Here is a 67373-nt window from a genome sequence, read left to right on the forward strand (position 1 = left end):
TGTGGGGCACCTGGGTGGCTCAGTCGGTTAAGCGTCCGACTTCAGCTCAGGTCACGATCTCGCGGTCCGTGAGTTCGAGCCCCGCATCGGGCTCTGGGCTGATGGCTCAGAGCCTGGAGCCTGCTTCCGATTCTGTGTCTCCCTCTCTCTCTGACCCTCCCCCGTTCATGCTCTGTCTCTGTCTCAAAAATAAATAAACTTAAAAAAAAAAAAAAGACCCTGTGCTATGAAAGTTCTCATAACATGGCACTCTCCACCATAAAGGAGGCATACATTCTTTCATCCACTCATGCATCCATTCATTTTTTGGGAACCTGCTCTAACAGTCTGCTATTTTGCTTTCTTTCTCCCACCACTCCTGTTAATATTCTGATCTTTGGGGTTTCCAACATGGGCCACCTGTGAGTCTCAAACTCACAATCACTGTCCCTTCTCTATCTCCTTCTGGAGCCAGAGCTTTGCCAATGGCTTGGGGTCCAGTGGGCCAGCAAGCTTCTCTTCTGCCTCCTACTACCTCGGGGGCTGGTGACGGTGCCCCAGCCCGAGATGGTGCACTTCTGGCCAGCTTGAGGGCAGTGATCCGCCAGGTTGATGGGCTTCACTTGGGGCCCCAGGGATGCCTGACCGCGTAGTCGGATGAGCATGAGATCATGGCTGTGGTCCTCGCTGCTGCTGTTGTAGCAAGGGTGTGGGATGGACTGAGCCACAGCCATTTCTTGCTCTGAACTGTCCTTTTTCTTCAGGCTGTGTTCCCCCAGGCGTACCGTGTACTTCCTGTAACGGTGGAGAGTAGTCTGGGACCCAGGCAGGAGTATGAGCCCCTGGCCCCCTCCTCCCTCAGCCCTCCTCTTTCAGAAGCTCAATCTCCAGCTCTCTTCTTTGCCCCTCCCCTCAGGCCCCAGCCCACCTCTGCTCCAGGCAAAAACTCACTGTTTTTTACAGTGGGCTGCTGTGAGGACCCAGTTGTCATCGATGAGGACGCCCCCGCATAGCAGCCGGACACCCTGGAACAAGGCTGTCTGCCAAGGCTGTGAATGGGCCTCACACTCCTGGCCACCCAGCACCTTGGACTCCTGTGCCCTCAAGTGTCCTGCAGCAGGAGGGAGAGGGTTGGATCACCACCCCCTGCGGCAGTGGAAGGGCCAAGAAAGGCACTATGGGTTCAAACAGACACACGGCAAGTCATCTGCCTGCCACCTCACATGTCCACACACCCTCACACGCGAGGTCCCTGGCTTGCCACACAGATGCACACGTACACTCATTGAAGCCCATGAGTCACACGAAGTCGCACACCCAAGCATGCTTCCACATGCATTCACACGCCCGTATACTCCCGTGCGTATCTGCGCCCCTCAGCAGGCAGCCCTGCAGGCTTGGTGTGCTCATGCAATAGGCAGCAAGACCTGACGCACTCCTGCCTGCTGCCATGTGTGTGTGCCCCCATCCGCCCTCGGGAAAGCCTGAAGAAGCTCCCACACGTGATCGTGTGTTTCACATCCCCCACCCCCATGCCATCACAAGCACCCACCGTGGCATTCCCGAGGTTCCCGCCAGCCCCCCCTCACCTGTCCAGGCTTCCAGCACCAATAGCAAAAACGTCCAGATCCAGACTGCAGCGGCTGGGGGATGTCCCATGGTGGGGTCTGGGAGAGCGAGAAGGCAGGGCTGAGACCTGAGGAGGGGGGAGAGCTAAATCCTAGGAGGATCTTGAAACAAGGGAGCAGCGCATCCGAAGCCATTTTTGTGGGTCCTGCAGGAGGAAAGGGCTGGGGATCCAGATTTCTTAGGTTGAGGAAGAAGGCGGCAGACCCCAGATTTCTGAATCTGAGGAGGGGAGGTGGGGGCTGGATTCCTACATTCCAAGGAATGGAAGAATTAGGGTCCTGGACTCCAGGATCTGAAGGAAGAGGAAACTGGGAGTTGAGATTCCTAAGTCTTGGCGGGGGGAGGTGGAGAAGGGAGCCAGGGGCCAGGTTCCTAACTCTTGAAGGAGGAAGGGGTAGTCCTGGGGGAGGAGGGGCTCCGGCCTGATGCCTGTGTCTGAATACTTTGGCCTCTCACCTTACAGAATCCAAGGGGCGGGGTCACCGACTGATTCAGACCCAGAGGAAGAGGCCCCGGTACTTCAGCTCCGTCTGCCTGATACTAGATTCTGGAGGCTTTTAACTGGGAATCCCCGCCTCCTGCTCCGCCTCCTCCCCCTCTGGAGCCTGCAGAGCACCAAGGAACTGGAACTCTGTGTTTGAGTGAGAAGGAACTGAGGGGCTGAGAGAGAAATCTTGAAGGAGGAGGAGCTGGGATCTGGAACTCCTCGGGCTTGGGAAAGAAGGACCTCAGTGCTGTGACTCCTGGGTCTGAATCAGAAAGGGCTGGGGACGCGGACTACTGGCTCCGAGGGGGGGGGGGGGGGGCGGGTAGGCCGGGGACCTGGACTCTGGGTTCAGGGGAGGTAGGAGCTGGGCGTCTGAACTCCTGGGTCTGAGGAAGGAGGGGTCTTGAGGCCCGGACTCTGGGTCTGGAAGTGGGGGCTGGGATTCTGGACTCTGGGTCTGAGGGAGGAGGGACTGGCGTTCTGGACTCCTGGGTCTGACGGTTGGGGGGAGCTGGGGACCCAAACTTTTGGGTCTGAGAGGGGGGGGGAATAATATAGGCGTGAATTTTTGGTCTGAGGGAGCAGGGGGTTGGGGGCTGAATTCTTCAGTCTTTTTAGAAGGAGTGACTTGGAGCCTGGGTTCTTGTGGGAGCAGGGGGCTGCTGTCACTACCTCGGAATGGAAGGAAGGTGAGTCCTCTTGGTCTCGACTTCTGAGGGCGGATCTGGCCCCGCCCCCTGCCCCCTGAGAGATCCGGGATGTGGGAAGGCAGGTTTGGGAGGCACCGTGACCTGGTTTCCCCTTCCCCTGGGGGAGACGGGACCAGCCCAAGCAGAACCCAGCGGCCTTGCTGCAATAGGGCTGATGGAGACAGACTTTAGGCAGGACCTGCTAGGGGCTTAGGGGGAATTGCTGTACGGTGGCCGTTCCCTGTCTGCCCACCGCCGCCCACCCGTTGCCCTTCCTTCATCCCACGGAGCAGGCGGACGGAAGGCGCGGCTACGTGCGTTTATTGTAAAATCTTCCATTGGTTCTCAGGCTGGGACCCCGCCAGGATTCAAACGCCCAGGGGCGGGGCCATGAGGGGCGGAGCCCGACAGCGCCTCAGTCCCTAGTGGGGGAAGCTGCCGCGCCCCTGACGTCACGGGGGTGGGATCTCTCACGGAGGAGGCGGGGTTACAAGGGGTGGGGTCCAGAGGGGGAAGCCTCATTGGGCAAAGCTCCGAGGGGAGGAGCTATCTGGTGGAGGAGCTTCCCCAGCGGAGCCCTAGGCGAAGCTGTTCCATGGGGGCGGTGCCAGCTCTCGGTGACATCATAGAAGGCGGGGCTACAGGGCGGAGGTGTCTCCCTGTCCTTTTCGACGCTGTCGGCCAACAGGGGGCGGAGCCTGAATATGCAAAGTGCGTCTCCGCGCTGCCGAGGCCAGAGTCCGGCAATTCCCGGCTCCCCTGCGCCCACCCTTCTCTCTTGGTCCTGAGGCGCGAGAGCTCAGTTGTCCTCCATGGTCTTTCGGATCCAGTCCACGTAGTGGCATACGCTGGTGTACACCGCGGGGCCACGGGGTCTGGAGCAGGGCTCGGCACCCCCAGACACCACACCTGCCAGGGTCCCTTCGCAAACCAAAGGGCCTCCAGAGTCACCCTGTGCGCGGCAGAAGAGCAATGAAACTGTTAAGCGGGTGTATTCATGATATTACCTTTCTCCCAGGAAGCCCTCCTCTCCTGACACCTTGGCGTCCAGGCGGCCAGTCCCTCCTCCCTCAGACCCAGGAGTAAAAGCTCATACCCCTCACCTCAACCCTGCACCCAGCCTTCTGGGATCCTAGTCCCCTCTTCCCTCAGGACTTAAAGTCTGTTCTTTAAGACTAGTCTCCTCTTTCTTTAGATCCTGGCCTCTGGGCCCACAGTCCCCTTTAAATCCAGGAATCTTGGTCTTGGCCCCATCTTCTCCCAGGACCCAAGTGTCCCAGATCCCCACTTGCTTTCACCCAGGAAGTCTGGGGCCCAACTCCCTAATTCCCTAGGGCCCAGGAATCTGGCAAGATACCCATTCCCCGCCTCCCCAGAGTGGGACTCACCTGGCAGGAACCCCGGCCCCCCTCCCAAAGGCCGGCACAGAGCATACTGTCAGAGATGTGGCCCGGATATGCCCGATGGCAGAGTTTGTGCTCCAGGATGCTGATGTTAGCACACTGTAGCGTGAGTGGGTACTGCACTGTTGGCAAAAGAGGTCAACCCATAGAGGATCAGCAGTTGTGCTCATCACACTCAGATGCCCCTCCATCCAGACCCTTCCCTAAGGAGGACCCATAGAACCACAGCATAAGACTGTCAAAGATAGAAACAAGACACAGTGACAAAAAGAAATCATAGCGTGAAAGAGAAACAGATGTTTGAGGAGAGGGAGAGAGCCAGAGAAACAGAGTCAGAGAGTCAAGAACCAAGAAGAGATACATGATACACAGAAAAGCAGAGACCATACCAGGAGATAGACCTCTTAAGGGGAAAGAGATTCTCAGGAAGCAATGAAGAAAGAGAGGGAAAGAGGCCCAGAAATGCCAAGGACAGTGAGATAAAGGGAGGAGATATTTATGGTCATTGGCAGAGACAGAGATAAAGACTTAAAAGATACTAGATACACACAGGGAGACACAGCATGTATAATATAGATACAGATATAGATACACATATACCCATGTATACGGATATTGACAGGCAAACAGAAGTGGGTGGAGGGGTATTGATAGCATTGCTGGGCTTGACAAGCAAATAGAAGTGGGTGGAGGGGACTGTGCAGCCACAGCAGCCACTGGGGGGCACTGTAGTGAACCAGAGAACCCACATCCGGTCTGAAGCGGGCAGCCTCCACCGATTCTGCCCAATGGCCGCTATTTGGGGGATGTGGCACCAACGTTACCAGTTCTTTGAATTTTTCCAGCAAACGCAGAAATTTGGCTTTTGTGTAAAATCTCCCAGGCTTTAGTTGTTGGCAGCAACAAATTCAGACTGTTTTTTCAAGGCACTCTGAAAACTGATGCGAGGAGGTTAAATATGGCTAATGGGTTGCTGATCGGTGACTCTGAGAGAGTCACTCTGTACACCTCATTTCCATTCCAAGATGCATGTATTTTCACATTTAAACATCTCCAACATCCAGGAAGGGTCTTCCAGCAAATGGTGTCATACAAGGATTAATGGGATCTTTTTTCCCCCCTGTTCTTAGTGGTTGTAAAATAATGATGCACCTTCAATTTATAGCATCTTAAAATTTTTCCCTATCTATCAGATGAAAAGGCAGAGACAGAGAAAACAGAGGGAATTCAGACCGTCAGCGTGAGACACAAGGGATTGAGTTGTGAGCAACACTGTACCCTTAGGACTGGACACGGCTCCCCAGCCTGAGATGAGGCACTGGGTGCCTGGGGAGACGCAGGTCTGGCTGAGGTTGAGGGGCTGCACAGCAGGGCCCAGATGTGCCTTCCTGGGCAGACGGATCAGCATGATGTCATCATTATGGTCATGGGCTCTGAGGTCCTTGTTGAACCCAGGGTGGGGGAAGAAGTCTGTGACCCGGAACAGTTGCTCTGGACCCTCCCATCTCCAGAGGTGGTGCTCCCCAAGGCGGACCCACAGATACCTGTTGGGACAGGCCTCAGAGGTCAAGCTGGGTGTCCACCAAGCTTGGGTGCTCCACAAGCCACACACTGTCCCTGGGCCCCCATCATTTCTGTACGACCCAGAGTGCTGTGTGATTTTAGGCAAGGCATACACCCTCTCTGGGCCCCAGCTCCTCACTCCATCCTTTCATCTGCCTCTACCTTTGTAGCTCTCCCCCCAAAACTCACACCCCTCCCAAGTCCCATACCAAGTGAGTCGCCTTCCTTCCTGCCCCACCTGGAGCCTTAAAGGTGACCTGGGTCCCCTGGAAGTGTGTAGGCACATGGAGGCTCCACCTACCATACAACAACAGCCCCACCTCCTGCCCCCACAGGTCTGGTGGCTTTTGCGGGGAGTGGCTCTGTGTGTGTGTTGGTGTGTGTGTGTATGCATGGAAGGGGATGGGAAATGGAAAATCCCCAAGTTAGGGGTCATCCATGAACTCAGGGTTTTCCTGTAGCCATATCCCTTACCCTCAATGTGTGTCTTCCTGAGGCCTACCCTCAAGCTCTCTCACTGCAAGCCCAGTCCACGTCCCAGGACAGCTGGGGACTATCTGGGAGTATATGTGTCCATTCCTCAGCCTCTGACCTCTGTTTCTTAGGGAACAGGCTTCTGATTGAGAATTCAGGATTTAAGGAGTATGAGGTGTTATTTCTATCTTTGACTCTCTGTCACCGTGTTGCCTTGGTTCCATATCTGGGAAATCAATCCCCCCCAACTCATCCTCATGCCTAAATCTTTTCTACCTCCATATCTCTGCTTCTCTCCTTGGTCTTTGGGACTGAAATCTGAGCATTGTTCTCCTAGCCTGAAGCACAGACCTGAGCTGAAAGAGACCCTATCGTGGAGCAATGACTGATGGGAAATTCCCACACAACATTCTATACCAACACCATGTGCTTCATTCCTGGAGGGAAGAATATTGGAACAAGGTGAATGACTCCTTTCCAGAGATAATATAGAAAAGATTACTGAATCATTTAGATTCTCATACTCTGGGCATTAGAATGCCCAGAATCTAAATTCTAGAATTCTAAGATTCTAACATGTTAGGAATTCACAATTCTAGAATTCTATGTTCTAGAATGTTATGAATTCAATGTTCTAACATTCTAGATTTCTCTGGATCAAAAAGTCTGAGGGGGGTGTTAAATTACCTGAGTGAAATCAGGAACTGAAAGAGCCTAGAATTCTAGTATCCTGGGACTATAAGATGAATTTCATCACTCTAGAATTCTATAAATCAATGGTTTTTGAAATTCAGGAAGCTAGGGTTCAAATAGTTTGAGGCTCTAGAATTCTCTGAATTAAAACCTGGGGGATTTTTTTTTAATGTTTATTTTTGAGACAGAGAGAGACAGAGCATGAACGGGGGAGGGGCAGAGAGAGAGGGAGACACAGAATCTGAAACGGGTTCCAGGCTCTGAGCGGTCAGCACAGAGCCCGACGCGGGGCTCGAACTCACGGACCGTGAGATCATGACCTGAGCCGAAGCCGGACGCTTAACCGGCTAAGCCACTCAGGCGCCCCTAAAACCTGGGGGATTTTAAGAATCTGGAATGATAGCATTCTGGGATGTTTAATTCACCAGATTCTAGACATTAATGAATAGAAGTTTCTAGAATTCTATTGATGCAAGATTCTAGGATTCTGCAAGTCTTAGTATTCTAGTATACTCTGAATACAATATTCTAGGACCATGAACTTCTATATTCAATGAACCTACCTAGAAACTGAATCTAAGATTCTAGAGTTGTGCTATCCTATACAACTATTGAGCACTTGAAATGTGGCTCATCTGAACTGAGAGGTGCTGTATGTGTAAAACGTACATCTGACTTCAAAGGCGTAGTATTAAAAAAAAAAGACTAAACAGTCATTCATAAACATTTAAAAGTGGATTGCAAATTGAAATAATATTTTGAGTGTTTCAAAGCAAATCTATTATTAACATTAATGTTAATCATTTCTTTTTCACTCTTGTAATACATGTACTAGAAAATGTAAACTTACCAGTGTGGCTGGAGTGATTATATCCTCTGGGGGTAGAGCCGGACTCTTAAGTTTCTACCACTCTCTGAATCTCTGATTCTAGAATTCACTGAATTTCATGGATCTGAGATTTCAGGAGCTCAAGACTCTGGATTTTTCTGGGTCAGAGCCTAGGCTTCTAAGAGTTTCAAATTTTAGACTCCAATAATTAGATTACTTGGGACTCTAGAATTTGGAGAGTCAATTCTAACAGTTGAGCTTTTGGGAAAAGAAATGAAGGCTAAATCCTTCCTGCCCACAGCTCCCTCCCTCCCTCCCTCCGAAGGCCCCTTGACCCCACCCCCACCCTTTCCTTATCCTCTCCCCCCTCCCCCTCCTCCCACCCCCCCCCCCCCACATATTGGTGCCCGGGTCACTCACCGCTTGCGGCAGTGGGCAGCTGTGAGCAGCCAGCGGTCACTGATGAGGGAAGCCCCACAGAAGAGGCGGGTGAGGAAGAAGAGCCCGGCCTGCCAGGGCTGCGAGTTGGGGCGGCATTCCTCAGCCCCGATTGCTCGGGTATCTGCCCCGCCGTGCTCTGGGGTGGGGTGGAGGCAGAGGGGTAAATGACAATCACGGTGGGAGGGCTGGGGGAGACCTGGGAGATACCTAGCAGGAAGGGGAAGGGCAAGCGTGGGGGGGGGGATGGAGAGCGGGGGAGGGGTTGAGGGGTCTCTCAGGGGGCCGTGGGCACAGGCAGCAGGATGGACAGCAGGAGCCTCACCTGTCAGGAGAGAAAGCAGAGCACAGACGAGTCCCAGCCTCATGACCTCTGGGTGCCTGGGTCTTGAGCATGCGTTGGGGCGCTGGGTGCTTCTTTAAGGTAAGCCATGCCATCTCCTTCCTCCTCTCTGGGGCCGCCCCTGTGATTAATCTGGGTTGAGAAATGTCCCAGGAGGAGGGGGAAGCCCTGGAGCCTTGACTGGGGGCCTTGGGAATGGAGGTGATGCGGGAGACCCCCGCCCCCCCGCAGGGCTTGGTGGAATGAGGGAGGGGCCCTGGGATCTCCAGAGAGGGGAACCCTCATTCCCATGATCTGGGGATGTGGGACCTGGATTCAGGATATCCTGTGATCTGGAGGAGGAAGAGGGATAGGAAGATGATTCCTAAGGCTGGGTCCTGAGGTGGAAGCAAACTTATCTTGAATGAAGCTTGTGGTGAGCTGTGACCAGTGTCCTGGGCAGGAGGACGCCCTTCCAGAAAGCAGGCTGAGGCTGGGAGAAAGAACAGAGACTCGGTAGGAAGGAGGCAGGCAGGATGGGGCAAGGCAGGGAAAGAGAGAGAAAGAATTAGAGAGAAGGACAGAGATAGAAGGATCAGGGGTGAGAGAAGGAGAGAAAGGAAGATACAGACTGAGCAAAGCAGAGACCACAAGGAGCCACACACATGTGCATGCCCTACCCTGAGCATCCAGGCCCCTTCCCGCAAGAACAAAGCTCTCTCCTAGAAGGTTGAGGAAATATGGTCCCAACTGGATTAACCCACTCCTGTCATAAACTACCCCATCCCCTTCATATCGCTACCCACCAAGGACCCACATGCCCAACATACCTGGAACTTAAGTGCTTTCCTTTTCTCTTAATACCACCAGATCTTGGCCAAGTCCTGAGAACATTGCCCGTTTTTTTTTTTTTAATCTCTTCTCCTCCATTGCCCTTCCCATCCGCCCATCCTACCTGCCTCGATCCCCAACCCTCCTCATCATCAGGTGGACAGCCCCTGCAGGGCCAAGCCCAGATGTGACTCATCTGTGTGTCCCCAGCATCACCCTTTCAGGGCTGCGCTCTTCTTGGGAGGCCTCAGGAGATGTTAATTAAAGGAGTGAATGTCTTTCTCTATATTCTTTTCCTGGTAAACTCCTACTCATCCTTCAAGACTCAGCTTAAATGCCCCCTCCTCCAGGAAGTCTTCTGTGATTTCTCAAGGAAGAGTACATCTTTTCCTCCCCTGGGCACTCACAGACTCCTCCACTTTCTGTTGCTGTAAGCCTGATTATCACTCTGGGGCTGGGCTCCTCTTGAATGTGTACTTGATACAATGCTTTAGAGCATGGACTCAGGGGTGCCTGGGTGGCTCAGTTGGTTAAATATCCGACTTGAGCTCAGGTCATGATCTCATGGTGCAAGGGCTCGAGCCCCACATTGGGCTTTGTGCTGACAGCTCAGAGCCTGGAGCCTGCTTCGGATTCTGGCTCCCTCTCTCTGCCCCTCCCCCACTCACACTATATATGTCTCTCTCTCTCTCTCTCTCTCTCAAAAATAAATAAACATTAAAAAAAATTTTTTTAGAGCATGGACTCTGGAAGTGGACCGCCAGGGTCCAAATCTCAATGCTGGCCATTATTAGGTATGTGACCTTGGGCAAGTCACTGGACCTCTTTCAGCTGGCCCATCTATTAAGGAGTAATAACAATTCAGGTCGCGGGGTGACTGAGCAAATTAACCCATCTGAAGTCTTACAACAGTGCTGGGCGCATGGTAAGCATTCAACAAATATAACATGTTTATCCATCTCCCGTAGAGTCCCATGCTGCCTCCATTACAATACATGTCACTCGTGGTTGTTGGGTGTCTTACTCTGTCTCCAGAAAGGGAGGTCCATCTTTTTTTTAAATTTTTTTTAACGTTTATTTATTTTTGAGACAGAGAGAGACAGAGCATGAACGGGGGAGGGGCAGAGAGAGAGGGAGACACAGAATCGGAAGCAGGCTCCAGGCTCTGAGCCATCAGCCCAGAGCCCGACGCGGGGCTCGAACTCACGGACCGCGAGATCGTGACCTGAGCTGAAGTCGGACACTTAACCGACTGAGCCACCCAGGTGCCCCGGGAGGTCCATCTTTGAGACCAGAAACTGAATAGCCACTCTGTGCTAGGTGCCATTCTAACTGCTATTGATAACATCTTGACAGCTCCCTTCATTGACTGTCCTGGCAGGTAAGCATTTCATGTATATTATCTCATTTAACTCTCATAGGAGTCTATCCTATCTCTATTCCACAGAGGGGAAAATTGAAGTAGAGAGAGCATTCAAGCAATTTTCTCAAGGTCACAAAGTGACAGAAATGCATTTCCTTCTCTACCTGGTACATTCCTACTTATCCTTTTAAACCCCATGCAAATGTCCCCTGATCTGAGAAGACCTCCCTGTCTCCTCAGAAAGAGTCCTTGGCCTCTCCTCAGGGCACCCTGTGCCTCCTTCTGTTGCAGTGCTGGTCAGTTTTTGTCATTCATTCAACAATGTATGGAGTGGTTTCTGTGTGCCAGGCACTGTGCTGGGTGCTTAAGAACATCACAGCGAATAAATCCGAGTCCCTGCTTTCAAGGACTGAGTTGAGGGAGACAGGGGACAGACAGATCATTAAGCAGTAAACAAATAAATGAGGTCGTTTCAGCTCTAACAAGTGTTGCAAAAATAAATAAATAAATAAATAAATAAATAATAAACCGAGCAATGGATTGTTGTCCAGGTAAGGGCAGGAGACCCCTATAGCCAGGGCAATCCTGGAAGTCTTCTTTGAAGAGGTGACCTTTGAGTAGAAACCTGAGTAAGCAGAAACCTGAATGACAAGAATGGAAGTCTTGCCTGTCTCCCTGACCTGACTAGCAGCTCCTTGAGGGAGAGCTCAGGCTGATTCATCTCCAGGACCTGGAGTAGGACACAGCTCAATAAACACTTGTACTGTGATGATTACAGGAATGGGTGATTTGCCTTTAAAAATGAATCGAGGAGCGCCTGGGAGGCTCAGTCGGTTGGGTGTCCGACTTTAGCTCAGGTCATGATCTCACAGATCTTGAGTTCAGGCCCCGCGTCAGGCTCTGTGCTGACAGCTCGGAGCCCGGAGCCTGCTTCGGATTCTGTGTCTCCTCCTCTCTCTGCCCCTCCCCCGCTCACACTCTGTCTGTCTCTCCATCTCTCAAAAATAAATAGACATTAAGAAAAATTTTTTCAGTGAATCAAGTTTTCAAGTTCCCACCTACTTTGTTTCTGATTCTTGCATGACAAACTCCGCTGATATGCCTGATTGGCGTTTCCTGGGTGTGCTAATGGGGGTGGAGGAAGGAAGCTGGAGAGGCTCAGGGCTGGAAACTGTGAGCCAGGCTTCTGTGGGCTCTGTGAGCGCAAGGACCGTGTGGTTGGCGTCGCCACTATGTTCCCAGTGCCCAGCATCAGGCTTGCCATATAATCGGTGCTCAATAAATTGGTGTTTGAAAGGGCAAACAAGAACAACCTGGCTGGGAAAGTTCTGCTGTGCAGATGTTCAGCTGATGTAATTAATATCTCCAGAGTCCAGGCTAAGTGGAGACACCTCTGCCTGGATTCTGTGTGTAATACCCTCCAGCAGAGAAATATTTACATGGAGATACTTTCAGGGAGAGGAAAAGAACTCTTCTCCTTCCAAAGTTTCGGGGTGAAATTTCAAAGCCCGTTTGGAGTGGGTTGGGCATGGAGGCAGACTGGGGGCTGTGGGTGTCGGATCGGAGGGTGAGAATGGAGATACAGAGTGGAGCTGGGACTGGAGCTTGTGGAGACGGATCTAACCAAGAACTTTCCCCTAAATCTCAGAGGGCTTCTTTATGTCAACTTAGCAACTGAGGTGGGGAGAGTTCCTCTGGTCTTAGAGGCTGGGATGGGTCCAGGGTAAGGTCCCTTGGGTTCCCGTGGCCCCAGGAAGGCAGAGAAGGTACCAGATGACTCAGAGGTGGCCCAGCTCCTGCTGGCACAGGAGGGACTGGTGTCAGGTGGACCCAGATGTGGCAAACAATGGGAGGGAGGGAGGAAGTGGTTAAGGGGTGCTTCGTGGAACTTGAGAGGAGGGTGGGGAATGTGATTCTCCCATCAACCCTGAGGGCTGGGGATGGCGAGGGGGAGCTTTGGACTGGGGGCTACTCCTGTGCTCTTCTCCCCGGGACACAGAGCGACATATGTTCTCACCAGGACCTGTTGGCAGGTCATGACAACAGGTAACATTTAGTCAGGGCTCATCACCCACTGTGTTAATGCTTTACTGATAATTACCATAGCAACCTACACACTCATGTTATATCATAGTCTCCTCACAGTGGGAATATGAGGTAGGCACTTCATTGTCCTCATTTTCCAGGTGAGGAAATAGAGGCCCAGAGAGGGTGCTTAGCTTGCTTGAGGTCACACAGCAGGGAGTGGTAGAGGAAGCCTGGTTTGGTGAGTGACAACCCCTCTCAGAGATGGGGTGACCACCAGCTTCCTTGTTTCTCTTAAATTAAAAAAAAAAAAAAAAAAACTTTGCCATCGCTTTTGGCAGTTTGGCTCCAAAGCGGGCAGAGAGCAGCAGTGGGCGGGGAGTGGGGTGGGGTGGTTAAGGGAGGAGGAGAGACATCAGCAGGTGTGGATGGGCAGCGGAGGTTCCAGCGGGGCAGGGGAGGAGCCGAGCCCCCGCAACTGCCCAGGAAGGGAGAAGAGGCAGCTGGTAGAGGCTCCGGGCCTGGGGGTCAGTTGGAGCGAAGGGTTTTCTCTATCCAAGAGGTGTACTTGCAGATTTGAGTGTAGACAGCTGGATGCTGAGCAGAGCCGCAGGGATAAATGCCCCATGAAAGGATGCCCTGCAGGGTCTCGTCACAGACCAGAGGGCCACCAGAGTCACTCTGGGGGTGGGGGGAGGAGAGATCAAATAAATGCACCAATTCAAAGGCTGCCACTTGGGGATCTGGGGGTTGGGTAGGGTTGGAGTTGTGTTTGGATAAAGACAAGGTTGGTGGGGCGCTTGGGTGGCTCAGTTGGTTGACTGTCTGACTGGCTCAGGTCGCGATCTCATGGTTCATGAGTTCGAGCCCTGCATCGGGGTCCGCACTGTCAGTGCAGAGCCCACTTTGGAACCTCTGTCCCGCCCCCCCCCGCCCCTCCCCCATGCTCTCTCTCAAAAATAAATAAAACATTAAAAAAAAAAAGATGAGGTGGGTTAAGTATGAGCTGGGGTTGGGATGGGGCCGGACTAGGGGTTGTGGACATTGGATGGGGGGGGGAGCGAGAGTGGAGATGGGGTAGAGCTGGGACTGTAGTTTGTGATGAGGTGGGGGGAGGTAGACATGGGCCGACAGAGAGGGATGGGGTGGGGGTCTAGGCTTGCGGATGGCAATGCTGTTGAGGACGGGGTCAGAAGTCGGTAGGGCCGGGCGCCAGCAGATGGACCCAAGGAGGTAGAGTCGGACGTGGGGTGGGGATCGAGGTTGGGGTAGGGATGGGCTCATGTTGGACACGGGGTATAGGGTTGGGGACAAGGATGGGGCGTTCCGATTTCCCATAACCCTATCCTAGCTCCCATGAGTGAGACCCTCCCTGGCCAGTTCCTACCTGGCAGGGGTCCTGACCCTGGTCCAGTCCTGCACACATCATGTTGTTGGTGACCACACCAGGGTAGAAGACCTCGCATTCTTTAGGGCTCAGGACAGTGACCCTGGAGCAACTCAGGCCCTTGTTGTACTTCACTGACAAGAGAAAATAGGAGGTGATACTGTGCCAGACCTCCAGTCCTCCAGGACTCAGGAGTCCAGATACCCAGACGGTTCCCATCCCAGACCCCAGACCTCCAGCCCCTCAGACCCAGGGTCCCACCCCCCCAACCCCCTCCCCCCTCAGACCCAGGAGTCCTGGCCTTCAGTTCCTCTTCCCCAAGATACAGGCTTCAGGGTGCCCAGCTCTTGCCTCTTCGGGTGGCCGTGGTGCCCCAGCCAGCCACCTGGCACTGGTCTCCCGGCTGGGCACAGCGGTAGGGCAGGCGCAAGGTCTGGACGCGAGGCCCCAGCACAGCCGGCCTGACCAGCTTCAGCAGCATGAGGTCATGTTCGTCTGTCCGCCGCGGCAGAATGGGGCCCAAGCCATGCTGGTACTTGGGGTGGACGATGGGGCGGGTGGTCCTGCGGAGCTGCTCGCCCTGGATAAGCAGCAGGTGGTCGTCCCCAACGCGAGCCCACAGAGGCCTGGGGAGGGAAGAGCCATGTGAAGGTAAAGCCTTTGTAGGGACGGGGACAAGACTCTGAGTCGGTGGGAAGGAGGGGACTGGCCCCATGGTGGGAGCCCAGACTCCTGGGTCTGAGGGAGAGAAACTGGGGGCTGGGACTCCTGGGTCTGAGGGAGGAGGAGGTGGGAGGGAGAAGGGAACTGGGGTTCTGCAGGAATTGAGGACTGGGGGTCTACCTGGGTAAGCCTACCACTCCTGTCCTTCCTCAATGGGGACTCGCGAGGTGAACAATGTCTTTAGTTCTAAAGTCCTAACCACACCGGACCCCCGGACTTGGGTCTGTTGCATGCAACTATCCACCCTTCAGGGGAGCCCAAGGAGTCTACTAGACAAAGGGCAGCGGACGAGCCCGAAAGCCCTGAGAAGGATCTACAGCGCCCCCTGGAGGCCACAGCCCAACCCTGCCTCACCTCCTGCAGGAAGCCCTCCAGAACTGACTCCCGCAAGGAGCTGGGAGAGGTCCATACCCTCAAGTGCCCCAGCTCTTCCCACCGCCTCCCCGGGTCCTGCCTCCACCGCCCCTCCGTGGCTGCCCTGAGGAACTCCCCCTACTTGTTCCCGCAGTGCGCGGCTGTGAGCACCCAACTCTTGTCCACCAGGACGCCCGCGCAGTGGAACTTGAGGCCATCGAAGAGGGAGACCTGCCAGGGCTGCGAACCGCGTGCGCACGGGGCGCCGGAGGCCACAAGGTCTAAGTCGGTGTCGTTTCTGGGGAGCAGCACCGCCTCCGCGGCTGGAGAAAGAAAAGGGGTGGAGACAGGGCAGGAGCTGGGCTTGGGGCCACAGCTGGGCCGTGCGACGGGCCTGCGGGGCCCGCAGCCAGAACCAGGGAAGCTGGGGGAGAGGATTGGAAATTGGGGGTCCTGCAGGAACCGAATGGAAGTGGCGGAGAAGGACCGCGGGAAAGGAGAAGGAGGCGGGGACAGAGCGGAGTGGAGTTGGGGAGAGCGAACAGGGAGGGTCTGGAGGGACGGGGACAGAATGCAGCGCTCGAAGCAGAGGAGGAACAGAACCCGACCCGGCCACCAGGGGGCGGGGATAGAGGAGGGCGGGCCGGAATAGCGCCGCAGAACGGTGAGAGGGCCGAGGGCCAAAAGCTGTGAGGCAAGACTTGGGAGATAATTGGGCGGAGTTAGAAGGAGCGGGGACCGAGAGGGACTGAGAGAGGGCACGGGGTTAGTCAGGGGCCGGGAAGGAAGCCGAGAGAAGGGAGGAGTAGGGATCCAGGCGCAGTGCAGGGGGCGCAATCCCCCAGAGCGGAGCTCGGGGGGGGGGGGGGGGGGACCCGGCTGACTTAGGGGCGGGCCAGCACTGGATCAACAGGTGGGGCCTGGGGTCCCCGGAGGAGCAGAGTTGCGCGGGGGTTGGTGATGAGAGCACACTCTGCCATCTCCCCTGGTCTCTGGCACCTCCCGCCAAGCCCTGTCCCCCGCCTCACCCCAGAGTTGCGTCACGAGCAGCGGCAGCAGCAGCATTGCCCGGGTCCGGGGGCCAGAGGCGGTGGAGGGGTGGAGGTGCAGAGATCTCATGGCCGGGACCGAGGCTAGGAGGCGAGGGCGGATTAAAACGGATGCCCCGTCAGAGACCTGCACCCCACGGCGCCCGTCCGCCCGTCCTGGGCCAACTCAGCCCGCGAAGACCCGCTAAACCTGCCGCCGACGACTTCAGGGACAGGGGGACGGGCGACTCGGGCCAGAATACCAGGGATGGGCACCATTACCCTAATGACGCCCCCCGTGGGGTCCTCCAGACCTCCCTGTGCCCGAAGGGGGAGCCATCTCAGGACCCCGGCTTCCCCGGACTGCCGGCCAAACAGCATTTGGGTTTCGCCCTCCTTCACAGGTGGCGCGAGGGTCCGAGGCTCAGAGGCGCGCCCGATTGATAGGGCAATTGAGGCTCAAACAGGGCTCGTGCCCGCGACCCGAAGGTCCCCACCCATGCTCTCACAACCCGCCCCTACCAGGGTAGGGCATCCCACCTCACCTGGGAGTCGCTAGTAGGGAGGAGGGCTGGTGAGGAGGAGGGAGGAGACTCAGAAGTGCCTCTGCCCTGCCGCCGCGAGTGGGCCGCCGAATCCTCTGCCCAGGGACCCCTGGCCTGGCCTTCCCTTTTAACCCCGAAGAGCCCGGAAATTTCCCCACCCTCCCCTCAGGGGTTCACTCCCTCCCTTTCCCTCTCCCTAATTATACCGTGGGTGGGGCTGGCACCCAACCTGGGCCCCAGATTCCTGCTCTGGGAGGGGCCCAGGGAATACAGGCTCTTTCCAGGGCCCCAAACACCCTTTTTGGAGCTGGATTCCATGGGGATTCCCCACGTCTCCTGTTCCAAGAAGTCTTCTCAGCTGGGGAGAGAGGATCCCAGGGAGCCTAAGGGTCTTGAAGAGAACGTTGGAGAGAGGTGATTGTGAGGGAGAGGAAAATAAACAGGGAAATGCATACCTAGCATAACAGAGAGAAGCCAGAATGCTGGCCAGGAGAGAGGGAGGCAGAGAGAAAAGACAGATGGAAGGAAAAGGTAGGAGCCACACAGACTGAGACACAAAGAGACAGAAAGGAGGCAGAGGGGGAATGAGCCAGAGCTCAGAGCCTGAGCGATGATGCTCTGTGCTGAGTTCATCCTCACAGCCAGAACAGGGGGCTCAGCAGGTGGCCCAGTGAGTAGTGTCCCTTCCTCATGTTGGGGGGGGGTACACTGCACATCACACCCAGGTGTGGTCACGTCACATCCTGCCACCTGCGTGTCTTCAGGTGACACATAGGCCCATGAATCACAGGAGGCCAAGGCCACAGAAGAATGTTAGTATCACCTGGGTGAGCTGCTCCATCCTTTCCTTTCAGATGAGAAATGGGAGGCCCAGAGAAGGCAGTGATTCACAGGAGGTCACACAGCAAATCCACCTAACAACCAGGTGGCCCCAGTTCCAGCTCTAGGCTCTTTTTTTTTTTTAATTTTTTTTTAATGTTTATTTATTTTGAGACAGAGAGAGACAGAGCATGAATGGGGGAGGGTCAGAGAGAGAAGGAGACCCAGAATCTGAAACAGGCTCCAGGCTCTGAGCTGTCAGCACAGAGCCCGACGTCGGGCTCGAACTCACGGACCGCGAGATCATGACTTGAGCCGAAGTCGGACGCTTAACCGACTGAGCCACCCAGGCGCCCCAGCTCTAGGCTCTTATATCTCATGCCCACGACCTCTCCTGCAAGGTGAGCAAGACGTCAAAAAGGATTCTGAGTTCTGGACCATTTATGCAGCATCTTCTCCAGTGGGAATTGAGTTAACTCTAGAGGTTGTCCAGCTCCGGGCTGTCCAATGGAACTTCTTACAACAGTGGAAATGCCCTATGTGCGATATTCAGTACAACAACCAGATGTGGCTACAAAGCATTTGATATGTGGTGAGTGTCGGTTAAGCATCTGACTCGATTTCAGCTCAGATCGTGATCAGCATGGAGCCTGTTTGGAATTCTCTCTCCCTCTCTTTCTCTCTGTCCCTCCCCAGCTTGTGCACATGCTCCGCCTCTCAAAATAAATAAATACACTCAAGTAAATAAATAAATAGCCCCATATGGTTAGTGGCTATCGTATTGGCCAGCACAGGTCTGGTGGAACTACCTAGCACGGAGGTTGGGAAAAAAAAAACAATGATAGCTCCTTTTCTTAGGTCCTAATTATGTGCAGGCTGACTTAGCCTCGTGTGTTATTATACTTTTACGTTCATGGTTTTACAGATAAGAAAATTGAGCCTTAATCGAGTTTCACTCTGTAGTTAAGAAATCAGTTTGCTTTAAAAAAGAAAAGGAAAAAGAAAAGAGAAGAGAAAAGGAAAGAAAAAAGAAGGGAAGAAAAAGAAAAAAGGAAAGGAAAGGAAAGGAAAGGAAAGAAAAGAAAAGGAAAGGAAAGGAAAGGAAAGGAAAGGAAAGGAAAAAGAAACCACCTTGCTTTAGATTCCTTGCTCTTCCCCTTACTGGCTGTGTGACTGTATGAGCAAGGGGAACTTGTTTCTCTGTTCCCCCAGTTTCCTCATCTGCAAAATGGGTTCAATAATAGCACTTAATCTTTGTGAAGATTAAGTTAGTTGATATGTTGAAAAGCCCTTGGACCAGGTGTGGCATATAGTAAGCACTCCAAAGATTCATTCACTCAGTAAGTATTTATTGAAACCTTGGTGAGTGCCTTTGGGGCTAGGGATACAACAGTGAACCAAACAACACTTCTCTCTCCCAGAATCACAAGTTAGTACAAGGCAGGATTGGAACCCAGGCCTCACTAATTCCGAACCCCAAGTTGATTATTAAACCACAGCATGTCTCATAGTTAAGGTGGCTGAAAAGAAAATATATAAAGATGTCCTCTCTTGGGCTTGACTATTAACAGAATGAGCCACATCACCAAATAGGGATCAGGAGTGTTGGGCTGTGATAAGTTGGTCCTCGCTAATTATCCTCCATAGTCTTCTGGATCCAGTCTACATATTTGCAGACCTTGGTATAGACACCAGGCTTTCTGGTGACAGCACATGGATCCTGGCCCCAGGAGATAATGCCTTGAAGAGACCCGTCACAGACCAGAGGGCCCCCAGAGTCACCCTGGGTATGGAGAGAGAGAAACCAGTCACAAAGGGGGAGAGGGTGGCCATAGGGGAGGGGCAGGATTGGGCACGGTGTTAGCGATGGTGTTGGGATTGGGGTGGAGGTTTAGGATGGGGTTGGCAAGAGAATTGGGGATGCGGTTGGAGATATGGATAGCAATAAAGATGGGTGAGGGTTGGAAACGGATTGGGGGGGGTGGTTGGGGCTGGAGTTGGGGGTGGGAATGGGGACAGAGCTGGGGATCACACAGAGGTTAGAAATAGGAACTAGGGGTGGAGAGAGATTGAGGGTTGCAGGGAGGGGAGACTGGGTTAGGGTTGGGGATGAGATTGGGATGTAGTTGAAGAGGCAGATGAGGTGGGAGATGGGCACGGGGATGTGGCTGGAGACCCAGGCCCTGCCCCCTGACCTGGCAGGAGTCTTTGCCCTCTTCCCGAACACTGGCACACACCATGGTGTCTGTGATATTGCCGGGATAGGCGTTCTCACACTCTTCGTGCTTAATGATGGTGATGTTGGCACATCGCAAGGTATGGGGCAGGTGCACTGTGGAAACGGCATGAAGGGGTGTGGACAATGAGAGCCCCCAGTCCCCTTCCCCATGCTACAGAGCCTGCTCTGGACCCAAGGACCTTGCTCTGCCCCACCCCACACCCAGTTCCTGTCCTTGCTGGCAGCCGACTCATCTCTCTGCACTGGTAACACTACTGAGTAAATTTATGATGCCAGTTGTTCCAAATACACTATCTCTGATCCAGCCCTGGTAGGTGGGTGGAATTATCTTCATTGTATAGAGAAGAAAACCAAGGTTCAGCGAGGTGAAGCCACTTGCCTGAGGCCCCACAACTAGCAGGTTGTGGATCTGGCAATGTGCACTATCTGTCTGACTCCAAGGCCCCGACTTTTGTCTCCCTCCTCCCCAACCCTTCCTTATCCCACCGCTGACACCCCCAGGAACGCCCCTCTTGCACTCTCATACTCTATGACTCTCCCCTCTGCAGGTTCCTCTCATTCCCCCTGTCCCTCTGTCCTCCCACACGCCCCCTTCTGTGTCGCCCTCTGGAGCCCCTACACTGGGGGCTGGACGTCGTGCCCCAGCCAGAAATGAGGCAGCGGGTGCCAGGAGCGACACAGCGTGACGACAGCGTGAGTGGTCGCACGGCCCGGGTGATGAAGGCCGCTGTCGTCATCTTCACCAGCATGATGTCATTGCGGTGGTCTTTGTTGGGGAGGCTGTTGTTGAAGTCTGGGTGGGGGAAGGACTCGGTGGCCGTTCGGGTCTGCTCACAGCCATCCCGCCGCTGGAGGTTGTGCTCCCCCAGGTGAACTAAGTATCGGCTGAGGTGGGAGAGACGGCGTCAGAGGTGGAAGGTCAGGAAGAGAGGCAGGGGACAGGAGGTGGGGGGACACAGAGGGGAAGGGGAAGGGTTGAGTGCAACTGAGAGAAAAAAGCAACAAAGCTCCACTCGCAACTTCATCCCCATTTCCCACCGGAGCCTCCTTCGAGACCATAACCCCACTCGGCCCCACCCCCTTCCCAACACCTCCCGTCCTTCCGTCCTGTCTCAGCTCTGTGTCCATCTTCAATGCTCATGACACCCCACCCGTGCCCGTCTCCGACCCCATGCCCATTCTCCCCATCCCCAAGCCCCTCTCCAACCATCTCTCCATCTCCAGCCCCCTGCCGGCCCGCCCCAGCCCCCGCACCCACGGCTTGCGGCAGTGAGCTGCTGTCAGGAGCCATTTGGGAGCGATGAGCGTTGCCCCACAGAGCAGCCGTGTCTTCTGGAACAGAGCCACCTGCCAGGGCTGGGAATGAGGAGAGCACTCATACCCCTTGATGATCCTGGTCTCTCCCCCTACATGCCCTGGAGGGGAGTGAGGGCAAAAGAGGGGCTCAGGCAGAAGTGGGGGTGGAGAGAACAGAGAGGGGGTGGGCGGTGTGGGCCCCAGCCCTGCGTCCTGCTGGGAGGCACTGTCTGGATGGGCCAGATATTAAATGATTGAACTGCTTCCATACTGATTGGTCAGTAGCTACTGTTCTGGGCTCTTTGAGTATCTCCCCAGCTACCCTGGCCCTTCCCCTGGGACCCTCCTTGACCTCTCCCCATTTTGGCATCTAAAGGGATTATGTCTGGCCTGGCAAGGGGCATTTGGGGCCTCATTATGGCCCATATACCCATTTAGATCTTCTACGGATTGTTCTGTATTTTGAGTATCAGCCCTGTCAATATCCAGACATAGAGGGCTGAGAGATCTTAAAGATTTGAGAAGGAGGCCCCTGCCCTCCCCCATTTCCCACATACCTGTTACCAGAGCAAGAATGATTAATCGCAGAATCATCATGGCCTGGAGAGGGGAAGGGCAGGCCCCAGGTTCTTCTGAGAACAAGAAGGGACAAGGGGCCAAATCACTTTATGGGGAGACTAGGGAGGGATTGGTTCATGTTGTCTCCTCCTCCCCTTCCCTGCTCTGGCTCCCCCCAGGGAGAAGCAACGGGGTTTGAGGAACTCCCGAGTTCTCACAGCATCCCAGCCTCCAAACCTTTAAAATAAATCTTTGAGGGGCGCATGGGTGGCTCAGTGGGTTAAGCCTCTGACTTTGGCTCAGGTCATGATCTCATGGTTCATGAGTTCGAGTCCCACATTGGGCTCTGCACTGACAGTGCAGAGCCTGCTTGGGACACTCTCTCTCTCCCTCTCTCTCTGCCCCTTCTCCCTCCCCCCTCCCTGCTCTCTCAAAATAAATAATAAATAAACTTAAAAAAAATAAATCTTTGGTATCAAAGGTGGCCTTAGAGGGGACTGATACCAGCTAAAAGCTTCTAGCAGCAAAAGAGAATATGGCAATTGCTGGGAGGGGCTTTGACTTTGGGGCAAGCGATGGGCCGGCTCCGTTTTAAGTCAGCCATGGTACCTGTGAGATGCTTTGGGGTGAATGTTTTCCTTCTTGCACACCTGAGACCTGGCCAGGCCCCAGCAGCTTGGGACAGGTGAATAAAAGGAACCAGCGTCATTTAGCATCCACTGCAGGGTGATATGGGCTCATATAGCAGGGAGCTCAGCCTGGGACCATGTTTTAGCCTTGTCTTTCTGAATGCCTGCCCCTTTGAAGGACAGGCAGATAGAGCTGGGCTGGGCCGGTCAGGGGAGAGGCCAGTGCCCTCAGCTGCCCTGGCCAGCAGGGGGAGGGGTGGAGGCTGGACTCAGCTATCAAAGTAGGGATCAGAGACACAGAGAGAGGCAGAGAGCACCCAAGCCTAGAAGGGCAGAGCAGAGGGAGAAAGGGTGCGGAAGTAGAGGAAGCCAGGCACGCTGCATGGGGGGGGGGGGGGGGGGGGGGGCGGTTGTGCCCTTCCCTCCCCGACTCACAGGCTCTGAGGCTGGGGCTCTGGGTGGCCGGTGGTGGTAGTGGTGGTGTAGGCAGCTGTGGCGGTTTGGGTCAGAAGCAGGTTGGGTCAGAGCATCAGGCACCAGGCAGGTGGCAGACGAGGGGTGGCCCGGATGACTAGGCCTCCTAAGCCCTGCCTTGTTGCCCTGGGGGTGGTGTGTGTGTGTGTGTGTGTGTGTGTGTGTGTGCCTGCCTGCCTCTGTCACCTCTCCAAGCCCCTCTTCTCTCTGCTTTTCTCTGTTTCTCCGACTTGTCTGCATCCTTCTTCGTCAGCCTGAATCTGTCCCTCTTTGTCTCTGCCGTTTCCTGCCTCTCTGTAAATCTCTGTCATTTTTCTCTTTGCCTCTCTGGGCTTGTGCCTTTCTGTCTCTTTGTCTTTCTGTGTCTGTCTCTCTCTCAGTCTCTCCCTGCATGACTCTTTTAACTCTTTATCGTTCTTTGTGTCTCTCCGTCTCTGCCTCCCTATACCTCTTTCTCTCTCTCCCCCCTCCACCTCGGTTTCCCAGTCCCTCTCTCTCTCCTGTCCCTTCTCCTCCCTCCCCACAGCCCAAGCCCAGATGGGCCCCTGGCCTCCTCAGGGCCCTCCCTTCTCCATTCCAAGGAGAGGGGAAACTGGGGTGTCACAGAGGTGGGGCCACTGCCAGCCGAAGGGGCAGGCCGGGAGGGTGGGGGAGGCAGGTTGGGGCCTGTGGGAGTCGAGGCCCAGGAAAGGGAGTCAGCCCTCTGCAAGGCCTCAGCCCCTAGCATTCCTCTGGGGCTTTGTTTCTGCCACCCACCCTCCCCTCCGCTCCCCTCTCCTGCCTCCACCCCTACCCCCCCAGCACCCTGTTCCCCACCCCCCCCCCTCCAAATCCAGCTGTGACACTTACTCGCTGTGTGACTTAGGTCCAATGACTTCCGACTCGGAGCCACCTCAATATCCTGTCTGCCGATCCCTCTATCTCCTGGCTGGCTCCTTATCAGTTAGATCTCCTGCTTCCGTCCTGCCTCCTCTCTCCTCTCTCCCCTAACCAGAAGTGGGGCAAGACGACCGGGTATGGGTTCTGAAGGCAGCCAGGCCTGGCCTCAAACCCCGGCTCTGCCTCTTCCTACCACAGTGACGTGAGCCAAGGGACTCCACCCCGGTGAGGCTCAGTTTCTTCATCTAGGAGATGGGGGGACAGCCCTGCCTTGGGGTGATTGGGATGAGGACTCCGGGACAGCCGAGCACAGCAGGCGCTCAGCAAGTATTCCCATGCTGTCACCATCACCCCGCACTCTCCTACCCCCAAATTCCCTTTCCATTCACTGGGGAGAAGCTCTCTTTTCACCTCCTGGACGGTGGTGAAGACAGAACCCAAGGGGTGGGCAGGACTATTTTAAGACCTAGTCTGGGTCCTCTTGCTTTCCAAGGCCACACCCCACCTTCCATCATCACAGACATATTAAAACGAACCCACATCCCACATTAAATATAACGTGTGCTTGGGGCACCTGGGTGGCTCAGTCGGTTAAGTGTCCGACTTTGGTTCAGGTCATGATCTCGCGGTTCGTGAGTTCGAGCCCCACGTCGAGCTCTGTGCTGACAGCTCAGGGCCTGGAGCCTGCTTCTGATTCTGTGTCTCCCTCCCCTCAGCTCCTCCCCTGCTCACACTCCATCTCTCTCTCAAAAATAAATAAAGATTAAAAAAATTTTTTTTAATTAAATATAACATGTGCTCAACAGCTCCAGCAAAGCCAACTTGGAATCCGCTACATGGAAGAATGTTAGGTTTTATAGACATTTAATTAAATGGTCATGAATTTTGATTTTGCAATTTTCATTTGGCATTTTTGGGCCAATAATTTTTCCCCCTTCAGGTCCTTCATGGGCACGGTTCCTAAAGTGCTGGGTGGAGAAGAAAAAAAAAAGGCCCTTATTTTTAGTGTTATAAGTAAACTTTGCTACTCCATTCCTGTGTGGCTCCTAAGGGAAAACCCTCACCCTCTGTGGTCTCTATTCCTACAGTTGTGGGTACAGGACTTGATGAACCTCCTTCCTGTGTCAACCAGCATGGGGGCATCAAACAGACAGACACATCTCCTCCTCCAGTTATATTTATTCCAGGTAGTCACTCATTCCTTTCTCCCCCAACCATGGGTCTTAAAAGGGCTGGCTGGAGTTGGAGTTCTGGGAAGAAAATCCCCAGAGCAAGAAGGATGGGAGCCAGAGTGATAACAGGGGGCGGTGTTGGTGCTCTGAGGCTCATTCAGTGGAGCACCCAACCTGAGGGGTGGAGGTGGAGGGAGCAGGCTAGTTGTTCCTCATGACCATCCGGATCCAGTCCACATATTTGCAAATGTTGGTGTAGACTCCTGGGATGCCTTTTTGCCCACAAGGCTCCACAGTTCCCCAGGACACCAGACCTTGAAGGACTCCTCCACACACCAGGGGTCCTCCAGAGTCACCCTGGAATACAGAAGGAGAAGGAGCACTGAATAAATAAGGAAGAAATCCTGTTCCCATTTTCTTTTTCCTGACTCCCAAATCCATTCCCAGGCCTTGAAGACAGTGGGTCCGCGCTTGGTTATCAGAGAGAAGAGCGTTACTCCGTTCCTGAGGTCAAGAGCAATGACTGACCAATAGGGAAGAGTACCCTGTTCCTAAGGGGCCAATCCCAGGGAAGGCAGGACTCCATAACAGGTGGTGGTGATGGGGGTGGGGGAGGGTATCTCTCAAGGGGAATGGTTAGAGCTCTGGCCAATGAGTGAAGAGAGTATATTCAGTGACCAATCCCCGCGAAGGAGGTGGAAACCATAAGCGTTCTATAGAGGACAACTGGCACGGGCCCTGACCAATGAGGGAAAGAGCGCAACCACCAGTGACCAATCCCAGCAAAGGAAGGCGGGAGCTATAAAAGTGCTCTCAGGGACAAAGGCTAGGGAGCCCTAGCCAGCAGAGGGTGGCATCCTCCAACCTGAAGGACTCAAGAGGGCAAGGTAGTGGAATTGGAGGGCAGCAGAGTCCACCAGGCTCCTTTCCCACCTCCATCCTAGATTCTCTCACTCTCTGACCTGGGCCAGCACCAACTGGAGGATGGTATGGGGAGAGACAACCAGTTACACTCCTGAGTTCTAAATCCCTGCCCGCTCTTGGCCTTCCCCACCTTTCTTTGTCTCTTCCTGTCCCTCTCCTTATGCTCTTCCCATGTCTCCTTCTCTGTTCCCTCCTTTCCTCTATCCTCCATCACCTAGCTCTTGCTGCTGTATCCTGCGCCTCCCCTTCTTTCTGACCACGCCTCTCTCCCCCGTCTCCCTGCTCTGTCTCCTACTTCCTGTCCCGGGGTGACCGTGCATAGCCTGCATTCACTCACCTGGCAGGCATCCGCCCCATCAGCGCCGCTGGCACACACCATGTTGTCCGTGATTTTCCCGGGGAACAGAGCCTGGCAGGCAGCACTGGAAACGATGGAGACATTGAGGCATTGGAGCAGGTCCGGGAATGGTTCTGGGGGTGGAAGATAGAAGCTGCATTGTTCCCCAAAGCTTCCCATTTGGGGGCGACATCCTTCCACCAAAGGAAGCCAAATATAAGTCTATACTCTGCCCTCTTCCTGCGACTCTCCACAACAATCCTCAAACTTCTAGATTTCGGATTTATGACTTCATTTCATAGTGACCCTTGCCCCAGTTCATTGACACAAGTCCCCCTCTCCTTTAACCTATGACTCTGAGTGCCATAACTCAAGACACCTTTTGTCTCTCCAACCCCAGAAACAGTGAATCCGGACTTTTCTCCTTAAATTCCCCATGCGGTGCCCTTTGACCTTCAATCTTATTAGACTTAGATCCCAACTTGACCTCATGTTCCCTCTCTGTCTCCAGACCCCACATTTCTTGTCTTCTCTTAAACATCCAAACTCAGCTCTAAACCACTGCTCCAAACTCCAAAGTGACTTCTGATCCTAGTTTATTTGACCCCAGACTCCATGACCCCTAACCTCTAGGGCTTTCAATCCCAGACCAGTAATCCCTGATTGAATCTCAGTTTCTAGCCTCAGACTGTGGCCAGCTTGTGCAACATCTGGATCCCATGTCCTCAACTCAACAATGACTTCTAACACCAGAGTCTCTGACCCATGACCCAAGGTCCTATTTACCCGTGCCTTTTGCTCCAGTCTGATGATCCCTGCCATCACTCTGGCCTCTAATCACATCCCTGACCTATGGCTTCTGACTCCATACCCAACCCGTTGACCACTTTGACTCCCAAGACCCCTGGTCCACCATGATCTCTGACCCCAAACCACAATCCCCATGTTTGACCCTTGATCCATCCTTCTGTTGGGATGACTCCTGATCTCTCGTCCTCCACCCCAGACTTTGCCCGTTCTGAGCCCTGACCCTGAGGCTCCCTTACTCCCTGGCTGATTGGTGATGCCCCAGCCTGAGATGTGGCATTTGGTGCCAGCCGCTGCACAGGTGGTGGGCAGGGGCAGGAGCTGGACGCTGCGGGTCAAGCGGACGGGTGTGCCCAGTCGCAGGAGCCGGAGGTCATTGTCATGGCTGTGCCCGGCTCTCTGGTAGCCGGGGTGGGTCACGGAGAAGCCACTGCGTCGGATCTGCTCCGTCCAGTCCAGACGGCTAAGACTGTGCTCCCCCAGGCGCACCCAGTACCTGCTGGGGGGGGGGGTCAAGGTGGATCAGTTGGGGGCAGTGGACCCCTGGCTCCCAGACCCTCCAGCCTTTCTCTGCTGCTTTGCACCTCAGTGTCAGTCCTCCCTCCCTCACACGCTTGTTCTGTCTCTCTGTCTCTCGTCTCTATCACTATCTTTCCATTTCCTGCATTTGCCTACTTCTCCTCCCCGAGTCCCTGCATCCCTGTCCCTTTCTGAGTCTCTTAGCCAGGGCAGGCACATCCGTCCTTCATGCTTGCTGCTCTGTTCCCACCACCTAGAGGCTGCCTGGGCTGTTAGCACTGTCAGCTGAAGGAACGCGTGAGTAATGAGTGGACTCTCTCTGTTCTCTCCCTAATCAATCTGCCTCTTCGTGTTTGAAAGTTCCCTTTTGAAAAAACCTCAGAGCTTCAGACCTAGAAAGTCCAATCTCCTCATTTCACAGATGGGACTGCTGAGACCCAGAGAAGATGCCCAGACTGGGTCAGGGAATAGCTGGGGTGGTGACAGATGTCATGTGGGAAAGAAGGGGAACACGAGGAAATGGGAGCGGGTAGATGAGCAGGTTCCAGGACCCCTCATGCCACCCACACTACCCGCCCCACCCAGCCCCACCCCAGACCCATTGTTGCAGAAGTCCTACTCTTTGTCTAACCTCAGAACCTTTTGTTGCAAGACCATTTCTTTATTCCTTGGCACCCCCATCTCCTACCCTGAGGGTTCTCCTCCCCATCACCTTTCCGCTGCCCACCCCTGGAAGAGACCACACCCAGACAGGGGCTTACCTGCCACTGCAGTGAGCAGCTGTGAGGACCCATCTGCGGCCAGTGAGGACCCCCCCACAACGCAGACTGGTGCCCTCAAACAGCCCTACTTGCCAAGGCTGTGAGTGACGGGCACACTCCTTGCCTTTAATAATCTTCTCTGTGGCCGGTTGGCTGAGCCCTGAGGACAGGGGTGTGGGCCAGAGAGATGGGGTCAGAGATCTAGAGATTGGGGCTCAGAGACAGGAAGAGAGATGCAGAGATGAAGACACAGACAAGTAAGAGAGAGAGAGAGAGACCGTGAGAGAGAGTCAGAGACAGGGAGACACAGACCCAGGGACAAATACAAAAAGACCCAGCGAGGGGCGCCTGGGTGGCGCAGTCGGTTAAGCGTCCGACTTCAGCCAGGTCACGATCTCGCGGTCCGTGAGGTCGAGCCCCGCGTCAGGCTCTGGGCTGATGGCTCAGAGCCTGGAGCCTGTTTTGGATTCTGTGTCTCCCTCTCTCTGACCCTCCCCCGTTCATGCTCTGTCTCTCTCTGTCCCAAAAATAAATAAACGTTGGAAAAAAAAAAAAAAAGACCCAGCGATGCCCAGAGACACAGAGAGGAAGAGAAAGAGAAAAAGACAGAGAGATGCCTAAAGATAGGAGGGAGACAGGGGCGCCTGGGTGGCTCAGTCGTTGAAGTGTCCGACTCTTGGTTTTCGGCTCAGGTCATGATCTCACAGTTTCGTGAGCTGGAGCCCTGCATCGGGCTCTGTGCACAGAGCCTGCTTGGGATTCTCTGTCCCCCTCTCTGTCTACCCCTCTCCCACTTGTACTGTCTCTGTCTCTAAATCAATCAATCAATCAATCAATCTTAAAAAAAAAGATAGGAGTGAGACAGAGACAGACAAGCACAGAGACAGAGAGAAAAGACAGAGGCATAGTGACAGGAAGACACAGAGAAGGTATAGATCAAAAGACAGAGGTGGCAGGGCCCCCTAGAGCTGGAGGTGAGTGGAGACATAGAGGCAGTCCCCTCCCCTCCTCAGTGCCAGACTGGGGATCAGACCTGGAGGGGGAGATCGGAGGGCCCCCTGTCAGGGAGGAAGGGCTTCCCGCCCCGCTGGGGAACTCACCAGAAACACACAGGAGCAACAGGATGCTGGAGCCCAGGATGAGCCACCTCCAGGTCCTGGGAAACGTTGGGGGAATCTCAGAGATGGCCCTTTCCCTGTCAACCTGCCCCTCTCTTTGCCCACCCCTCCTGCCTGCCAGCAGCTCCAGGAGGACAGGATGCCTGCCCATCCCCCCCTCTGCCCATCTCGGGTGGGGAGGGGGGGTCACCTCACTGGTGACCACCTGCCCCCTCCTCACCTTGTCCCCCTGCTTGCTGGGGCCTCCATGTAGCTGTCACAGTTCCAGCCTGTCTGCCTCTGCTATCTGTCTGTCCACCACCTGCCTGTCCTGTCATCCACTGGCCACCCCGCCAGTCAACTCTCCCACTGTCCACCTGGCTTCTCAGCCACCTGTCATGCTGCCCCACCTGTCCCCCTCCTTCTGTCTGTCTGCCCCAGACAGGCAGCTGACACAGCTTTTAACTCTCTTTGTTCCAGCCCATGCAATTTCCGGGTTGAGGGAAGGGGACCAGGAAGACTTGGGGTGGGGCACCCTCTCTAATCCCGCAGAAAATCTTCTCAGCTAATGGCACCTAATTGAGCTTTACAACTAAATGGGGAAAGGGGGGTTGGGCCCAGAATGGCTCTAGGGGGAAAGACCCGGCCCCACTCCCTTTCCCCTTCTCTCCGAGCCAGTGCCCAGACCCATGGCTGAAGGTGACCTGGGAATTGGGTTCTAATCCTCATTCCTAGTGAGGAAGGCTCAGGGAGGGTGGGGCCCTCCCCCCTCCCCCTCCCTGCGGTGTGCAGGGAAGAGGCAGGAGGGTGAGTGTTTAAGAGCACAGGAGAGTGGAAGGGAGAGGCTGGGAAAGCCAGAGCTGAGAGAGCCTAAGAGCACAGGAGAGTGGAAGGGAGAGGCTGGGAAAGCCAGAGCTGAGAGAGCCCAGACTGAGAAGAGAAGGAAGAGATTTCGAAATAGATGATCAGAAAGAGACTGAAGAGGTTTCCAAGCTGGGTTCTGCAGAGCCTGATTCTAACTGAATTTTTTAAATGCACGGTCGACCCTCTTCCCTGTGAAGCCCACTTTTCCTATCTGCATGTGGCCGATTTATCTAATTACATGAAAGTTTTTTTTTTTTTTTTTTCTCTTGCGTGAGGGCTTCCACTGGGAAAGAAAGGGAAACAGGGAACCGAGAGAGAGCCAGGGACAGGACAGTTTGTGCTGGTTCATCTGAGTTTTTGCTTCACCTGTGAGGGAGGAAGGGAGAGAGAGAGAGAGACAGACACTCAGAGGGGAGGAAGTTGAGAGGGAAGGTGGTCAGAGGCAGAGGGAGTGTGAGGAAATAGAAGAAGACCCTCCCCCCTTACTCCTGCCTTTCAGTCCATCACCTTCTCTCCGGTCTTGGATCTCTTTCCTTCTCTGATTTCATAATCACATATCTTCAGCTTTTACTTTCTTTTTTTTTTAAGTTTATTAAAAAATTTTTAAATTTTATTTAGTTTGAGAGAGAGAGAGAGAGAGAGAGAGAGAGCATGAGCAGTGGAGGAACAGAGAGAGGGAGGGAGAGAATCCCAAGCAGGCTCTGCACTGTCAGCCCCATCGTGGGGCTTGAACCCATGAACCTCGAGATCATGACCTGAGCCGAAATCAAGAGTCACATGCTGAGGCAGCCAGGCGCCCCACAAATCTTCAGCTTTTGATTTGTTTTGAGACAAATCACCTAACTGAATCCCTCTCTATTTCTGGATTCCTGGAGGGTTGGGTTTATTGAGGTGCAATTTACATGGAATAAAATTCACCCTTAGCTCCCGTCAGGGGCTGCCCTCCAGAACACGTATGAGCATGGTCGAGTTCCATGGCTTTTCAAGAGAAGCTGGAGATCCAGATTCATGGTGGGACGTTTTCTGATTTTCAAATATTGGCAAGAAAACAAAGCGTCTAAATCCCACTCTCTCTGTCTTCTTTTCTCTTTCTGCCTTTATTTTTTAATTTATTTTTTAAAATGTTTACTTATTTTTGAGACAGAGAGTGCCAGCAGGGGAAGGCAGAGAGAGAGGGGGACAGAGGATCCCAAGCAGGCTCCTGGCTGACAGCAGAGAGCTCATGAACCATGAAATCATGACCTGAGCTAAAGTTGGACACTCAACCGACTGAGCGACCCAGGTGCGCCCTGCCTTGATTTTTTTTTTTAAATAAAACTCACATAACATAAAATCCAGTGCCTGAACCATTTTATTTTATTTTATTTTATTTTATTTTTTTAATTTTTTTAACATTTATTTATTTTTGAGACAGAGAGAGAGCATGAACAGGGGAGGGGCAGAGAAAGAGGGAGACACAGAATCCGAAACAGGCTCCAGGCTCTGGGCTGTCAGCACAGAGCCCGACGCGGGGCTCGAACCCACAGACCACGAGATCATGACCTGAGCCGAAGTCGGATGCTCAACCGACTGAGCCACCCAGGCGCCCCCTGAACCATTTTAAAGTCCACACTTCAGTGAGGTCCACCACACTCAAAACACTGTGTAACCATCACCACAATTTAATTCCAGGACATTTTCATCAGCCCCAGAAGAGACTCTATCTCCATTAGGCTGATGTCCATCACATGATGAATGGATTGATAAAATGTGGTCTATCCATACTCTGGAGTATTATTCAGTCATAAAAAGGAGAGATACACTACCACTGGCTACAACGTGGATGAACATTAAAAACACTATGCTTGGGGCACCTGGTTGGCTCAATCCGTTAAGTGGCCGACTTTGGCTCAGGTCATGATCTCATCGCTCGTGAGTTCAAGCCCTGCGTCGGGCTCTGGGTTGACAGCTCAGAGCCTGGAGCCTGCTTCAGATTCTGTGTCTCCCTCTCTCTCTGCCCCTCTCCTGCTCATGCTGAGTCTCTCTCTCTCTCAAAAATAAATAAACATTTATTTTTTTTTCAACGTTTTTATTTATTTTTGGGACAGAGAGAGACAGAGCATGAACGGGGGAGGGGCAGAGAGAGAGGGAGACACAGAATCGGAAACAGGCTCCAGGCTCCGAGCCATCAGCCCAGAGCCTGACGCGGGGCTCGAACTCACGGACCGCGAGATCGTGACCTGGCTGAAGTCGGACGCTTAACCGACTGCGCCACCCAGGCGCCCCATAAATAAACATTTAAAAAGAAAGAAAAAACAAAACACTACACTAGCTGAAAGACGTCCATCACAAAGGCCACATGTTATATGATGCCATGTATACGAACATCCAGAACAGGCTCACCCATAGAGACACAAAGCATATTAATGGTGCTGGAGCTGTACGGAGTGGGGAGTGGCTTCTCGGTGGTTCTCTTTTGACACAGACTTGCAGACTTGTGGCTTCTGGAAAAAGCCAATCCCTTCTTTTGCAGCTGGAGGCTCAAAGAGGGCACAGACTGGCTTGCAGCTTCACTCTCACACCTCTCTCACTCAGGGAAAGCTCGGAGCCCCTTTGCCACCTCCTCAAGGGAGCCCACAGTGCTCTCAAGTCCCAAGCTCCACGTTTTCCTCTTGGGCACCGTGGTAAACTCAATATGAAGGCTATTCCCTAGAGAGAACGCGGGCACCCTGACACCTGGGGAGAGGGCCTACAACATGGAGACCGTCGTAGACGTGGAAACAGAGGCAGGACTAGATAATGTCACTTGCCCACAGCCACATGGTTGGCAAGTACCAGAACCAGAGTTTGAACCCAACCAGTTGGCTCCAGAGCCCCTATCCAAACATATGAATGAACGAATGAATGGCTAACTGAACGTGTACAGGTGTGAACAGAGGAACGTATGAATGGTCCTACAGGCTTCAAAGAAGAAGGATAGCTTTTGGAATCATACACACGACTGAAAGCTCAGCTCATGCCATGACTCCCTGGGGATCATCATCAGGCTTTGGTTTGACCTCAGTTTGTTCATCTGAAAAATGGGGCTAAGAGGAAGCTACCTGTCTACATACCGCTCCCCCTTTTTATAATGTCTATTTTTTGGAGAGAGAGACCACATTTGCACCCACAAGATGGGGAGGGGCAGAGAGAGACTGGGATCTGAAGGATCGGAAGTGGGCTCTATGCTGACAGCAGAGAGCCTGACTCAGGGCTTGAACTCATGAACCTTGAGATCATGATCTGAACCGACATCAAGAGTCAGACGTTTAACCAACTGAACCACCCAAGGGCCCCATACCATTTCTTGTTGGGATCATCAAACAAGGCAACAAAAATGGGCGAGGATATCAGCTATGTTGAGTTGAGACATCATCGCAATTGGCTTTCCCGGTTCATTGCTTTCTGAAGAAGGAATTTACAAAGCTGACTTAGATGACAGGACCTTTTTTTCTCAGCTGTGAAGCACTATCAACTACAACTTGGTGCTCTGTCTTTTGTCTCTGTCTGTATACCCCTCTCTCTCCTTCTATTTCTCTGCCCCGTTCACTCGTTCATTCATTCATGCCTGCAGGCATGCATTCACTCAACAAACGTTTTGAGATGCCCTGTGAGCCTGACCCTCTGCTGGATGATCCTGGGAGCACAGAGTTTCATCAGAACCAGCAGCCCCCACCCCTCCTTTGCCTGCTCTGTTCTCTTCCATCATTCCTGGCAAAACTTATCCACAGAGATCTACTCACTGCTTGCCCTGGATGGCCGCGGTGGTCTTTGGGTCTCCAGAGTCCTTCCACATTGAGCAATCTTGGTCTCCTGGTCCTCACCTTACTCGCCTTCAGGCAGCCTTCCACCTGGTCTGCTGCTCCCTCCTTCATGCATTTCTTCTACTTTCTGTCTCTCGGACATGAATAGGCCTTTTTTCCTCTCCTGGTGTCTTTACAAATAAGGGTGTTCCCAGGGCCAGTCCTCAGCCTTGTCCTCTGCACTGACTACATACACTGGACAGTTTCACCTGTCACCTGGGGCAGGATGGCTCTTTAGTCTCTCCCTGGCTTCAAGCCTGTGCAACCAACAGCCTCCTGGATGACCCACCAAACCCAGGTCCCCCACTGTCTCACCAACCTATTCTCAGACGCTACTCCCTTGGCCTTGTGGTGGCTTCCCCCCTCCCCCTCCCAACTAGTCCTCTGGTCTGGACCCTTGAGACACTGATTCTTCCCAAGACCCGTCCTTCTTCTGAGACATCCCATCCCAATACTGCCTCCACAGATAACTTCCTCCCAGTTCCCTGGCTCTGACATCTGCCTCTGAAAGTTTGCCCTCTGCAGCTATTGGCATCTTGCATGCCCCTGGGCCCACATCACATGCCTCTCGTGAGCTCAGCAACTTCCCCCTGGTTTTCCAAGGGTGGGGGGAACACCACACGCCAATTCGCTAGGCTGAATTCACATACTCTATTCCTCTTTCCCCCTCCTTAGCCCTGGGCCTCCATTGTCCCTCTCTCTCCAGCCTCAGCTCAGGCCTCAAACCCCCCTCCCTGGACCCTCACCCTAGCCTCCTACCTGGATTCTCTCCCTCTGGGCTCCCTTCCCTACCCCCCACCCCCACCTCTAGTCCCTGGACAGCCCCGTAAGGGTCTTTCTACATCCAGCCTGTTCCTTCTCTTCTGCCACACCCCTCCCACACCTCCCTGGATTATATTTGGTTTTCCTTCCGATTGCTGGCACAGAGCTTTAAAATCTCTGGAATTTCCTGAGTGGTTAGAGGTAAGGAGTATCATAGGAGTGTTATTCCTAATAAGACACTTAGCATTTTTTTTTCTTTATGTTTATTTATTTTTGAGAGAGAGACAGAGGGCGAATGGGGGAGGAGCAGAGAGAGAGAGGGAGACACAGAATCTGAAGCAGGCTCCAGGCTCTGAACCAGCAGCACAGAGCCCCACGCGGGGCTGGAACTCACCAACTGTGAGATCATGACCTGAGCCAAACTGAGCCACCCAGGCACTCCCATAATAACACACTTTTAACCCTACCAGAATTTATGCTACTTAGGTGACTATTGGAGGAAAATGCAGCCTGGTTACCAGGGGAACCAACAACTTGGGTTGGAACTTTCAGGCACCCCTCCCCCACTGCCCTGGCTGGGGCGAAGCACACAGACAGGTCGGGGTGCAGATGTGCCAGCCCGGGGTCACTTGAAGGAAGCCCCCCATCCCACGCCTCTGTTCCTGAATGCCAACTATGGAAACTCCTGACTTGGGTTGGTTAAGTCTACAACAGGTGCAAATCCCAAGCAGCACAGCTCAAAATGCACACTCACCAGCAGGCACAGGACAGCACAGCACGAGGAGAGAGACTCCGTGGGGGTGGTCATCTAGACTCCTGTTCACAGCACAAATTCTGGTCACCCCATGGAGGCAGGCTGGACCCTTCTGATGCGTGTGTGACATCAAAAGTCAGTCTTGACATGCGGACCAACTTTCAGATGGGGGAGTCCATCCTGTTTCTGTGGGGGGAGGCTACCTTATCCTTCCATTATCTCTCTTCCAAAAATCCTGACCTGGGCCTCCCGTCCTTTCCACCCTCCCGCAGCCTGTCTGCTTCTCTTGCCTTATCATTGACATTGACCCCTTAGAATGGAAGCATACCCTTTGCCTCCATTGATACTGTGATTGGTGATAAGAAATATATTTTGGGTCTTAGTCTCCTTCTGGCACAGGGTTCCTAAAACTCCTGTAATTCCTAAGTAAGGAAAGAGATGACGATGTCTTTTGTCATGTGAATGGGTGACTTTTGAAAGCTGCCAATAAATGGGAGGGGAGAGGGGCTGGAGGTAGAATCAATCACCAATGGACATTGAGTCAACCAGTCAGGCCTATGCAGTGAAGCCTCCATAAACACCCAAAAAGATGGGGCTGGGACGGTTTCCAGATTGGTGAAGCCGTGTGGAGAGAATGACGCACCCAGAGAGGGCAAGGAAGCTCCACAGCCCTTCCCACGTATCTTGTCCTACGTATTTCTTCCATCCGGCTGTTCCTGAGTTTTATCCTTTCACAGTAAACCAGTAATCAAGTAAGTAAAGTGCTTCTCTGAGTTCTGTGAGCCGCTCTAGCAAATTGATCAAATTCCAGGAGGAGGTCGTGGAAACCTTCAATCTATATAGCAGCTTGGCCAGAAGCACAAGTAACAACTTGGACTTTCAACTGGCGTCTGAAAGGTCGGTAGTGGGGGAGGGGGGCGGGTCTTGTAGGACTGAGTCCTTAACCTCTGTGATCCGTCCGACGTTACCTCCAGGTAGATAGTGTAGTTAGTGTAATTACATCGAATTGTGCGGCTCCTGGGTGGCTCAGTCCGTTAAGCGTCCGACTTCGGCTCAGGTCATGATCTCATGGTTGGTGGGTTCCAGCCCCTTGTGGGGCTCTGTGCAGCTCAGAGCCTGGAGCTTGCTTTAGATTGTGTCTCCTCTCTCTCTGCACCTCCCCTGCTCATGCTCTGTCTCTCAAAAATAAAAACATTAAAAAATCAAAAATTAGGTTGAATTTGTGTGGGAGAATTGCCTGGTGGTGTTGGGGAACCCCACCCCCACACGTTGGGATTGGGTGTGGAGACCAATATCCCTATTAGGCAGGGAAGCCCAACGTAATCCCTTATTAAAGGCCTCCTAGTAGGGGCAGTGGCTAAGCTTGGTCAGGACGCTTCAGACTAGGGAAATTCTTAGCCTAGGTCTAGTTTAGGAGCTGACATCTCCCTTCCTGGGGCCTCCGGAGGAGAAAAAGAAGTCTTGATGTGCCCCAGACCAGTGCGGGGGCGGAGGCGGGGGATGCATAGGAAGCATAGACCTCCCTCCCATCAGAAGGCTGTCGGTTTCTCCTCCAGTCTTTTCCACGCCCCTCCCTCACAAGCCCCAGCTTTCCAAATCCCTCCAGCACAGGATCCCATTGTTATTACAATTCCCCTGAGCAAAAATAGGAAGAGAAGGGCGTGTGGCCACAAAATCCCTGGAGAGGGAAGGAGGGCGGAGGGATGCCTGAGAAACCTGGCCACCTGGCTGGCCAACTGAATTAAGGTATTGCTGGCAGTCAGAATCTCCAGCTCAGGTATGTCATTATTTTCTGTTCCACAGGAAGGATTTGGGCGGCCACCTCCCATTCTCCCAAATCCCCAGCTGTCACCCAAGGCAGGCTGCTTTGGCTCTGGGGCCTTGGAGACAAATTGTCATAACAATTTTGTCAATGAGAGCAAGGATAATACTAATGAGGGCACCACTTAGTAAACACTTGCTTAGTGCCAGGTGTTCTGAGGGCTCTTCATGTATTAATGCAATTAATCCTCCCAAGAGCCCTGTGAAGTAAGTGGGTTTTTTTGTTTGTTTGTTTGCTTGTTTGTTTAAATGTATTAATAGGGACGCCTGGGTAGCTCGGTCAGTTAAGCGTCCAGCTCTTGGTTTTGGCTCAGGTCATGATCTCACGGTTCATGGGTTCGAGCCCCGCATCGGGCCCTGGGCTGACCGTGCAGAGCCTGGTTGGTATTCTCCCTCTTTCTTTCTCTCTCAAAAATAAATAAAGGAACATTCAAAAAAGCCATTAATATATTTAGATAGTTCTAAAGCCTCAGGTGGGGAGACTTGAATCCGTTGGTGGCACAATGCTGTGAGTGATCTGTACAAGTCCCTCTTTTGTTTTCCTTACTGGCTTATTCCCTGTCTCCCTCCCCTTCTGCTCTTGTCCTTACCCTTGTGTATCTGCTATTATCTTTGTTACAGTATATCCTTCGCTATTGTTTTTATCTGCTGTGTATCTACTGCTACTATCTTTTGCTCTTGTGTATCCTTTGCTACCTTTATTAATGTGTGCTTTCTGCTATTGCATTTATTATCGCATAGCTTTTTTTAAACGTCTTTATTTATTTTTGAGAGAGAGAGCCAGAGAGAGAGAGAAGTCACAAGTGGGGGAGGGGCAGACACACACACACACACACACACACACACACACAGAATCCCAAGCAGGCTCCAGACTCCAAGCTGTCATCGCAGAGCCTGATGCAGGGCTCGAACCCACGAACCATGAGATCATGACCTGAGCCAAAGTCGGATGCTCAGCTGGCTGAGCCACCCAGGCACCCTCGCATAGCTTTTAAAGACTATGGTGAGGGGCGCCTGGGTGGCGCAGTCGGTTAAGCGTCCGACTTCAGCCAGGTCACGATCTTGCGGTCCGTGAGTTCAAGCCCCACGTCAGGCTCTGGGCTGATGGCTCAGAGCCTGGAGACTGTTTCTGATTCTGTGTCTCCCTCTCTCTCTGCCCCTCCCCCGTTCATGCTCTGTCTCTCTCTGTCCCAAAAATAAATAAATATTGAAAAAAAATAAAAAAAATAAAAAAATAAAGACTATGGTGAGATTCACATAAATAAAATTTTAAAGTTTTTTTTTAAAATTAAAAAGATAAAGGTTGAATTCACATAAATAACCATTCACCATTTAAGGTGTCCAGTTCAGTGGCATTCAGTACATTCACAATGTCATGTATATTTTTTTGTTGGTATACTTTCCTACAAATTGTGTATCACTTTATGTGCAAAACATTGTGGAGCGTTTTCTTTAGTTTTAATTTATGGCAGCAGGATTGTGGTACATAGTTTTTCCTTTTTAAGCTCAGAACTGTGCTTCTTTCCGGATGCCTGGGTGGCTCAGTCAGTTAAGTGTCTGACTCTTGGTTTCAGCTCAGGTCATGATCTCATGGTTTTGTGAGTTCAAGCCCCTCATCAGGCTCTGCGCTGACAGTGCAGAGCCTGTTTGGGATTGTCTCTCTCTCCCTCTCTCTGGCCCTGCCCTGCTTGCGCTGTCTCTGTCTCTCTCAAAAATGAATTTTAAAAAATTTAAAAAAAAACTATGCTTCTTTCATTTTTCTTAATGTTTATTTTTGACAGAAAGAGAGAGAGAGAGACAGAGCACAAGTGGGGGAGGGGCAGGGAAAGAGGGAGACACAGAATCCGAAGCAGGCTCCAGGCTCTGAGCTGTCAGCACAGAGCCCGACGCGGGGCTGGAACTCATGAACCGTGAGATCATGACCTGAGCCGAAATCGGCGCTTAACTGAGGGAGCCACCCAGGTGCCCTAACTATGCTTCTTTCATTCTTAAGGTATCACTTACATAAATTAAAATCCATTCATTTTAGGTGTTCGATTTGATGAAGTTTGGAAACTGGATACAATCCTGTAACCTCCACCATAAATCAAAACCTAAAACAAGTACCTCCCACCTTCCAGCCACCCATTCTTAAACTGCCGTGCACTCTTTCTGCCAAAGCTCTCCCTCCTTCCCTCTGCCCCAGGCTACCACTGATCTCCATTCTGCCTAGAGTTTTGCCTTTTTAGAATATCATGTAAATGTTTAGCTTCTCTCACTAGCATAATAGCATTTCAGAATCACCCACGCTTTTGCATTTTTCTCTCAATAGTTCATTGCCTCTTATTGCTGTGCAGTATCCCACAGTGTGGACGTGTTACAGCTTTCATCCATTTGCAAGTCGTTACATATCTGGGTTTGCTTCCAGCTTCTGGCTATCCCAAATAATGTTGCTGCACACATTCACGTCCACATCATTTGTGTGGGCATGTTTTCCTTTCTCTTAGGCAGACACCTAGGAGTGGCACTGTAAGATCGTACAACGTGTGTTGGATTCTGAAGGAAATTGCCAAATGTTTTCTAAAGTGGTTGTACCGCTCTGCATTGCCATCAGCAGCGTATAAGTGTTCCAGAGCCCCACATCTTTGCCAATGCTTAATAGTGTCAGTCTTTTTAACCATTGACGTTGGTAGCACCGCACCTTTGAGATTCCGTTCATGTGTGCCTCTAGCCTGTTGCTTGTATGTGCTGTGTGGTCCTCCATGGTGCTCTCCACCGCATCCTAACACCCACCCCCCCCACCCTCATTAGTGGGTGCCCAGTTTTCCTCTAATTTTGCAGCACAACAAATAAGTGATTGACAGACCCTTCCATACTTGCCTCTTTGTGACCTGCATGATCATTGCCCTAGGATAGATGTCAGGCGTGGAACTGTTGGGTCCTAGGGTCCCAGCTGTGCACCTGGGTTCCATTGTGTCTGCATCCCTGCCAGTAGATGGGTTACTTCACTTTACAGATTCCTAATCCGGGGCGCCTGGGTGGCTCAGTCGGTTAAGCAGCCGACTTCGGCTCAGGTCATGATCCTGCTTCGGATTCTGTGTCTCCCTCTCTCTCTGCTCGCACTCTGTCTCTGTCTCTCTCAAAAATAAATAAACGTTAAAAAAAATTCTTTTAAATAAGTGGCAGAGCTGGAAGTCACACCCGGGCAGCCTGGCCTCAGAAACTACCTTCTTAGCTATCGCATCATGTTGCTTCTCCACTGATTGAGAAGTTTCCGGGTGCAGACTTTAAATGCCGGTCTTCCTTCTAACAACGCTGAGCAGTAGGTCCTGTTAGTACCAGATGAGGAAACAGAGCCTCCCAAAAGATAAAGATTCTTCCATCCAAAACCAGGTCCTTCAGACTCTACCCTCCTTGCTTTTATTTATGTTTATTTTTAAGCAATCTCTACACCCAATACGGGGCTTGAACCCACGACCCCAAGATCAAGAGTCACATGATCCACTGACTGAGCCAGCCAGGTGCCCCCACCCTCTGTGCTTTTAAACTCTAACCTGTAGGCTCCCCTGTAGGAACCAGGGACGGTGGACTCTGAAATATGATGACTCCCTCTTTCAGAGATATTAGCAGTGTTCTTTGCAAAAGTGGCTTCCTCTAACCTTTAGGGTCTTTAGTCAATGCAGCCTCCTCCAGGAAGTGCTTCCTGACTACCTGTGGAAAACAGCTTCCCCTCTAATTCTCTAACACAAAACTCCGTTTAGATCCTTCACGGATTACATTTATTATCACATAGAAGTCATCACAATTTGCAGTTACTTAGTTTAGTGTATTGGTTAATTTTCAGTAAATCCCCTTGAGGGCGGAGTTTATTGCCACTTTGGTGCCTAATAAACAGTTCAAAATAAAAATTCCCAGTATTTCCCTGCAAATCTATCCCTCCCAGAGTTTCCCCAATTTTAGTAAATGGCAGTTCCATTTAGTAAATGGTTGCTCAAACCAAAGCGTTGAGGTTGTCCTTCTCTGTCTTTTCTCTCACACCCTTCATCTGATGTCAACAGGCACTGTCCAACAATCTCTTCAAGCAGATCCAGAATCTGACCCCAAACTCCCCTGAGAACATCACCTCCTGCCTAAGCTATTGAAGGGCAGTCACTTCCACACCAACCTCTTCACCATCTTCCCAATCTTCACATGCATCTGGCCAGCTCCTGCCTCAGGGCCTTTGCACTTGCTGTCTTTGCATGGGGCGCTGCTGCCCAGATATGCACCTGGTTCTCTCTTTCCATCCTTTCATTGTTTTTTTTTTAATATTGTTTTAATGTTTATTTATTTTTGACAGAGAGAGAGACAGAGCATGAGTGGGGGAAGGGCAGAGAGAGAGGGAGACACAGAATCTGAAGCAGGCTCTAGGCTCTGAGCTGTCAGCAGAGTCCGATGCGGGGCTCGAACTCACAGACTGTGAAATCGTGACCTGAGCCGAAGTTGGACACTCAACCGACTGAGCCACCCAGCGCCCCTGTTTGCTTTTTTTTTTTTTAATGTCACCATCATTCCCCAGACCATCTTATTTTTTTAAAGTTTATTTCTTTATTTTGAGAGTGGGAGAGAGTCTGTGTGCATGCGGGGAAGGGGGAGAATGAGAAGGGAGAGAGAATCCCAAGCAGGCTCTACACTGCCAGGGAAGAGCCCTACATGGGGCTCAAACTCACAAAGCACGAGACCATAAGCTGAGCCGAGATCAAGAGTCAGATTCTTAACCAGCTACGCAGGTGCCCCCAGACGATTTAAAACAGCGACTCTGGGGTGCCTGGCTGGTTCAGTCAGCAGAGCCTGTAACTCTTGATCTCAGGGTTGGAAGTTCAAGCCCCATGTCGGACACAGAGCTTACATTAAAAAATAATAAAATAGCAACTCCACTCACTCTCCCGACGCCAACATTCCCTATCCTTCATCTCTGCTTCATTTTTAAAAAATTTTTTTAACGTTTATTTATTTTTGAGACAGAGAGAGACAGAGCATGAACGGGGGGAGGGTCAGAGAGAGAGGGAGACACAGAATCTGAAGCAGGCTCCAGGCTCTGAGCAGTCAGCACAGAGCCTGACATGGGGCTCGAACTCACATACCGCGAGATCGTGACCTGAGCTGAAGTCGGACGCTCAACCAACTGAGCCACCCAGGCACCCCATCTCTGCTTCATTTTTGCCATGGTTTACGTTGCCACTTGTCCATCTATCTCCCTATTTATTTAGTCTCTCTGCAAAGAATGCAAGCTCTACAGGGCAGAAGTTTTACCTAATTCACTGCTTTATCAGCTATGTCTGCAACAGTGCTTGGCTTCTGAGAAGTACCAGTATGTGTTAAATAAATAAAGCTGTATTTACCAACACCCAAGAGAATGCCTGCACATGGTCAGCACTGGATAAATGCTGAAAAAAGTCCCGGAATGCAACACTTTTGTCACTGCTGTTGTTGTTTTCAGTAAGCTCGACACCCAATGTGGGGCTTGAACTCAGGACCCTGAGATTAAGAGTCACATGCTCTGCTAACTGGAGCCGGCCAGGAGCCCCAAATGCAACAGTTTTTGGACCCTGCAAATTTGGGGGTTGTTGACACCCTAAGGTGATATTTGATGGGGAACCAGGAAAAGAATCATAGTGGAAGTGCTTGAAGTTTATAATAACAATGTTAGGAGGAAAAATGAGAAGCCCCATTTACAGACAAAAGAACAGAGAGGCAGTGAGTTTCAAGACTTGCTCAAATCAGGGACTCGGTGACTTGGGCATTTAACCACTGCCTATTGGGGTCACTGAGGGTGAAGATGCTTGTGGGGGAGATGAAAGGACGATACCTGGCAGAAAACAGGGTCCAGGTGTGGAAGCCCCTCAGGGCCCTGAACCCCAAAACTCTAGTCTAGTGTGCTGCTGATCTTTCGTGAGCAAGGGTATTCAGAGACAGGGGATACTGGCAAAATATGGGATGTAGGTAGGGATGGGACATTTGGGAGACCCAAAACTAGGTGAGAACGAACCATTATGAGGATCCAATATTAGCTGTGCTATGATTAATCATTCAGATGTGCCTAGAAAATTGTTGGGGCAGAAGATTCTGAGTCCAAGAGAATATTTTCTGTTTTTAAAAATTTTTAAAAAATGTTTATTTTTGAGGGAGAGAGAGAGACAGAGTGCAAGCAGGGGAGGGGCAGAGAGAGGGAGACACAGAATCCGAAGCAGCTTCCAGGCTCCAGGCTGTCAGCACAGAGCCCCACGCGGGGTTCGAACCCACGGACCGTGAGATCGTGACCTGAGCCAAAGTGGGGCGCTTAACTGACCTAGCCACCCAGGTGCCCCAAGAGAGTATTTTCAAGATGAAATGTCGCAGGAGTCTAGAACCTACTTGGGCACCAAACACAGAAGTGTCTAGAATGTTGGTAGTCAGGAAATACGTGAAGGGGTTTGGCACGATATCAAGGAAGTTCCATTCATGGGACATAGAGTATTGTTGAGATGAGTCAATGAATGTATTTAAGGGTATTCCACAGACAGAACATTCAGATGGCTCTCTGGGATTCTGTTGAAACAGTGGGAGTCCTGGAACATTGGGTTGGGATGTTGAGGGTACTGAGGTATTTCAGGATGCAGTATGTGGGAGACCATGATATCCGAAGTGACTGAATGCTTCTGAAACACGAAATGTCGGCTGGGATCAGAGGTTCTGAGAATACGGATCACTGGTTCAAGTGGAACTTTGGGAGGGGCAGAGAAGGGCTGGGCCAATGGAGTGAGGAGGGTGCGGAGGGAGGGAGGGAGGGAGGGAGGGAGGAAGAAGGCAGGTGAACCAACTCAGCTTTTACTGTGGGCCCTTCCCCTTCGTCCGTTTCCACTCTTGGGTTCTGTGTTTTTGAATCGTTTCTCGGATCCACACAACATATTGAGAGACTCGAGTATAGACACCAGGCCGGTTGGGCTGCCCGCATGGGAAGTCTCCCCAGGAGATGATGCCATGGAGTGTTCCATTACAGATCAGGGGGCCCCCGGAGTCGCCCTGAGGGGGGGGAAGAGAGAGAAGGGGGGTACTTGGTGGAGGCAAACAAAGGCACAGGTGGGGACATATGAGAGAGAGTGAAAGATGGACACACACACAGAGCAGAGATAACGAGAGACAGGACACAGACAGGGCTAGAGAGAAACAGGAAGACGAGAAGACAGAGAGGAGAGTGACAGCAAAAGAGACACAAAGAGAAAGGTGGAGCTAGATGGACCCTGAGACCAAGAACAAGAGAGAGACTTCTCTCTCCACATTTTTCTCTGCTCTTCAGTCTTGTTAGGGTGGTTACACCTTACCTCAAAACCCATCCTTGGTTCTCTGCTAACAACCCCACCTTGTGCCCCCCCCACACACCGTGCTGCCCCCCAACCCTGCTGTGGCTTTATGGCTCCTTTCCTTGGTGCCATCTCACTATTGGGCAAACTCACCCACATCTGGGTGTGGTTACGTAGAGCGTGTACTCTCCCTTCTCCCTACTGGACCCAAGACACTCCTCATTGATCAATCAAGGCACACGCCATCTTTCCCACCAAACCAAAACTCAATCTCAGAAGCCTCCTCTACCGGATATAAGTTTTGATTTTTTGTGCTTAGTGGAGGTTTTTGCCCAGGTAGTACCCATTTCCTCCCATTTTGATAACTGCCCCCTGATTTTCTCTTTCGGGGAACAGCCCCTCCCTGGCCCACACAGTCAGTCACGTAACAGACTGGGGTCCATCAGAGAATCCCACAGCTCTGGTCAGAGTGAAGGCTCAGCACACATGACTTAAGTCAGCCTAGTGAGAATCATGCTCAAGATGTTTATGTAAACAGGGGCGCCGGGGTGGCTCAGTCAGTTAAACGTCTGACTTCGGCTCAGATCATGATCTCATGGTTTGTGGGTTCGAGCCCCACGTCGGGCTCTGTGCTGGCAGCTTGGAGCCTGGAGCCCGCTTTGGATTCTGTGTCTCCCTCTCTCTCTGACCCTCCCCCACTCATGCTCTGTTTCTCTCTCAAAAATAGATAAACATTTTTAAAAAGGATGTTTAGGTAAACACTTGGAAAACTTTTTCTGATCGAGTTGCTTAGGAGGGTGAGATGTGAGCCCAAAGCTGCTGGGAAAAGCTTAACTGAGGATGAAGACAAAAACAGAAGAGAGAAGAGCTGAAATGAAAAGAGACAGCATTTTAAACACATTATTTGTGCACCTGGATCCATCCGTGCCTGAAGCAAGACACCCCTGGACTTTGCGGTTACAAAAGCCAGTGTGTCTTGCTTTTAAGCTGGTTTGAGTTGGGTTTCTCTCGCAACTGAAACACCAACCTTTATGCATCTCAACACAGGGATCTGGGCAGCCAATGCCAGTCAAAGCCGAGGCTTAAGATGAATTATAGTCTCCAGTCACGGGTACTTCTCTTTTTATCTCGACCCTCTATGCTAGGGGACATGTCCTCTTAAAACACTGGTTCCCCCAAGGCTAAAATGAAGCTCTACCCCCCGAAGCTGTCCCTGCCTTCATTCTGGCTTCCCATCTTGGCCCATGGCAACCTCCCCGCCCCCTTGCCCCATGCCGTTCTCACCTCACAGGAGTCCTTGCCACCCTCTTCTGTGCCGGCACACAGCATGTTGGGTGTGATCTTCCCCGGGTAGACCTGATGACACTCCTCATCTGAGCGAAGCTGGATGTTGGCACATTGTAAGGTTGGGGGGTAACTCACTGGGAAGGAGAGAGAGGAAGGTCTAAGGATGTCTGTCTCAGCCAGGCTACAGGGTGGGAGTTAAACAGGAGAGTCGGTAGAAAATGGATGCAAAGAGGAAGATGGGGAACAGATGGGATATGTACGTGGGGTAAGGGATGGAGGAGACAGGTGTGGAGAGAAATGGGGCAGGGGAGGTGGAGGCCAACAAGAGGGGAAGATTCGAGAATGCAGGAAAGTGGGAAGAGACATAAAAGGGAGAGGAGAAGAGGGATAGTGACATGTGCTGAGAGACAGAAGGTTGGGGGTGAGGAAACAAGGGGACGGAAAGCCGTGCGGAGAAAGATGACAGATCGGGGAGAAAGAGGGAAAGGAGACGGGGAAGAAGCCAGGGCACCGCTAAGGAGATGCAAAGGGCCCTTGATGCTATGAAGATCAGTTTAATATTCATGCACATGTAACTTAAACACAAAGGATACACCTACATGTCCTTACATTTAACAAGTACATACCTGCCAATATATCAAATGCATTAAGTGACAATTTATTTAAATATATTTAGGTATAATTTGTCTAATACATAGTTTATATGTAAACGTATTTAAATAAGTACATAAATATAGAACTTATGACCTAAAAAAAAATCAACCTACATGATCATTTTCATATTTGGATACACACGTGTAATGTGTTGTATTTATATAAATATATCATACATGTAATATATAACACATATTACAATATCTATGTTTTTATTAATTTATATATTTATATAAAGGACATAGAAGTTTATATATCTGATCTGTAACATTCTATAAAATATATAACTTCATGTATATTTATATAAAGGATATGTAACATAACTTTATACATATTTATAAATGTATATATATTTATATAAGGATATATAACTATATAATCTATGACATATGTAACATATAACTCTATATTTATAAATGGACATTTGTGTAAAGGAGATATATATAACATGTTAACTTATTTATAAATGTATATGTATTCACATAAAGGATATATAACATATATTATATATCATATTACTATACATGTATTGTTTTATATATATAAAGGAATCCTCCTCCAACCTTCCCTCCCTTTTCTGCCCCAGTTTACCCAGCCACTGACACCTGTTGAGGGTGCATACCCTGGGGGCTGGTGGTGGTGCCCCAGCCAGACACCCGACAGCAGGTGCCAGCAGGGAGGCAGTCTTGGGAGAGGGGCACAACACGGATGTGGTTCGTGAGCTGGACCGGTGAATGCAGCTCCAGAAGCATGATGTCGTGGTCATGCTTCAGGTGGGTGGGGCTGATCTGGTATTGAGGGTGAGGGATAGAGCGGACTACCTCCCTCACCTGCTCTCCGGCCTCCACACGCCCCAGGGCATGCTTGCCCAGGTAAACTCTGTACCCTCTGTGGGTGCAGGAAGGGGGTGATTAGAGAGGTTAAGCCCGTCTCCACCACCTTCCTCCTCTCCAAACATCTCCTTCCACATCCTCAACTCCAGTCCCATTCAAATCCTCTTTCTGGACTTCATTTCCAGTCCCAAACCCCAACCCTAACTCTGACTTCATCCTCAATCCACATCCACCCACCCCCTCACCATCCCAGTCCTGTTCTCATCCCTACCCTCATGCGCCCCTGACCCCCACATACTCCTTCAGACAGTGTGCTGCAGTGAGGACCCATTTGGGGTCGACAAGGACTCCCCCACAGAGCAGCCGCTTTTGCACCAGTAGGGCTGCCTGCCAGGGCTGAGAGTGGGGGCGGCAGGTGTAGCCCCCCGGGAGAAACCCGCTGGTCCCATTAGTGCCGTTGAGAATCTTGGGATACTCCTGAGAGATACCTGGTGAAGAAGAGAAAATGTTAGGGAATTGGGGTCCAGGGGGACAAGGAGGCCTTGGGCTTGGGGAGAGGGTCAGAATTTTGCTCTGGGTGACCAGGAATTGATGATTCATTTGTTGGCCTCTGGGAGTTGCCATCTTCCATGGAGTGGAGAGGAGTCAGGGCAAAGAGGTGATGATGTCCTTTTCTGTATAAGTGCTAACTCCACTGGGGGCTCACAGAGTTCATGGAACAAGCCTGACTTTCTCCCCACCTGCGTCTTCCCATCCCACCATGGAGACTGACCTATAGATCTACCTAGGCAGTAAGTATGTACCCATCCATCCATCCATCCATCCTTTCAACACGTTATTTACCAGGTGCCTCTATGACTTTAAATAAAACCCATAGCCTAACCACTTTCAAATTCAAAGTTTGCAGGACTCTGTATCATCTGACTCTTACCAGCCTCTTTGGCCCCATCTCCCATCTTTCCTCTTCACACACTCTGTTCCAGACTTGTGGACCCATTCTCCAGACACACAATACCCTCTGAACTTGCTGCTGCTTCATTCTGGACAGTTCTTTCTCTAGACCTGTGCTGTTCAATATGGTAGCTGCCAGCCACGTGTGGATATTTACATTTAGATTCATTAAAATGAAATACATTCAATTCTTCAACCACACCCGTTACAGTTGAAATGCTCAAGAGCCCCACATGGCCAGTGTCTACCATAGTGGACAGGGCATATATAGGACATCACATATATGAAATATTCTACTTGATGGCACTCAGAATCTACAGGCTACATGTCTGTGTCCTTCTTGACTCTGAGAGCTCAGTTCAGTTCAAACATTACCTCCTCGGAGGCCATCCCAGATTCCTGGCCACCTGGTCTAATATTGCCCCTCCTAGCCCCCCAGTCACACCCTATTACATTCACCCAGTTGATTCCCATCAGAGCCATGATCACTATTCATTTCTCTCTCTATTTGTTTACATTTATGTGGGTTTTTTTTTTTAATCTCTGCAATTTGACTATAAGGTCCATTGATAACAGGCACCTTAACTGCTTTATTCAGAGCTATATCCCCAGGACCAAGCACAGTGTCTGGCACATAGTAGGTGTTCAGTTAATAAGTGTTGTGTGCTAGGCACTGTGCCCAGCATTGGAGACATAGCAATCAACAATGGGAAAGTCCCATCCTAAATGTGCCACTTTCTGGCTGGGTGATGCCCTACCAGTTGCCAGGCTTAGCTTTCTCATGGGGCACGGCACCTGGCATAGAGCAAGTGCTCAGTAAATGGGGACTGTTATTAATTATTAGCTATAGGGGTATCTGGGTGGCTCAGTCAGCTAAGCATCTAACTCTTGATTTCGGCTCAGATCTTGATTTCGGCTTATGATCTCATGGTTTTTTGTTGTTGTTGTTGTTAAATTTTTTTTTAAATGTTTTTTATTTATTTTTGAGACAGAGACAGAGCATGAACGGGGGAGGGGCAGAGAGAGAGGGAGACACAGAATCGGAAGCAGGCTCCAGGCTCCGACCCATCAGCCCAGAGCCCGACGCGGGGCTCGAACTCATGGACCGCGAGATCGTGACCTGAGCCGAAGTCGGACGCTTAACCGACTGAGCCACCCAGGCGCCCCTGATCTCATGGTTAATGAGTGTGAGCCCTGCATTGGGCTCTGGGTGGACAGCTCAGAGCCTGGAGCCTGCTTCAGTTTCTGTGTCTCTCTCTCTGCCCTCCCCAGCTCATGCTGTCTCTCTCTCAAAAATAAACATTAAAAAAAATTATTAGCGGGGGGCCTGGATGGCTCAGTCAGTTAAACATCCGACTTCAGCTCAGGTCACGATCTTGAGGTTCGTGAGTTCCAGCCCTGTGTCGGCCTCTGTACTGAGTGACAGCTCAGAGCCTGGAACTTGCCTCATACTCTGTGTCTCCTTCTCGCTCGCTCTCTCTCCCTCACGGCCCCTCCCCAGCTCATGTTCTCTCTCTCTCTCTCTCTCTCTCTCTCTCTCTCAAAAAAAAAATAAACATTAAAAAAAAAATTATTAGGAGGTCCCCAGCTCTGTGGCCAGTAGGCTCTTCTCCTCCCTGGGCCAGCTTCCCCACCTACATAAGCCATGGGATTAGCTCAGTGGTTCTCAAAATTGGGGACAGGAGTCTTGGTGGACACAGGTCATTTATCTGCCATTGTTGTTTGGGGAAAGGTCAAAAAAGGCCCACTACCCGCAATGTCAGATGGTCCAACCCAATAAATACATTGTTTTTGTCGTTACATTGTGCAGGATTTATGTTTTCCTCTTACCTTTTATTTATAGCAAAGGGTGCTCTTTTCCATTTAGGACAATGATATAAGTTTAAAAAAAGTTTAAAAAAGTAAAAAAAAAAAAAAAAAAGAGTTGACTCTTAAGCAGACCATCAGATCTAAAATAATGAATATGGTTTGCCAGAACCTCAAGTCCAGGATGCTGGGGACAGGGCAGCCAATGTGCATCCGGATCCTGACTCAGGCGCCACAGGTGTCTTTGGGGCAGGACCTGCTGTCTCAGAGTCCCAGGGTTTTAGCTATGAAACTGGAGTAATTACAGTGTTCCTACCTCATAAGGCTGCTGAGGGCTCCACAAGATGATGCATGTGGAGCTCCTAGCCCAGGGCGTGGTACCCAGGAGGGGCTTAGGACAAGGGCACGAGTCCTGGGAGTGGCACCAAAGGAGAGAAACCACCCCACCTTCAGGCCAAGGGTGGTGCCAGGTGCCCGAGGACTCCTCCCTCCTCAGGTCTCGGCTCAGGGGTCCAGACCTTTGGGTGGCCTTCCAAGCCAGGAGCTGCCATTCCATCTCAAGGCTCCTGGCTTGGCCCCTTGAAGCCATCACCTCCTGTCACAGTCCTAACTAATTATTAACTAATTATTTGAGTAATTGTTTGAATAATGCCTGCATCCTTCCCCGCTAGGCTCTGGATGCTAATAGCAGGAACCGTGTCTGCTTGCACAGCACCCAGAACAGAGCCTAGTGCTCAACAGCTTGTTGGTTAGATGAATGGCTATGGATGAATGGATGGACGGAAGGACGGATGGGTGGGCAGATGATGATGCCTGAGAATCTGCCTGCAAATTTGCCTTAAACATGAGGAATCTTTGGGGACCGACTCAGGGTAGAATCAGGTTTGGGGGTCACCCCAAGAATTAAAGGAAGAACAAACTAGAAGGCTCTGGAAGAAGCTGATAATGAAGAGTGAATACTAATAAAGTAATGACGACTAACTTTTCAGCCCCTTCCATCTGCCACACATTAGCTCATTCTAACATTCACAACAACCTTTCCTAGTAGGGACTTAGATGTTCTCATTTTACAGATTAAAAAACACCAAGAAGCTAAATTACTTGCTCAAAGCGGCAGCGTCAGGATCTGAACCCAACTCTCACGATTGCCCTGCTTGAGAGGGGAGGAGGCTGCTGCGGGGGCAGGGGCTGCAGGTGGGGGTGAGCTTTCCACCGCAGAGTAGGGCAATCAGAGAAGGAGCTGGTGAGGAACATCCAGAAAACTTATAAATAGGAGCGGGCTCACCAGAGCGGAGACGCCCCAGGGAGGGGTCTGGGGTCGGTGGGGAGAGTGGGCTAGCCCCGGCCCAGAAACCAGGTCACGCAGGGACAAGCAGGAAGCTCTCAGGGCTGTCCCTGAGGGACCCGGCCTCGAGTGGGCGGTGGGCGGGGCTCAGGGCTCCCACGCCCCCTCCTCCTGCCCTGACCCCTCCTACCATTGTTCCGGTGGCCACCCCGCCTCCACCCCCGCGCATTCTTACCGCCTGACAAGGCCACCGTCAGGAAGGCGATCACAGCGGCCAGGGGCCACATGGCGGCTCCGGGGTGGGGAGCAGGGCGGGCGGGGCCTGAGAAGTTGTGGGGGAGGTGTTAAGGGTTGGCTGGAACCCCCGTCTCTGGCCGTCGCTCCTCCCCACCTGTGCGCCTGCACTTTCCAGTCTAAAATCTCTCCTTCATTAAGAGCTTTGGGCCTGGAATCTGCACCCCCGTCCCAAATTCCATCCTCGGTGGGGAGCCCAGTAAGGAGGCGAGAGGGGCAGGGGGGCGTGCACAGCGTGCATCCGTGCCCTCCAGCGAGCTGGGGGCCTCCGTACCCGCTCCCGCCGCTCTCTGACCCCTTGCTCCCCTCTCAGGGTCGTCCCGGGCACCTGGCCTCAAGCAGCTTATCTTTCAGCGTGCTTCACCCTCCCCTGCTCTGCAGATCTGTACCTCTGTAACTGAACCCCTGGCTTCCCGCCCCATCTCCCTGACTCACCTGTTCTCCCTCTTTTCCTTTCCCAGCTCACATCTCCCTCCTCTCCCCACTCCTCCCCTCTGATGCTCCCGCCCCTGCCCCAGGCGGACCCTACCTCTGTGAGAGGCCCGGGTGCAGAACTTCGCCGCCAGCTGCTTCCAACTTCAGCCTGGACCCATGGCTTTTTAACCCCTGAATTCCCTCCCCCAGCGCCCTCAGCATTTCCCTGTTGCTGGCCTCCCCCTCTCCACCCCCAAAGGCTCAGTAGGCTGCTGCCTGGCACCCCCCAGCCTGGGTTTGGCCCTTCCGCTTGGGGCGGAGCTCCAGGACGAGCTGGGACCCAGATCTGGCCCCACCCAGGCCCCATTTGAACCCACTGTGAACTTGGAGGCAGCAGAACTCACTTAGAGGGAAGGGGAAAGCTATTTCCTTCCTCAAACCTACCCTAAATCCCCATGGCCCTCCCTAACACCAATCCATTTTCCATCCCGCTTTCTAATCTCTCCAACCCCTGTGCACATCCTTACATCCATCAGCTCCCAGATGGCCATTTTCCACCCTATTCCTATCTCCCTAATTTTAACCATACCCCTTACAGTCAGCCTATCCCCCAAACACAACCCCATCAACAGCCTTATCTCAAGTTTATCCGGACCTCAAACCCAACACATCCAAATTCCAGTTCCCAACTTCATCTCCAGCACCAACACGGAGATGCCTAAATTCCACCATTGGCCTTCCCCCACCCCCACCCCCATCCCCACCCCCAAAACCATCAGGCACCAGAAGGGAATCTTCAGATAGGTGGCTTAGAAAGTCAACTGTACTGGACTTGGATGGGGCCCGGAAGAGCAATATTTTGTTTGGGTAAATGGCCTTTAAGGAGCAGGGCCAGTTGGGGTGAGGGAGTCCATGGGATGTAGGTGGAGAGGGAGAAGCAGGAATCGGAAAGCTCTGGGGGCCAGGGTGATGGGGAAGAGGAAGGAGGAAGAGGTGGTGTTTTGGGAATGAGTAGGTGTCTCCTGGAACTGTGACTGGGTGGGGCCATGAATTAATCCTAGGGGGTGGAGGGGGCAGGATTAAGGATTAAGGAGGGCAGAGGTGGGGTCAGAATTTGGAAGAAAGCCAGGGATGGGGATCAGATGAAGTTGGGAGAGAGAGCAGTGGTGTCAAAATGAGGATAAGGGATTAAGATGCCAGTGTGAAGGTTCACCTCAAAATGGTGTAGTCCATGTTGGAGAGGTTTAAGTTTGGATATAGGGATCAAATCTAGTGACAAAAGATAAGTTTTTTTTTAAAGGGATCTAACCAGGACTCTCCTACATATATAAAATAAGCATACATCAAAGTTTTTATTTTGGTCCATTAATAAATGATGGAGTTAGTAAGATGTTACAAAGACCCACACAGTTAGAGGCAATAAGGAATACTGAAATAGATTTATAAATAGATGGAGAACTGGTTTATTCTACATGGGTGGGGAGGGAAATTAATTGTACTTCACCTGACAAAATTCATTTGTACGGTTATGGTTATAGACAAGAATGATTTGCAACTCTATCAGCTGTCGATAATTTACAGAGTCGTAAAGTAGCTGAAAGACAATAACAGAGGCAGAGACCGCATAAAATCAAATAACCTACTTAGTTTTCCATCAGAGACATCTGTTGGGTTCATCTCAAAGTCTTTCACATTTTTTCCTTGCACTGAGAACAAAAGTTCATGGACAGGTTTAGGATGGGTCTGATGACAGCACTGGGAATGCAGGTGGGTCTGGGGGGAGAATAGACACAGGGTGAGGATGGGGTTCTAGTTGGTTTTGAGGATAGGACTGAGTTCTCGATGGGAGGGTTCTGGGGATAAGAATGTTGATGGAGCCATGATTGAGGATTTGGATGGGAGGTTTTGAAATATAGCTGAGCGGGTGTTGTGGGTTGATGGTGATAACAAAAACTAGATGTGAGGTTAGGTGTCTGTGTTGCAGTAGGGTTTTTTGTTTTTTAATGTTTATTTATTTTTGAGAGAGGAGAGACAGAGCATGAGTGGGGGAGGGGTGCAAAGAGGGGGAGACACAGAATCTGAAGCAGGCTCCAGGCCCTGAGCTGTCAGGCTCCGAGCTGTCAGCACAGAGCCCGACGCAGAGCTTGAACTCAGAAACCATGGGATCATGACCTGAGCCGAAGTCGGACGCTTACCCGACTGAGCCACCCAAGCTCCCCTTAGTACGGTTTTGATGGGAATGGACCGGCTCATAGCTGTGAGCTTCTCTCAAGGTGACAGAAAGAGTATTGTCTTTCCCCACCTTGAAATTCCCTTACCTCACAAGGCTGGACCCAGAGTGGGTCCTGAGTTCAGTCTTTTGGAGTAGTGTTGGGTTCAGGTTGGGTGGAGGGAGGATGCGGGAGGAAGGAGGATGCAGGTTAAGTGAGGTGACTGACACTCTTGTGTGGGAAGTCCGGGTACCTATGCCCTCTTGTGGCCTGGGTCCACACTTCCAGAAAAGGCTTTCTCACTTGGGAAGGGCTGGGTCCTGGAGTAGGGGTGGCTGGCTTTGGTATTTGCTTAGGGGTGAGTACCAGGTCAATGCTGATATTAGGGTTTATGATTGGCCAGGACTTAGGTTGCTGACTCATGTTGAAGTGAAGTCATAGACCCACCAAGAGTTGGGTGCATTCCATCCCCTCACATGATCAATAAGACAACTGGAGCCCATGGAGGGCAGTGAGCTGCTGAAAGTCCCAGAACTAGACCAAATCCAGCTGTACTGTCTCATAAATCAGGGTCTTTTCCCTGTCAGAGGGCAGGGGTGGAGAAAGGACTAGAAAAAGAGACAGTGGCCTTAGTGGTTCAGAGTTGAGATGAAAATGATGTGAGTCCAAGTGGCCAAGTGACATGGCCACTCATTGTCCCCATTTGCAAAATGGCGCTATCAACAGCACATACCTCAAAGAGGAGGGTTAAATGAGTTAATATTTGAAGGTTGCTTAGATGAGAGCCCGACAGAGACCAAGGGACACAAATGTGCTTGCTAATTAAGTAAAGCTGGAAATGGAGGTAGCCTGAGGTTTCCAGAGGCCCCACCCTAGCTTGGCTTCAAAATGGGGTTCTTTGTCAAGCAAGGACTGGAAGTTCTGGTTGGAAGTGCTGGCTGGCTGGGATGAGAAAGTTGGCCCCACACCCAGGCTCAGAGAAGAGGCCCCAATGCAAACATGAAGGGAGGGGGAGACAGAGAAAGATACAAAGGGATAAATACACAGAGATAGAAAGACAGGGTGGGTAGGAGAGAACAGAGGAAATGCAGAGAGAGAGAGAGAGAGAGAGAGAAACAAACAAAGGCATCGAGATGGAGGGGCACCTGGGTGGCTCAGTGGGTTCAGCGTCTGAGTCTTAATCTCAACTCAGGTCATGATCTCGTGGCTCATGAGTTCGAGCCCCACATTGGGCTTTGCGCTGATAATGCAGAGCCTGCTTGGGATTCTCTCTCTTCCCTTTATCTCTGCCCTCCCCGGCCACCGTGCTTGTGCACGCTCGCTCACACTCTCTCTCTCTCTCTCTCTCTCTCTCAATAAATCAATAAACTTTAAAAAAAAATGTCAAGACGCACAAATTATTCTCTGTATCTGGGTCCATGTTGTTAAGGATGTTGGTCCCAGTCATCATCTTTGCCGTGCAGCAACAGCAAACCACTTTTCACCCATCAGAATAGCGAAAACTAGAAAGGTGACTCTTGCCACCTACCTGTGTCTGCGCCCACATCCTCTGCCTCCTCTCCTATTTCTGTAGGTGAACAGCCTGCACCTCCCTCTAAGACAGACCCCTCCACTTGTGCCTGGGGTGGAGGCACAAGTCCCTTCTCACCTCCCGTCCCTTCTCACCTCCCTGGGAACATTGTGCAGCCAGCATTTCTCTGCTCCCTTGCCTGCGTGAATTTTTGTCCTTCCCCATGAACATACGAACATATTACATACAGTTGCCCCCTTGTTCCATTAAGACTTGGAGCAAAAACCAAACCTCTCAAACCTTCATGCTCTCCTTGAGCATTCTGGCCCCAATTTTTTTTTTCTTGGCCCATTTGTTTTTCTCCGCTTGACTGCATTTCTCCTACACTCACTGTCTGCAACTCCTGTCCTCCTAGTCTCTGTCAAGCCCGCTCCATGGCACCAAAAACCTCAGTGTTGCTGAACCCATCTTACTTGAGCTATCAGCAGCGTTTAACAAGTGGATCACTCTGTTCCTTCAGAGATTTTGTTTTTTCCTTGGCTTCTGGGACACTATACTCTCCTGGTCTTCCTCATTGTTCGCTGGCTGCTCCTCATCCGTGTCTGGTGCTGCTTTCTCCTGGCCCGTCTCTACACGGCGGAGCACCTCAGGGCTGGGCACTTGGTCCTGTCCTCTCCTCAGTCTACACTCACTCCCTCGGTGATCTCATCTGGCCTCGTGGCTTTACGTGCCATCTACCTGCTGACGACTCCCAAATTTACGTCTCCAGCCAGATGTTTCTCCTGAACTCTCAACTTGACATCCAACTGCCTGTCCCACATCTGCATGTCCAAAACCAAACCCCGGGCTCTCAGCAGCTCTCCAGGTCCAAACAGGCTCCTCTCGCAGAGTCTTGATCTTCTCCACTGGTGGTCTCTCCTTCCTTCCAGTCCTCAGCAGTGAAAAAACCTTCATCTCCCTTTTGGATTCCTGCCCCTACATCACATGTCCATTTTATTACCAAACCCTGTTGGCTCTGCCTTCAAAATAGATCCCCGATCTGACCGTTTCTCAACACCTTCCACCCTTGCCACCTGGCACCTCCCAGCCGCCATCATCTCTCACCCGGGGTTATTGCAAATTTTCTACCTGGTCTCCCTGTTTCTGGCCTGTCCACCTTCACTCTATTTTTGACGTGGCAGGCATAGTGACCTTTTAAGAAAACATAAGTCGGAACAGATCACTCCTCTTCTCAAAACCCTGCAATGCCCCCAGCTCACTCAGAGTGAATGTCCCATGTCCTTATGGTGGCTGACAAGCCTCTACACCATCTGGCCCCAGTGGTCCTCTGACATCATTGACCCTCCCCTCTTTCCCGCCCTTCTGATGCCAGGCTCACGCTCAGAACCTGCTGTTCCCCCGACAGGAGGACTTTTCCAAGCCAGATGTCTGGTCTCATCGATTCTTTTTTTTTTTTTTAATTTTTTTTAACGTTTATTTATTTTTGAGACAGAGAGACAGAGCATGAACAGGGGAGGGGCGGAGAGAGAGGGAGACACAGAATCTGAAACAGGCTCCAGGCTCTGAGCTATCAGCACAGAGCCCGACTCGGGGCTTGAACTCACGGACCATGAGATCATGACCTGAGCCGAAGTCGGACGCTTAACCGACCGAGCCACCCAGGCGCCCCTCATCGATTCTTTTCATTCTCTCTTTGAAGACTTTCCTGACCACCATAGTTGGGAATTCCCGGGACAGTTTCAATGAATGACTAGAAGGACTCACAATTCCCAGGACAGGTTCAACGAATGACTAGAAGGACTCACAGAACCCAAGGAAGCTGCTATACTGTGGTTTCAGTTTATTACAAGTAAAAGTGTAGCATAAAATAAGCAGGGGGAAATGGTGCACAAGGCAGAGTCCAAGAGAGGCCCAGGCACAAGCTTCTGGACGTCCTCTCTCAGTGGAGCTGTGTAGACACTGCCTGTTTCTCCCAGCAGCGATGTGTGACAGCACATACAGAGTACTGTCAACCACAGAACCTCCCCTAAGCTTTGGTGTCCATGGCTTTCTTTTTTTTTTAATGTTTATTTATTTATTTAAAAAAAATTTTTTTTTTACATTTATTTATTTTTGAGACAGAGAGGGACAGAGCATGAACGGGGGAGGGTCAGAGAGAGAGGGAGACACAGAATCCGAAACAGGCTCCAGGCTCCGAGCTGTCAGCACAGAGCCCGACGCGGGGCCCGAACTCACGGACCGTGAGATCATGACCCGAACCGAAGTCGGACGCTTCACTGACCGAGCCACCCAGGCGACCCTGGTGTCCAGGGCTTTTATTTGGGGTCAGTCACATGGGCACATGGCCTTCTGCTTGCATAGCTGACCTTAGTCTCCAGCCCCTGCAGAGATCAAACTGCCCCAAGGCCTCTACCATGTCATGTTTTTTTTTTTAGTTTTTTTTTTTAAAGTTTATTTATTTATTTTGAGAGAGACAGACAGCACAGGTGGGGGAGGGGCAGAGAGAAGAAGAGGGAATCCCAAGCAGGCTCCATGCTGTCAGCAAAGAGCCCACGAAGCCTTGGGCTCTAACCCACGAAGCCGTGAGATCATGACCTGAGCTGAAATCAAGAGTCAGATGCTTAATCGACTGAACCACTGAGACACCCTCTACCTTGTCATTTTTATTAGGATAGACTATGTGGCACAACCAAGGCCCCTGGGTAAACAAAGACACCGTTACCAGGCAAAAAAAACCACACTAACGCAAAACTTTCTTTTTTTTTTTTAATTAAAAAAATTTGTTTTTAGTTTATTTATTTTTGAGAGACAGAGAACAGGGGAGGGGCAGAGAGAGAGGGAGACAGAATCCCAAGCAGGCTCTGCACTGTCAGGGCAGAGCCCGATGCAGGGCTTGAACCCACAAACTGAGAGATCATGACCTGAGCTGAAATCAAGTGTCAGATGCTGAATCGACTGAGCCACCAAGAGGCTTGCAAGCCTTTCTTTCTGTGCAGGTTGTGGACAACTCAGGCCTGTTGAGTTAACCCTTCGTTGTATAACACCTCCTAAAAATCGTAACCCTCCTCTGACATTTTCTATCCCCTTACTCGGCTTTACTTTTATCCAAGGCACTCACTCCCATCTGTAATGCTTTATGTATTTACTTATTCATTTATTTATTTCCTGTCTGCCTCTCCTTTAGAAGTGAGTTCCCTGGGGGCAGAGGTGTTTATCTGTTTTGTTTTAAAACAGTACCTGGGGTATAATAAAATTCAATGAATCTTTGCTGGACTAATGAACGAAATGCAGGCACTGCTGAGGGTGTAGGGAGATAGGAATCCTTCTATCTGGGCAAAAACCTGCTAGTACCTGGTGACATTGATTAAGAGTGGGCCTCTTGGGGCTCCTGAGTGGCTCAGTCGGTTAAGCGTCCGATTTTGGCTCAGGCTCAGGTCATGATTTCACGGCTGGTGGGTTCAAACCCCAGGTCACAGCTCAGAGCCTGGAGCCTGCTTTGGATTCTGTATCTCTCTCTCTCTCTCTCTCTCTCTCTCTCTCTCTCTCAATCTCTCTCTGCCCCTTCCCCACTAGCACTCCGTCTCTGTCTCTTAAAAATAAATAAATATTAAGAAAATTTTTAAACATGTGTGCATGCCATGGTGCTTCTCAAGCTTTCAGATGCATTCTGTCCCTGGGGATCCTGTTAAAATGCAGATTCTGGTTCATTTGGTCTGGACTGGGGCCCAAGACTGTGACATCACAAAAGTTCCAGGTAATTCTGATGCTGCTGTTTCCTGGACCACACTTTGAGAAGCAAATGGTGCTCTCCAATAGACCTTCTTGTGATGATGGAAATATTCTATTAATCTGAGCTGCCCAATTGTGGCAGCCACTAGCCACCAGGTTACTGAGCACCAGAAATGTGGCAAGAGCAGCTAATGAGTGGAATCTTAATGTGTATTGAATTTAGCTCATTTTAATTTAAAAATTAAATGACCACATGTGGCTAATGGCTGCCATATTGGACTGCACAGGTGGAGAAGACTCTGTGGCAGTTAGAGGCAATAAACTAGATGAACAAACAGCAACACGAACAGATGATTAACACAGTGTTTGGTGGAATAAGATCACCTATTTAATGCCTCGACCCTGGGCACTTGGTTGGCTCAGTCGGTAAAGCATGTGACCCTTGATCTCGGGGTCTTGAGATCAAGCCCCATGTTGGGCGTAGAGCCTACTTTAAAAAAAGTACCTCAACCTGACTCCTCACCTACACCCACCTTCCGTGTACCCTACCTCATCCAATTTAAGATGTTGGTGATTGTATTTGCACTATTACTTTGCATACCTCTGAAATAGAGAAAGACTATGTCGATTAAATCATGATATAATGCTAAGACACTACTGGTTGTAAGATGCTTCCCACTTCAGAATTGTTAAACATGTGAAGGAATGTGCACCTGCGAAACAATAAAATGCAGTACTGAACCATCACAGCAGGGAGTATAAGTTTGGAAATCAGATTAAAGTAATCTTTGATCTAAACTACTTTTATTTTGGGGCGCCTGGGTGGCTCAGTCAGTTGCGTGTCCGACTTTGGCTCAGGTCATGATCTCGCAGTCTGTGAGTTCGAGCCCCGCATCGGGTTCTGTGCTGACAGCTCAGAGCCTGGAGCCTGCTTCAGATTCTGTGTGTGTCTCTCTCTCTGCCCCTCCGCCGCTCATGCTCTGTCTCTCTCTCTGTCAAAAATAAATAAACATTTAAAAAAATTAAAAAAAAACCCGACTTTTATTTAGCATTATAGAAGGATACAGGCCAAGAATTACAGCATGGCTGTATCATCATCTCACCAGGGGCCTGAAGGTACCTTAGTACACAGCTGCTCTTGTCCCCTTTGCTCCACAGAGCTTGTATGGCTGTAGCATATGTGAGCCAAAGTGTGTCTGTGTCACCTGGACATAAGGTGCAGCCTCCATGTCCCAACAATCTTTGGAATTTCTGTAGCCATGCGGTTCCCAGACCCAGCACCTGAGAACTCTCAGATCCTGTGTTGTCCCTCACAGCAGAGCACGTGAACACTGGTGAGGCCACACTGCCTTCCACTCTGTCTGAGCTCTGCAGTGTCCCAGTACAGAGCTACGAGGAGACAGAGGCTGGGATCATCAGGTCATTCCTAGGGACATTCACATGTCCCACACTGCGCTGGTAAGGATTTAACTCTCCGAGGATTTCCCAAGGGTTAATTCTCCAGGGTAAGGATTTAAGCTCTCCAAGAAAAAAAAGCTTTCGCCAATTTCTTTTAATTTGTTTGTTTATGTGTTTGTTTATTTATTTAATTTTACGAGACAGAAAAGGGGGGGAGAGAGAGAGTGAGGGAGAGGGGCAGAGAGAGAGAATCAAAGCAAGATCCACGCCCAGCAGTGAGCCTGATGTGGGGCTCAATCCCACAGCCCTGGGACCATGACCTGCGCTGGAATCAAGAGTCGGACACTCAACTGACTAAGCCAGCCAGCTGCCCCGCTTTTGCCAATTTCTGTGGCACAAGTATTCCTGCTTGGGCTGATATCAACCTGCCAGGACAATTTCACAGGGCACAGAGTGAGAAAGACATGTGCAGAGCTCACAGTGACAGATGTAAGGCAATAAGACAAATATAGCTTCAAAGTATATAAATACTCATGAAAATAATTAGGAATTGATGAATGTTGAGTAATAATTGAACTTGTTTTGAATATTCATCGTTCAATTGTAAGTTTATGTAATTTAATATTTTTAAAGTTTTTGTTTATTTATTTTGAGAGACAGAGAGAGTGCAAGCAAGGGAGGGGCAGAGAGAGAGGGAGAATCCCAAGCAGGATGTGAGCTGCCAATGCAGACCCCGACGCGGGGCTCCGAACTCAAAGAATGTGAGATTATGACCTGAGCTGAAATCAAGAGTTGGATGCTTGGGGTACCTGGGTGGCTCAGTCGGTTAAGCATCCCACCTTGGCTCAGGTCATAAACTTGCAGTTCATGAGTTTGAGCCCTGAGTCAAGCTCTGTGCTGACAGCTCAGAGCCTGGAGCCTGCTTCAGATTCTGTGTCTCCCTCTCTCTTTGTCCCTTCCCTGCTTGTGCTCTCTCTCTCAAAAATAAACGTTAAAAAAAAAAAAAAGAGTCAGATGCTTAACCGACTGAGCCACCCAGGCACCCCAATGTAATTTAATTTCTAATAATGGTTGTGTTTACCAACTGGCTCTCAAAATTCCTAAAAATTTGCCAGTTGGCTTTTATGGGCTGGTTTGAGCTGGCTCTGGTACACGCTGGGCTGGTCTCCTGGCTCAAGTTTACTGACCTTTCATTCTTAAGGGCTTTCTGCTTTACTTTTATTATTTTATTTTTCAAAAAAAATTTTTTTAATGTTTATTTATTTTTGAGAGAGAGACAGAGCGTGAGCAGGAGGGGGGCAGAGAGAGAGGGAGACACAGAATCTGAAACAGGCTCCAGGCTCTGAGGTGTCAGCACAGAGCCCGATGTGGGGCTTGAACTCACGAATCGTGAGATCATGACCTGAACCAAAGCTTAACCAACTGGCCACCCAGGTGCCCCTTGAAGATTTTATGTTTAACTAATCTCTACACCTAAGGTGGGGCTCAAACCCACAACCCCAAGATCAAGAGTCATATGCTTCACCGACTGAGTCAGCCCAGTGCCTCTCTACCGTACTTTTTAAATTTTATTTTATTATTTTATTTTTTTTTATTTTTGGGACAGAGACAGAGCATGAACGGGGGAGGGGCAGAGAGAGAGGGAAACACAGAATCGGAAACAGGCTCCAGGCTCTGAGCCATCAGCCCAGAGCCCCACGCGGGGCTCGAACTCACAGACCACGAGATCGTGACCTGGCTGAAGTCGGATGCTTAACCGACTGCGCCACCCAGGCGCCCCTCTACCGTACTTTTAAATTATGTTGGTCGTTTCTTGTCTATCACCTTCTGCCAGAGTGTCAGCTCTGTTGGGGGAGGCATTTAGATTTATCTGGCTTGTTCACAGCTCAACTTCCAGCACCTAGAACAATGCCTGGTGCACTGTTGTAGGCAATACATAGTCTTCTATTTTTAATTTTTTTAACGTTTATTTATTTTTGAGTGAGAAAGAGTGGGGGAGGGGCGGACAGAGGATCTGAAGCAGGGTCCAGGCTGATAGCACAGAGCCTGACATAGGGCTTGAACTCACGAACCGTGAGATCATGACCTGAGCCGAAGTCAGAGGCTTAACCGACTGAGCCACCCAGGCGCCCCTCCAATAAATAGTCTGATGAATGAAAGTGAGAAAGAGAATGAGATCCATAACACAATGGTTTCATGTAAATGAGAAGCAACACATTGTGACAGGCATGTTTTGCAAGGACTCATGGTGTTCAAGGCCATTTGTGTTGGTGCCTGTGGGGAGGGAGGGGACCGGAGCCAGGGATGACAGATAGAAATAAAGAAACAAAATGAGATCAGAGCTCTGCCAGGACTTGAACTCCAGCAGGTGATTAACTCAACTCTCCTCACCTGAGATCTGATTAGGAGAAAGAGGACCTTTTTATTTGCATAGGGTTTTCCAAGAAACAAGGTGGGTCTCTGCCCTCCCTGCCCTGGACCTCAGCAGTCCCTGCTCACAGGACCCAGCCTCGGGAGGGACGGTCTTGTTCAGGGTCATGCCGCGAGGCTGGGCATTTCCCTCTACCACACCAGATGTAGGGAATGGAGGGTGCCTCCAAGGGAACAACACGGACCCCATTCAGCCACTTGTGTGTACATATCTGTCAGATGAATTAAATGAACAGGTGAATGGACTTTAGGATTATTCCATTTTTATTATTATTTATCTGGTTTTTAGAGACACTAAGCTTTGAAAACTGTCTTCTTTGGGGTATGATGCCCCAAAGCATGTGTTTTCATGCTCTTGTCCCTGTACCGAAGGGGTCTTGAATAATGGTGTTGTGGGGGAGTGGAGAGAAAACCTGAAGGAACTTCTTTGGGAAAGGGGAATCCTGGGCCAGGGGTCCCCATCAAGAAGCTGGGGGCCCAGACTCCTGGGTCTGAGGGAGGAGGAGGGCTGGGGGGCTGGGGGCTGGGACTCCTGGGTCTTGAGTGGAGAGAGCAGGGTCTGGGGAGACAGCTGGGCAGCTGATGTTAAGTCATACCAACAATCATCTTCTCCGGATGGTTTTCTGGATCCAGGTCTGGTACTTGCACAGGTTGGTGTAGACCCCAGGGTAGCCGGGCAGGGCGCAACGCTCCATCCCCCAGGAAACGAGGCCCTGGAGCTGTCCTTTGCACACCAGGGGTCCCCCTGAGTCGCCCTGAAGGGGAGAGGCTGAGATGGAGACACCCACGGACGACAGATGGCCAGAGCCGTGGGTGTGGAGGACTCAAGAGGCAGAGATGGGGAAGAGGTGGGCTGAGACCCCTGGACAGGGCTCTGGAGATATCACTGCCTTCCCTTTTCACTGCTTCCTTCTGTCTCTTCCCCTTGGGGCTCACTGTGCTGCTCTAGAAAACTGTGTGTGCCTCTTTACATCTCCCTGTCTCTGGAGTCACCTCTTAGGGATGGGCTAAGGTCTCTAGAGGTGCTGAGCACAGATTTCCAGGGGACCAAATATAATAACAGCAATGAGAGCAGTGATCAGAGCTAAGTGCAGGCACCACTCTGCACTCTTTCCATGAATTACCATCTGATTCTACCATGTGCTCTAAGAGGAGCTACCCCTGTCTGACAGAGGGATTAGGCCTGTTACCCGAGGGTATACAGCTAGGATGCAGCCGGACTATTACAATCTCTCTCAGTTTCTGGGGATACCTCCTCTGATTTTCATGCTCCTGAGATCCTTTGGTACCCAAGTGCCAGCCCCAAACAATCCCCTTCCTCCAACTCTCCTTTCTGCACCTCACCTGACAAGAGTCCTTCCCTCCTTGGGGAACACCTGCACAGACCATGCCGGCAGTGATGGCTCCAGGATAAGCCCCCTGACACTCTTGATCCGAGAAGATGTTGATGTTCACGCATTGCAGGGAGTTGGGGTACCTGGCTGGGGGTACACTGAAGGGTTACGAGTTGGGTTTACCTCCTCCTCCCTCAGACCCAGAAGTCCAGTCCCCCAGCCCCTCATTTCCAGGATACGGAAGTACTTACCAATGGGGCTAGATGTGGTGCCCCAGCCAGACACGAGACAGGGGGTCCCTGGGCTCATGCAGGTATTGGCCACGGCAATGGGCTTCACCGCCCTCCCCAGCCGAACAGGCCGCTCCAGCCGCAGCAGCATCAGGTCGTTGTTGTGGGTCCGGGAATTGTACTGGGGGTGTCGCACCTGGCGAACCACACGCAGCACCTGCTGGGTAGCCTCCCAATTCTTCAGGTTGTGCTTGCCCAGGGCTACATGAAGGATCCTGGCCCATGACCCCCAAAAGTAGCACTGCTCAGGATCTGACCTGGAGACCACTCCCCATCCTCTGGCCCCTTTCCCTTCCCTGCTGATGAATTTCCCACAAGTCTAACCAACTTTTGGAACACCAGCTGGACTCCTGTGCCCTTTCTCATAACTTGGCTTCTCTCTTGGGTCAATCCCACCATCCACCCCTTTCTGTCTTGAGCTGTGTTCTGGTTTCTGGCTTGGGTGTAAGGTAATGGTTGGGAGTTCTTGGCTCAGTGCTGGGTTCTAGGCTCTGAGTTCCAACTGAGACTCTGGGCTATGGCTCTAGGCTCTAAATCAGAATTGATATCCTGGAGGAGGCTCCTGAGAGGCTCCATCCTGGTGCCAGCCTGGCTTCTGGGTTCTAGACATTTTGAACTTTTGAGTTGAAGCTAGAATTTGGGTTCTCTAGATGGAGTCTGGATCATGGCATGCGTTTTAGATATGGGTATGAACTTTTGGTGTTAGGATAGACTGCAGATTCTATTTTGAGCTCTGCATTATGGTATGAGTCTTGGTTCTAGATGTTTATTTGAGCTTTTAGTTGTAGGGTAGGCTCAATTCTATATTGAGCAATGGACTGTGATCTGAACTATGGATTCTGGACATGGATATGAGCTTCAGTTCCTAGGTTGAGTTCTGGGTTCTTGCTTAAACTCTGGTTTATGGCCTGGGTTTTAGACGATGGTTTGAGCTCTGTCTTTGAGCTTAGGGTCCTAGACATCAGTCTGAGTTTTTGATTCTTGGGTGGGCTCTGTTTTAGATTGCACTACAGTTATGGTCTGGGCTCTTGCTTCTAGACTCTGGTCTGAGCCTTGACCTCAGGTTGAGCTCTGGGTTCAAGATGGAGCTCCAGGTTATGGCTTGGATCCAAGTTTCTGGATGCTGTCTTGCATTCTGGACTTTGCATTCTAGACATTGGGCTGAGTTCTGGGCTTTAGGTTTGACATGAATTTCAATTTATGGAATTATATCTTAGTGTTTATAGGTACTGGGTGAGCTTTTGTCAGGGATCTGGGTTCTAGGGTTTGGTCTAGACTACTGAGTTCTTTATGAGACATCAGATTATGGTCTGCATTCTGGGATTTAGACACTGGGCTGAGGTTTGGGTTCTAGGTCTCTCAAAAAGAAGCTATAGACTAGACTCTGAATTAAACATTGTACCTAGAATGGGCTCTGGTTCTGTCTCTCCTACAGTCTGAGCCCAGAGCCCGGAGGCTCTGTGCTCGCAGCCCAGAGCCCGGAGCTGTATGTTCTAGCTGTAATCAGAGTCCTGGATTTATGGCTGGACTGCAGGTTCTAGACTAGGCTTTGGATTCTAGGCAGTGTTCTGAGAGGGGTCCTGAGTTTCTGAATGTAGATTGTGCCCTCAATTGAACCACCAATCTGGAATGGGCTCCTAATCTTGGTCTCTATGTAGAGTTTGGCCTCTAGCTGGATCTCCAGATAAGTTAGCTTCTAATTTTTGTGTGGGACTCTAAGCTGGCATATGGGTTCTAAACTGTCAATCTGCTTTCAGAATCTAAGCTGAGTTCAGGATTTATGGTTGGGTTCTATATTCTGAGCTGTGTTGGTAATTCTAGGCTCTTATCTAGACCCCAAACCAGGATCCAGCTACTACATTAGGTTCAACACAATGCTCTAGGTTCTTAGCTGAGCTCTGGGACGCTAGACTCTAGAATTCACCCTGCACAGGAATAGGGGAGGGGGTTACTCACGGGCGGGCACAGTGAGCAGCGGTGATGACCCATTGGCCTGACAGCAGGACCCCTCCACAGAGGAAACTACGAAAGGGACCTGCCAGTAAGGCCGCCTGCCATGGCTGGGAGTTCTGGATGCATGTATAACCACCAAGTATCTTGTCCTTATCCTCTTGGCTCTGTGCCATGGCTAGGAACAGGCAGAGGTGGGGTGTGGTGGGGAAAGCAGATGAACAAATGCTTTCCACCCCCAACTCTCTAGGACGTCTGGGACCCACAAATCCCTTTTCTTTTCCTAACCCCTAAACCACCTGCCTCTATTTGTCCCACCCAGTCTGAGATATGCCCAATGTTGCCTCCATTATTGCCCCAACACAATCAGGGAGTTTTCTGACACCCACCCCTCCCCCACCATCA

General features: G+C 51.2%; 7 protein-coding genes across 10 annotated transcripts in view; all 7 read right to left on the minus strand.

The window, feature by feature from the left end:
• The window catches only part of KLK8 (kallikrein related peptidase 8), a 6986-nt gene extending 4112 nt beyond the window's left edge, over positions 1 to 2874 (minus strand). Inside the window, exons 1-4 of one of the 3 annotated variants that reach the window (XM_047836065.1) lie at positions 2768 to 2874; positions 1569 to 1675; positions 931 to 1090; positions 515 to 774 (exon numbers count right to left, since the gene is read on the minus strand). In XM_047836065.1, coding sequence (XP_047692021.1) covers positions 515 to 774; positions 931 to 1090; positions 1569 to 1638 — 490 coding nt within the window. In that variant the 5' untranslated portion in view covers positions 1639 to 1675; positions 2768 to 2874. Of the gene's footprint in view, positions 1 to 514; positions 775 to 930; positions 1091 to 1568; positions 1676 to 2064; positions 2144 to 2767 lie in introns of those variants that run through there. The other 2 variants (XM_047836067.1, XM_047836066.1) reach the window with 2 other exon arrangements.
• A 376-nt stretch (positions 2875 to 3250) lies between these two features.
• Positions 3251 to 8581, minus strand: KLK9 (kallikrein related peptidase 9). The gene is made up of 5 exons (XM_047836350.1): positions 8510 to 8581; positions 8167 to 8323; positions 5461 to 5731; positions 4173 to 4304; positions 3251 to 3736 (listed from the first exon to the last, which is right to left on the minus strand). The coding sequence occupies exons 1-5, from the start codon at positions 8550 to 8552 to the stop codon at positions 3584 to 3586; spliced, it is 756 nt and encodes a 251-aa protein (XP_047692306.1). The 5' UTR covers positions 8553 to 8581; the 3' UTR covers positions 3251 to 3583.
• A 4672-nt stretch (positions 8582 to 13253) lies between these two features.
• Positions 13254 to 16308, minus strand: KLK10 (kallikrein related peptidase 10). Its single transcript, XM_047835947.1, has 5 exons — positions 16218 to 16308; positions 15332 to 15512; positions 14464 to 14738; positions 14113 to 14246; positions 13254 to 13406 (listed from the first exon to the last, which is right to left on the minus strand). The coding sequence occupies exons 1-5, from the start codon at positions 16306 to 16308 to the stop codon at positions 13254 to 13256; spliced, it is 834 nt and encodes a 277-aa protein (XP_047691903.1).
• A 2701-nt stretch (positions 16309 to 19009) lies between these two features.
• KLK11 (kallikrein related peptidase 11) lies at positions 19010 to 23686 on the minus strand. The gene is made up of 6 exons (XM_047835945.1): positions 23627 to 23686; positions 21674 to 21748; positions 21079 to 21235; positions 20440 to 20705; positions 19777 to 19913; positions 19010 to 19364 (listed from the first exon to the last, which is right to left on the minus strand). The coding sequence occupies exons 2-6, from the start codon at positions 21711 to 21713 to the stop codon at positions 19212 to 19214; spliced, it is 753 nt and encodes a 250-aa protein (XP_047691901.1). The 5' UTR covers positions 21714 to 21748; positions 23627 to 23686; the 3' UTR covers positions 19010 to 19211.
• A 1343-nt stretch (positions 23687 to 25029) lies between these two features.
• KLK12 (kallikrein related peptidase 12) lies at positions 25030 to 29543 on the minus strand. Its single transcript, XM_047835948.1, has 6 exons — positions 29515 to 29543; positions 29277 to 29332; positions 28177 to 28336; positions 27136 to 27395; positions 26090 to 26223; positions 25030 to 25185 (listed from the first exon to the last, which is right to left on the minus strand). Exons 1-6 carry the CDS (start codon positions 29541 to 29543, stop codon positions 25030 to 25032), a joined length of 795 nt encoding a protein of 264 aa, XP_047691904.1.
• Positions 29544 to 43512: 13969 nt separating this feature from the next.
• KLK13 (kallikrein related peptidase 13) lies at positions 43513 to 52344 on the minus strand. 2 transcript variants are annotated; one of them, XM_047837355.1, is made up of 6 exons: positions 52233 to 52344; positions 51645 to 51731; positions 47666 to 47855; positions 47157 to 47422; positions 45878 to 46014; positions 43513 to 44315 (listed from the first exon to the last, which is right to left on the minus strand). In XM_047837355.1, the coding sequence occupies exons 2-6, from the start codon at positions 51694 to 51696 to the stop codon at positions 44121 to 44123; spliced, it is 840 nt and encodes a 279-aa protein (XP_047693311.1). In that variant the 5' UTR covers positions 51697 to 51731; positions 52233 to 52344; the 3' UTR covers positions 43513 to 44120. The 2 variants fall into 2 exon arrangements, with proteins under 2 accessions (XP_047693311.1, XP_047693310.1); XM_047837354.1 differs by lacking the exons at positions 51645 to 51731; positions 52233 to 52344 and having other exon boundaries at positions 47666 to 49260.
• An 11442-nt stretch (positions 52345 to 63786) lies between these two features.
• The window catches only part of KLK14 (kallikrein related peptidase 14), a 4190-nt gene continuing 603 nt past the window's right edge, over positions 63787 to 67373 (minus strand). The window contains exons 2-5 of the mRNA XM_047836313.1: positions 66975 to 67146; positions 64980 to 65233; positions 64739 to 64875; positions 63787 to 64149 (exon numbers count right to left, since the gene is read on the minus strand). Coding sequence (XP_047692269.1) covers positions 63997 to 64149; positions 64739 to 64875; positions 64980 to 65233; positions 66975 to 67146 — 716 coding nt within the window. The 3' untranslated portion in view covers positions 63787 to 63996. The remainder of the gene's footprint in view (positions 64150 to 64738; positions 64876 to 64979; positions 65234 to 66974; positions 67147 to 67373) is intronic.

The sequence above is a fragment of the Prionailurus viverrinus genome, chromosome E2 (assembly GCF_022837055.1).
Source record: "Prionailurus viverrinus isolate Anna chromosome E2, UM_Priviv_1.0, whole genome shotgun sequence".
Classification (NCBI taxonomy): domain Eukaryota; kingdom Metazoa; phylum Chordata; class Mammalia; order Carnivora; family Felidae; genus Prionailurus; species Prionailurus viverrinus.

Bases quoted from the DNA above. Each gene is read 5' to 3' on its own strand.
- KLK13 (XM_047837354.1), bottom strand. From the start codon at position 47,991: ATGGCAACTCCCAGAGGCCAACAAATGAATCATCAATTCCTGGTCACC. The intron at 46,015-47,156 runs GTATGCACCCTC...TCTCCTTCCCAG, and splicing joins CACCACCACCAGCCCCCAGG to TGAGTTACCCCCCAACCTTA. The intron at 44,316-45,877 runs GTGAGAACGGCA...CCCCCCCCTCAG, and splicing joins GTGGCAAGGACTCCTGTGAG to GGCGACTCCGGGGGCCCCCT.
- KLK12 (XM_047835948.1), bottom strand. From the start codon at position 29,543: ATGGAGGCCCCAGCAAGCAGGGGGACAAG. The intron at 29,333-29,514 runs GTGAGGAGGGGG...AACGTTTCCCAG, and splicing joins CCAGCAAGCAGGGGGACAAG to GACCTGGAGGTGGCTCATCC. The intron at 27,396-28,176 runs GTAAGCCCCTGT...CCCCCCCCCCAG, and splicing joins GCTGCTCACTGCAGTGGCAG to CAGGTACTGGGTGCGCCTGG.
- KLK10 (XM_047835947.1), bottom strand. From the start codon at position 16,308: ATGAGATCTCTGCACCTCCACCCCTCCACCGCCTCTGGCCCCCGGACC. The intron at 15,513-16,217 runs GTGAGGCGGGGG...TTCTTTCTCCAG, and splicing joins GCTCGTGACGCAACTCTGGG to CCGCGGAGGCGGTGCTGCTC. The intron at 14,247-14,463 runs GCAAGAGCTGGG...TTCTCTTGTCAG, and splicing joins CACCACGGCCACCCGAAGAG to TGAAGTACAACAAGGGCCTG.
- KLK9 (XM_047836350.1), bottom strand. From the start codon at position 8,552: ATGAGGCTGGGACTCGTCTGTGCTCTGCTTTCTCTCCTGACAG. The intron at 8,324-8,509 runs GTGAGGCTCCTG...ACCCCACCCCAG, and splicing joins TCTGCTTTCTCTCCTGACAG to AGCACGGCGGGGCAGATACC. The intron at 4,305-5,460 runs GTGTTGCTCACA...CCAACAGTGCAG, and splicing joins TGTCCAGTCCTAAGGGTACA to TACCCACTCACGCTACAGTG.
- KLK11 (XM_047835945.1), bottom strand. From the start codon at position 21,713: ATGATGATTCTGCGATTAATCATTCTTGCTCTGGTAACAG. The intron at 21,236-21,673 runs GTATGTGGGAAA...ACTCCCCTCCAG, and splicing joins CATTCTTGCTCTGGTAACAG to GGCATGTAGGGGGAGAGACC. The intron at 20,706-21,078 runs GTGGGTGCGGGG...CTCCCACCTCAG, and splicing joins GCAGCTCACTGCCGCAAGCC to CCGATACTTAGTTCACCTGG.